This window comes from Miniopterus natalensis, chromosome 9 (genome assembly GCF_054644295.1).
Source record: "Miniopterus natalensis isolate mMinNat1 chromosome 9, mMinNat1.hap1, whole genome shotgun sequence".
NCBI lineage: Eukaryota > Metazoa > Chordata > Mammalia > Chiroptera > Miniopteridae > Miniopterus > Miniopterus natalensis.
The window spans coordinates 12,733,207-12,794,154 of record NC_142089.1 but is presented as its reverse complement, the minus strand read 5'-3'; the positions used below and the strand labels follow the sequence as shown (position 1 = coordinate 12,794,154).

Genomic DNA, 60,948 nt, shown 5'->3' with positions numbered 1-60,948 from the left:
GCCATGGTGGCTCAGATCTTGAATGAAGGGGCTGGGATTCCCAATGAGGACTCAACTCTCCTCGCCTGGGACCTTAAGACAACACTTTACATTAAAATGCAGAATCAAGTTGTGTCCCAGGGAATGGTGGAGAGGAGGCGAGAGGTGAGGGAGTTGTGTTTCCTCACACTCTGACTAGTCTGAATAGAGATGTGGTGCAAGTATAAAATATGCATCAGCTTTCAAAGACTATCAAAAAATAATGTAAAATATTTCATTAATATTTAAAAAGTTTTATTGCATGTTGAAGTGACAATAATCTGTATATATTGGGTTAAGTAAAACATATTATTAAAATTAACATCACCAGTTTACTTTTTACAATGTGGCTACTAGGAAATTTAAAATGACCTATGTGGCCTGGCTGGGCATGGCTCAGCTGTTGAGCATCGACCTACGGTCCAGGAGATTGCAGTTCGATTCCTGGTCAGGGAACATGCCTGGGTTGCGGGCTCGATCCCCAGTGGGAGGCATGCCAATCAATGACTCTCTCATCATTGATATTTCTCTCTCTCTCTTTCCATTCCTCTCTCTGAAATCAATAAAGGTATATTTTAAAAAAAGAACAATGTGGCTTGCATTATATTTCTATTGGGAAGTACTATTGTAGAAGTCTCCTGGTGACTTTCACCTATCCTGAGGTGAGAAAGTGGCCAAATGTGAAAATACCACCAGGATATAATTAACACAGCAGCATCCCTTGGGGTGTCTCAGAAATAGGTAGGTCAGGAAACCCCATTGAAGATTGGCCTTGCTGTGGCTTGGGCTACATTAGTTGGGTATAAAAGACAAGCGTGACCTCAGAGGGCTGGACCCATGAGTTAAGTCTGGGAGTAAGAGAACTAGTGGCTTTTGATTTGCCATGACCCCTTAAAATGGCTGCACCAAAACATCAATCCAGAAGCCCAAGATGGGACTAAGGGGTAAGAAGCCCCCAGGTACATCCCAAAGAGCTTGGAAGTGGCTTCTAGGCTCAGCAAGCAACTAGGTGGCTCTATTTTAGGGCCTCAGGAGCTTGTTTACAAAGACCCTGTTAGACCATGGCGATGTTGTATGGATTTTTATGCTGTGGGTTAAATCACAAATACCTATGTGCAACAATTCCATATTATGAGAACATGGTATTACCCAGAGCAGTGGACACTGTGGTACCCTGCCAAGATCCTTTTCTGGTTCTGAGAGCTCATCCTCAGCTTCTGTGACTTTTCTGATAACAACTATAGCTGTGATCCTCTTTAGATGACTACCAGTGGATTACCAGTGCTCCCATACCCATTCAAAGAGCCAAAGTTCTCATAGCCAATGATTGACTAGTGCAGATGTACAAAACTTCATCTGCAGATGCAAAAACTCTGAGCTGCCACAGAGTTCTCCAGAGCTCTCCAGTGAGTAGGCCGAGGCGGCACCTGAAACCACACTCTTGTTTGGCTTCTTCTTTTTCCATCCTGCTCTCTTCACTCCCTTCCTGGTTTCTCTTAGAGGCACTTCCTTAATAAATCACTGGTTCTCAAATGCTCATCTCAGCATCTGCTCCTGGGGAACCCCACCAGTAAAACACAGCCAGACTTTATTGTATTGGTCTTGACCTTGGGCAGAAGCCATGCAATACACACCCACTGAGTGTTTAGGGGATTCCAAACCCTTGAGATACCCTTGCTGAGAGCCCTGACCCTGTGCCCAGAAGAGGAGGGGCTGTAGGACTAGAAGACGGCCTGTGTGGTTGGCATCACTCCAGACCATGTCCATGAGGCTGCAACGAATATCACACCAACAGACGTGACTTCCCCTCTGTTTATTTTATTGCTGTTTAATCGGGCTCTTCCCCCACATCTTTTGATCTCCATCATGGTCTCTTGTTCAGAAAGTTGAAACTGTGCCATCTTCATGACATCCCTGCCCTCTTACATAAAGTATTTCAAAATAAAGATTGAAACAGGAACTTTGCTGAGTTTTGCAACAGAGAAGTGTATTCTAGACCTACATTTATAGGAAGTGGGGATGGGAAAGAGCAATGAGCCCATGGGGCTAGGGGGGAGGGGGTGTACACACTGAGGTCAGTCACACAGGTGGGCAAGCAAGATGGGAATGGGTGTCTGGGTCCTGAGGGTTCCAGAATCATGAGGAATTACTGATTTATCGAAGGGGAGAGCTTTAGAAAAATCTATAAACACACACTGTCTCCACATAGGAGGTACTTACTTCTCCTTAAGATAGACTAGAAAAAAATGAAAGCAAGCCCGAAAACCCACATTAACCAAACACACACACACACAAGACAAACTCTAAGTCTCCAGAAAAACACCCTCAAATAGGCACTTGGTGTCTCCAGCTCTGGGGTTGGGGAGACCTGGGGCTTTGTCCCCCAGAGACAGGGTCCACTGTCCCCACAGGGGCACAACTGCTTTTGAAGCCTCTGGGGTCTGATCTGTTGGGTGGTCCTGGCCCAGCTGGACAGGAAGGAGGTCTGTTTAAGTCACTGAGACAGTGACTTGCAGGAAGTTCTGCGCCTGGTGCATTTTCTGAATATAGGAGCCCGGAATTTCTGAAGAGCACAGCACTGAAAGGGCAAATGCCGGCTTTTTAAATGTGGGTGTGGCATGTTGGGAACTGACTGGCTCCATGAGGTGGGGACCATGTCCAGTTTGCTACTAACCACTGTAGCCTTAGGACCCAGCACTGTACCTGGCACTTAGCAGGCCCACAACAATTGTTTATTGAATGACTGAACAAAATTATCCAGGAAGAAAATCCCTTTCTCCTGAGAATACAAATTTATAATTTTTTCACTGGTTATAAATGGATTCATTTAATCATCAATGTGGAACTATAATTCATGTATTCCCCTGACATCAGCTGGCCCTAAAGGAACTTTTAAAAGTTGAAGCTAAGTCTTTTCAGTGGGAGCCAGAGAATTAATCTGGTTTTGTCCAAATGAGAGGGTCTTCAGCAGATGCACTGATGAATTTTGATGGAATAATCAATCCGTTCCTAAGACCAGCAGGGAGCCCAGAACTGGCTGTTCTGGCTGGAGGCTAGGCCAGGATCCTTAGGCGTTGGGTCTGATGTCTGGGGAGGAGGGGCAGGTTTCTAATGATGTCCTGGCGGAAGATCTGAGTGATAAAGAAGTTCCTGGTCTAGCTGCCTGAAGGGCTGGTGTCAGGAATAGGAAGTAGAGGCACCGAGAGAGGAGGGAGGTCAGGGATTGGCCCTAGAACTGAGAACCAGGCAAGAGGAGATGGGTATGGCTGACCCCAGAGCCTTTTACACACTGAACTCTCTGACCTCTCAGGCCACAAGGATGCTGGTCTGGGAAGAAACCCCCAAGCATCTGGGAGAGCCCGTGTCCCTGAGAAAGATGAGTTGTAAGGAGCATCTTGAAGCTGGAGAAGGCGGCTCTGATAAAATCTGCTTCCAGGGAGGGTTCTAAGTGACATTATTGGACCCTCGGGGCATGGGGAGGCTAGCCGATGGTGTCTACACTGCAGAGAGAAAGCCAAGGGGGGTTGGGAGAGGCTGGTGAGGAATGAAGAATTGGGGTCTCTGCCTGGAACTCCAAGGGAGGTGAATTTCAAATGATGATGGTTTAAGGTATGTGGGGGTCCCAGGGTCCCTTTCCATGCCATCTACCTTGACCTTCAGGGCATGGCGGCCAGAACTGGGGATCCCTGAACCTCCTTCCCTTTTACCTTCACTCAGTTTTGGACAAGAGACTAAGGCTTCTTTGGGGAATGATTTGGGTATGAGGTTTTGTTCGGTTCTTCATGTCAGGGCTGTGCCAGTGCTGGCCAGGTGCCCAGCTTATTTTCAAGAAGCAGAGTTGAGGCTCACTGGGGGGTGACTTCAGTGGATGCCAAGGGCCTTCTGAGGAAAGGCAAGGCACAGATATCCCAAATCCCTTGCAATTCCTGAAGGCCTCCCAGTGGGTCCGGTGAAGCTGGGGAGGGGGGAGAGAACTCAGGAAGGGAGGAAGTGCCAAGGCCCCTGCAGTGTAGCCCCGACAGCTGGGCTCTCTCCTTTTCTAGTGCAGGTGCCTGGCTGAAGCTCAGGTTGCTGAGGCGCCCACTTCAAAGGCAGCTACTGTCTCAAATCATCTCACTGCCAGCCACACACCTGACCCCCTCCCCCAGGCTCCTTTGTTTCAGGGACCTTGGTTGATTTTGATAACTGACCACTTGGACAGCTTGTTTTTCCTCTCCTGTGTTTTAAAATCCCACTCTTACATTTTAAATTTGCCCATAAAGAGTAAGCCAGGGAAACCCTAGGCCTCCACCCCAATAAAAGCAGAACCCCAGGCCCAAGCGCTCTCTCTCCCTGCGACCTCGCTGTGTGGCCACAGGTGTGCTGTGCAATTTCCAGGTCCAGTGAATAATAAACTTTTTTGTTTTTTTTCCAAAATTTCTTGATGCTGATTGCTGAGCGGCTTCTTGCAATCATAAGAACCTCAGGACAGGTCCAGCCACAACCCTGGTTATCAATAGGCTGAGACTGGCACACGACACCCACTCATTGCAGGTCAGGGCACCATGTGCCACCATTTGAAGGTGAACGGCTTCCTGCGGACGTTGGTTCCGCAGTGGATTTCTCCCAGAAACTTGTGGTAAGCAGAAATGTCATCGACAAAGGTGCAGCAAAGGCCCAGGGGTTCCAGCAGGGAGCGCACGTGTGTCTCCAGGCAGCATACCTCCTCAACGTGGGGCCCAAATGGCTTGGGGATGCCCAGGTCCTTGTCAAGCACAATCATGTTCACCTGGGACAGAGGGCAGGGCAACAGCTCCTGTTTAGTGAGCACCTACTATGCACCTGGCCCTGTTCTAAGCTCACTGGACCCTCTCAATAACTCTATGAAGTAGGTATTGTGATTTATCCCCACTTTACAGGTGAGGAAACTGAGGCACAGAAGGGGCTAAGCAACTCATACATGGCAGAGCTGAAGTGGGAAAGCAGGCAGCCTTCTTCTGTATGTATGTGCATGTACATGCCTATTTATGCACCAGCATGTGTATGTACATGCATATGTGTATTTGCAAGTACATCCATGTATGCATATGTATGTGTTCATGGATCTATGTGTCTGCATTCTAACCACTCTCTATCTCATAGAAGACTCTCTTCTATGATAATAAGAATCCCCTTGTCCATCCCCTGTCCATAAAGGCCTTTTTAACGTACACAGCCCTCTCCTATCTGTTTAAGGTAAAGGATTTCCCAGGGGCCCAGTGAGGCAGCCAGGACAAGTGTATCTCCCCTCACAGGGAATAAAGCCCAGAGAGGCCAAGTGCCTGGGGTGGGTGGGTGAGGCCACCCAGCAGCTCAGCCAGAACTGGGACCTTCTGCTCGGATGGCCTCAGCCCAGGGGTCCTTCTGGATCTGGCTGCCCCGATTGGCCCAGATGGGGTTTGGGGTCCCGAGCGCCTCACCATGTTTGGGAAGAAGGCTTTGGCCTGGCGGTCTTCGTCCATCTTGAACAGAGCAGGCAGATCGATGATGTCCTGCTCCGTCAGCCCCAGCTCCTTCTTGAGGATGTCACGGTTCCAGTCCAGGCAGCGCTGGGAGCGGGGGAAGAAGGGAGGTCATGCAAGTGAGAGGACATCCCTGACATTGATGGGGAACTCAAGAAGTTAAACCTTTTTAGCTTTAGTTATATAGTTAATAGGCTTGGTGACTAATGCATGTAGAAAGCTATTGTTCCGGGGCCTGGAATGTATGACTGGACCCGCCCTGACCTCAGGAGATCTGCAAGCAATTCGACCCCTGTGCCCCGGGAGGACTGTAAGCGATAAACATGGTGTCTGAGCCATTGCCGTCCAGGGAGAGAAGGTCTGCTGCCCAGGATGCAGATAAAGAATCACCCGTCAGCAGATGCGGGGATGCTCGGGAAATCACCGGACTGTAGCTTTTATCTGATTAATGTTTTCCCTGAATTCCAAACCCTTTACCTACACTCTTCTCCTTATAAAAAGGGCCGGCTTGAGATGAGATATAAGACGGTCCTCAGGGTACATAACCCGCTGTCTTCTCAGATTGCCGGCCATCTGAATAAAGTGCCCATAAAGATTTAATCCTTGTCTTTACTTATTGGTTGTGGTAGTGACAGGCCGCACAAATGCCGCCTTTTCCGGTTTCGCCCCCTTTGTCAGTTCCACTCCTGTGGGCACCATCAGACCCAGGGCACTCCAAGGAATCTCCCAGCGCTCACCTAGCACCCTTTCCCTCTCCAGCGCCCCCTCACCAGGGCTCATAACAGTAGTAACAGAGTGTGCGAGACAGGTCACAGCAATAACACTAGTAAGTGCCCAGACAGTGAGCCAGGCTCAGTGCTAAGTGCTTGCTACGCAGTATCTCATTGACTCGTCAGGCCGCCCAATGAGGTGAAAATAAGGGTGAGCATGTTTTTGATTAATAATAGTAAAAGCTAATATGTACAAGTGTCCTAATTGTACCGTCCTAAGTGCTTTACGTACATTATTTATTTAAGCCTCAACTCCATGAGGTAGACACTATTATAATCCCTATTAGAGATGAGGGGACTGAAGATACAGAGTTCTTAGTGAGGTGCCCAAGGTCCTACTGTCAAAAGTGAGGGGCCATGATTTCATCTCAGATCTACCTGATGCCAAAAAATGACCACAGAGCAGATATTATAATAAAGTCAACTTTCAAATAGCTCCTGAGGGATTTTGTGAACTCAGTTCGGGTTTTGTGAATTTCACTTCTCCAGCATCCACTCCACCCCTTGCCCTGCAATGCTGCATTGGATTGACCACACCCTCACTTTCTGGTGAGAGCTAGTGGATGTTTGCACCTATCTCCTTGCCCCAGGGACTGGTTCACGGATGGACAGGAAATCAGGTGTAAGGCAATCAGTGTACGGTAATTGGTTCAGGTTAGCACAATCAGAGTAAAATGCAAGGCTTTGGTTTAATTGTTGGGGGCATGTAAGACCTCTCTCTTTATGGATGGTGTTCTGGGTGGATGTGAGAACTGTTGCAGCTATGTTCCTACCCACGAGGGCACCTGCAGACCCAAGAAGTGCGAAAAAATGGAGCTGGAGCCCTGATCAGCCTGTGCCTGAAATCCATGCTATGGCTGGACTTTCCACTTATATGAGCTAATCATGCATTTTTGTTGAAATCAGTTTGAGTTTTCTGGTTTTTGTTGTTTTTTTTAAAACTTGGTACTTGTCGAGGAGGAACTGTTCAGTGATGTGACCACTGTTGGATCTGTGAGCTGGACTTGGGCCAGAACAAACTCCCATAGAGACTGATTGTAACTGATGTTCATTCTGATATAAATCAGCACCCCTCCCCTGCCTCCCACTAAGTGCTGGTTCCTGGAACAGGCCATTGTTCTGAACCGGTCAAGCATGAGAAGCAATTTCCCATATCTGGTAGCACCCACATATTGGTACCTGTGACTATTCCCCCTTACCCAGGGATCCATTTCACCTTGCAAAATTCAGGGCATATATTCAGATATGAATTTTTCTGGAGAGCAGGTCTGTTGCTTTCATCATATTTTAAAGGGGTGTATCTCCCCCAAATGGTATGGGCTCTCTAGCCTTACAGAGCCCTGGGCTCTTTAGCTCTGCCTGGTATGCCTACCTTTCCAGGCCCCCTTGTTTCTAGCCTCTGTGTCCTGTCTTTGTCACCCGTTAGCCTCCAGCTTTAGTACAGGAGTAAAGCAGGGAGGCTGACCCCAATGCTTGTTGAAACCCTTCCCTCTGTCATGCGCCCTGAACTCTTGGCCATTCCCTATGGAAGCCCTGAGGATATGAGAGGTGACATTGGGCACAGCCCCTAGGGGCCTTCTGCCCAGCACCCCCTCCCCCCCAAATCAGCTGGGCCCCTGCCCGCCCTCACCTGGAAATACTGGTTCTCTTGCACGAGGCTCTCATTGGACAGAATCTTGTTGATGGTGATTCGCTTGCTGCTCATTCCGCCCAAGCCTGTGGGGGTCAGAGGACAGGAGACAGTTTAGCCTGAGGTATGCCAGCTTCTGGGCTAACTGCTAGGATGAGGGAGGTAGGGCCATGTCACCTGGGCCAGGGAAGGGGTGGCGGCTGCCTTGCTCTCTCTCTGGCCAGAGAGTGGGGTGGCACAATTAGCCACCTGAGTCGTCCACCTGGAGCCTGCTTCTGAGGACGAGCAGCCCTCCGGGGTGAGGATGGCAGAAGCAGGTGGCCCAGAGGTGTCACCTTTTCGTTTTCCAGACCTGCCTCATGCTTGGCCCCTGCCCTGGTCTGTGCTTGCATTTGCCTTCTACTCCACCACGATGGCCCATGTGGTCTCTGCCCTGAAGAGGAAGACCTAATGCTCACTGAGCACCTACTGTGTGGGAGGCACCCTTCCAGATGTTTTCCATGGATGAACCCAGTAATCTTCTCTCATTTTTATGAGGTAGCTGCTAGAATTAAAGATGAGGAAACTGAGGCACAGAAAAGTTACATGACTCGTTCAAGGTCTCAAAGCTAGAGGCACATCCCGCTCTGGGAAGAGTCTCTGGTTCATTGTACTTTCCAGTCTTGTAGCTTGTCAGTGGCAGACAGATTGGGGCTCTAACCCTGCACCTGAACTGTCTCCACATCACCACTTGGACCTATTTGTACAAAGATAATGGTTTCTAGATCCTATGGGTAGCTTTGGAGGTATGTTTGATATAAGAAGAAGCCTCCAGAAAGTCAAGACTTAGGCCTGCCAATGCAAGAAATGAAAGTCCCACCAGGGAAGAATTCAAAAAGGACAGTGGTCTTAGTTAAACTGGTCTCGCCTGTCCTAGCCAGCAGTCACCGCCAGGAACACTGCCTTTGCATGTGGAGGACAGTAACGTAAGCATCAGCCAGCCTCAGGGGGGCAGACTTTTGGAAGTAGGTAGTCTGGAGAAACCCGCCCGAAAGTGACAAAAAGTAATTTAAGAAAAACATAAGAAACTGTCATGGCTTGTCTAACCTGTCTCACTATCTCTGCCTGATCCGCTTTCCCTCTTTCCATGACTAATTTAAGAGCAAACCTCCTCCTATCTATTTCTGTCCCAGTTCTGTGGATGTCTCAGTGACGCAGGTCATTTCTCACTCTGGGACTGACAGAGGTGGTGTATCAGGCCTGTTGACTCCCACTTTTCTTTCTGTCCCTAAAATGCATTATGTATATTTCTACCTCCCCTTCTGAAACACAGGCTCCTTGAGTGCAGATTGTACATCAGTTTTGAGCCTTCTAAGTCTCCTCTGGGTCTGGTGCCATTTAGGTCCTGAAGAAGTATGTGGCACTGTTGGTGATAAAAAGGAGCAGTGGGCAGCTCCATGGTCCAGCTGGTCACACTGAGGTTCACCAGAGGCCAGGGCTGCTTCCTACCATGGTAACAGGCCTGGAGTGGACCAGATGCCTATAGAGGTGGAGCTGGGTGCCCAGGGACAAAGCGGTCATTTGCCCCATCCTCCTGAGGGTCTCTCTGAGGCCTCAGCTCCCTGCTCCCTGCCAGCGCCCCGTGGGCACTCACCTTTAAACATGATGGACTCCCCGTGGCCTTCCTTCTGCTTCTCTCGGAAGAGCTTGTAGCAGGCCGAGGTGCTGGCCATGAGCAACCGAAATTGCTGCAAGAGATCACCCAGAGGGACAGTGTCAGCAGAGGGCAAGTGGCTACAGAGCATGAGGGAGCCCCTGCCCCGAGGATTCAGAGCCCTGTCTACCTATGTCTCAAGCCTCCCCACGTCGAATGGCAAAGGCTGCCTGGCAGGGTTTTCTCGTTTCAGAGGACTATTTCTCACCCTTCCTGCTATAGAAATTCCTCCACTGAATCAAAGCTCAGAGTCAAAGGTGGCCATGGACAGAGGGGAAAAGCTTCTTCAAGTTGCCAAGAGGTCAGATCATTTGCACAAAATCTCCAGGGTATGAAGTTGCAGCCATTCCGTTTCACTTCACTGCAGAGCCCCAGGCCCATACCCATGCTCTCTAGAGGATTACAGCCAACACAGTAGCCACTGGCCTTGGGTGCTTATTGGACATCTGAACTGTGCCTAGTCTGAATTGAGATGTGCTGTTATGAGGAAAATACACATCGGATTTAAAGGACTTATGTAAAAAAGAATGCAAAATCTCTCATTAAGAACTTTTATATTGGTTACATGTTGAAATGCTGATATTTTGGATATATTGAGTTAAAAATGTACCTGCTACACTGACAACATACAAACCAGCTTCAGCCTACTTCCTTCTTCCACTTTCTCTAGATTCCACCCTCTGCTGACAAGAGCCGACGGCACGTGGGTTCTCCACTCTCCTGCCCACTCCAGCCTCAGGAGCCAGCTCACCTTTGTGCCCGGAATGGGGACGAACGTCATGAACTCGTCCACGTGGCCCACGGTCAGCCAGTCCGAGTACAGCTCCACGGGCGCCTGCACCTGCTGGGCCTGCAGGAAGTCCCGCACCACCTTGGTCATCCTCCGACCGCCGGACCTGGGCAGGGGTGGGGAGGAGGCAGCTTTCAGAAGGTTGCCTGCCACGCCTGTCTCACCGGAGGGCCTGCAGCCTCTGGAACCCAGCCTGGACCCAGGGCGGCATCAGCAGAGAAGTCATGGGAAGGAGCCTGAGGGCAGGGCTGAGAGATCCTGGTGCAGGCAGGAGGGCGTTTGAGCCGAAAGGGAAAGAAGGAAGCATTAGCTGCAGGCAGGGCCTGTGCAAAGGGCCTGGAGCCCGGCCTTCAGCCCCTGATGGTGTCAGTGGGTGTGAGGCCAGCATCTATGCTCAGGGGTCCTGCCTGGATTGCTGGAGGGGGCTAGGGCACCGGCATGGTTCTAAAATCTACCCTAGCTTGTGTGCCTCTTTGCTACATTAACTTCTATTTAATTCATTTTTAATCAATTCAAGTGATGCCTCCTCCAGGAAGCCTTTCTTGATTTCTAGATGCCCTGAGTTCTTCAATCTCCCCATTACCCTTAGAATATAACCGAAGACCTTTAAGTGGACAACAAATTCCTCTCTGATTTGGCCCCTACCTCACTCCCCTTCCTCATCTCCCTTTCCCCCTCCTTGCTCTGTGTGCTCTAGCCACCTGCTAAACTTGTTACCACCCCAAGGTTTTACCCTTGCTGTTCCTTCTATGAGGAATGTTCTTTCCCTCTGCTCTCTGCATGGCAGCCTCTTTTTCTTTATCTGGCTCTTGAGTCCAAAGCTAGTTTCTTAAACCATGAAAGTTAAAGTACCCTTGCCCCGTCACTCTATTGTGTAACCTTATTTTATCATCTTCATTGTACTTAGTAGCGCCCAGAAGTATCTTATTTATTTTCTTGCTTCCATGTTTATTTTCTGTACTTCCCTCACCCTAATAAAACCTCTGAGAGCTGGGACTTTGTCTGCTTTGCTCACTGCGGTGTCCCTGGACCCCAGAACAATGCCTGGTGCTGAGAAGGCCCTCAATAAATATTTTTCTCTAGAAGCCCTCCCGAATTCCCCACGGGGATCAGGGACCCCTCCTTGGGTTCCTCTGGTTCCTTGCCATCCTTTATATTACTGCACACACACCTGTTTCATGTCTGTTATCACCAGTTCCTTGAAAGTGGGGGCTGGGCTTCATGTTTGGAACCTCATACTTGACACAGGGTCTGGCACTTGGCTGGAGTTGGGAAATGCCTGCTGAATGAGTGAGTGGCTTTTGCACAGAGGGCGAAGGACAGGAAGGTGGGCAAAGGGTCACTGACAGTGCCAGTGGCCTCCACTAAGAAGGCAGAGCATCCCATGTGGCTTGGAGGGACATTGTGCCCAAATCCTGGCTGGTCCCATTTGTGCAGGTTCCTGGCAGCCCTTTTGTGAAGTGAGGACCCACAGCACTCACTGTCACCCCAGCAACTGCCCTGACCAAGGAAGACGCTGCCTTTTTATCGACTGGTGGGTCATCTGGGGATGGAATGAGAGTGTTGTGGACAGGCCGTGGAGCCAGGGACTCACGCTTTGGGGCAGGGCTATGTCTTCTCTTGACTTTTTTGTGTATGGGCACCCTCAAGGATTTGTTGGTGTGCTCCCACTCATCTTCTTTCAGTATTCCTTCCCTAACTGGTCTATAATCTCATTATATAGCCTCCCGTTTTGGGAAGAGAGTTTTTAATTTAGTTTTATATTTGATCCTAATTCATGCTAAGATATACAGGCTAACTTGGTTTTCTTTCCATGAATGTCTGTATCTTATCAGGGAGTCATGGGAGGGGTTAATTCTCCCAGCCATTCCTCTCCATGTATGAGCAACCCAGGCCACTCCTAGAGAGACAGAGTAACCTCCCCACCCTGCTGCCCCTGGTCCCACCCTGGCTTCTCTTACAGAGGAAAGCTGCTCCCGATGAGGATCCGGCCCAGGGGGTATGTCTTGCCGTTCACGGTCACTGGGGGGCTGACCTCCAGGTTCCCAAAGGAATCAAGGCTGGTGACAGGCTCAAAGAGGGGTTCCCGGGTCACGTAACCGAAATCTGGGCCCTAGGCAGGGGCACACATCCATCATTAGTGACCTTTTATGATTTTTTTGGTAAAAAAAAAAAAGTAGGGGCCTTGTTTGGGAACTTGCACTGGGGCTGGGACTAAGCTTGTCTGACAAAAATCCTCATAAAAAAAAAAGTGGAATGGGAAGATGTGTGGCTTATCCTGGCCCAGCCGAGAGGCTCCAGGGACAGCTGTGGCAGGTGGGGTGGATGGCTGGAGCTTAGCACTTTCTCGCTTGGGAGGCCCAGATGGCAAGGTGTGGTTTGCTGGGGGCTGGGGCAGCTGGAGCTTTACAGCATCACAGGAGGGCAGGCACAAGGCACAAAGCTGGGCTTGGCACCGGCCTCCAGGAACAACGCAGCCCAGGGCTTTGGGAGCAGGCCAGCGAGTGGAACCCTGAAGGCAGTCGATGATCCAGGGAGGGTGAGAGCAGGGTCTGGGAGGCCTCAGTTCTCACGCCCGTGGCAGGCCAGTTTAACTCTACCTCTCACAGTGCTGGAGGAAGTGGACAGTCCTCACTGAGGACAGTATCCAGGGGTAAGCATAACAACAGCTAATGTATCAGGTGCAGCACGGATGCCTTATAGAAAGCCTTCGATCTGCACAACGGTCCTATGAGATGGATACTGTTCCCATCCTCATTTTACAGAGGAGCAAGCTGAGGCTTCAGAAGGCTGAGTTGCTTGCCCCAGGTCATGCTGCTGCTAAGGGGTGGAACCAGGACTCAAGGCTAGGTCTGCCTGACATTCTAGAGCTTTGCGCTCACACCAAGGGCTTCACCACCTCCCTATGATGAGGGGGATAGGTTAGCAAAGGTTTACAAGAAGCAGGTGTGACCCGGTCAAGAGGTCGCCTCTGAGCAGCCCTGATATCTTGGGGAGGAGTGGAAATGGCCTCTTGAACTGGGGTCAGATTGCTTTAAAAAAAACCACATGCACTGAAAACCACAGCTTTAATGAGCGTTGAAGTTGAAACCATGATTTTCGACAGTTGCTTAACTAGAATTTTCCTCTTTGAAACTTATTTTGCTGCAAGTCGGAAGTGGCAGAAGTCAGGGCCCCTGATCTGCCTTTGTTGCCCACAGTTCCCATTTCTCATTTAACAGAAACTCTCCATTTTTGGGAAATGCATCAATTATCAGAGCAGGAAAGGACCTTAGAGCTCACTATTCCAACTGACCCATTTTGCAGGTAAGAAAACAGAGGCCCTGGGCAACAGACTAATTTGTCAAGGGTGCTTGAGGTCTCCTGACCACTCTGTCCTGTGAGAGTCCCCAGGATTGCACTTCACCTCGCCCCAGGGTGGTCCTCAGCATCTCACCAGGAGCTGCTTTACTGGGAAGTCCTTCAGGTTTCCGTCTCGGGGGGAGTCCAGTACCACGGGAAAGCCTTTGTGGGGGGCCTCGATGTAGCCAAACTCAATTTCATCCTGCGGGGACATCAAGGGGAGCCATCACATGAGCCCAGAGCGTCACCAGTGAACACCGGCCAACCTCCCCAGTTCTCTTCCTGACTGTGAGTGATGGCTGTGGTCCTTTTCTTACATATCCTTCCACGGACAGTCTCTGCACATTCCAAGCATGTGTGTGTATTCATATCAATCCCATTTTATAAAACACAACTGGTAACATCCTATATACATTTTCCTGCAAGTAACACCTTAACTGGAAGCTCATTCTGTATTTAGAGATTGGCTTCTTTCTAGCTGTTGTATCATACTCCACCGCAAGGCTGTCCTATCATGTGTATGCTTCCCCTGTCCCCCGTGGAGGGACATTTGGGTTGTTTTATAGGCTTTCGCTGCTTAGACTGCAATGAACTGCCTCATCCACTGATGTATCTGAGCACACAAGCATGCATGAGCCGATAGCAGAATTCCCACACGTGGCGCTGCTGGGTGCCAGGGTACTGACGTTGAGCCAGCTCTTCTTGCCTGAGCCCTGGGCCATGTCCTTCCCAGCCTGGGGCTCCTCACCTGGATCCAGCGGTCTCCTCGGTTTATGTACTGGAAGCAGACCTTCAGTTCGCAGTTGGTTTTCTCAACCAGGTTCTTCATCTCTTTCAGGAACAGATAATTGTCCTTCATGCTGAGTTCAGAGAAGAGGGGAAGGCCAGGAGAAAGGGTGAGGAGGGACGAGGGCCAGCCCACTGAGGTGGCAACAGCAGCTGGCACCTCTAGGCTGTGCTAGGCTGGTGAGGCCATCTGTGTTCACAGTTACCTTTGCAAAGGCTGCTGGATTCAAGGGCCAAGAAAAGTCACCCACATGTGTTTGCTAAGGTCAGGAACAAATAAAATGAGGAGGGGAGCTTTACCCCCACCTGTCCCAAAGCCTTGTCTCTGACTCCCCAGATTTCCAAAGAGGAGTTGTTAGCACAGAGGCAGGGGATGGGCCAGGACCTCAGGGTCCTTTGGGTGTGGCCAGCATCCACCCACAGGCACTCTCTCCCCTGCTTCTCGCTTTGCTATGGCTGTCTAGCACATAAGAGGTGTTCAATAAAATATTGCTGAATGAATGAGATGAATAGCCATTGCATAGGATGTTCCCAACTCCACAGTATGGCCAAGAGTAAGAAAAGAAATGTTAACCATTGCTTTTAGAGCACAAACTCTGTGCCAGGACCTTGGATGGATACTTTGCCTGCTTTATCTCATTTAATCCTCACAGAGACTCTGTGATGTTAGCATTTCAGAGAAATGGAGGCACAGAGAGGCCAAGAGAGTTACTCAAGGTCACATAACCCAGATCTGACTGCCCCTGAAGCCCCAGCATCAGCCACTCTGCCACACTGCCCCTCTGCACCGCAGCCAGCGCTTACCAGCACACATACACGGACACGGGAGGCAGGATGTTGGGGGTCATGATCCATGGAGCAATCCGGAACACCACGGTGTCTGTGAAGATGGGTGTCAGCGGAATCTCCTGGGCGTGGGAGACAAGGGGAAGGGGATCCAAAAGTCTCATCAGGGGGCTTTTCACTCCTGCCTTCCAAAGTGGGTGAAACTGGTAACAATAGTATATTAATTGAGCACATACTATGTGCCAGGCCCTGTGGTGTTTTTACATGCACCGATTCATTTCTGTTTTAGCCCAGGGAGGTGGATACATTATAGTCTTTGTTCTACACATGGGGAAACTCAGTCACAGGCCTCTGAGCCACAGAACTCCTCTGTAGCTTCCCAAGGTCACATGGTTAGTGAGTGGTAGAGCTTGGATTTAAACCCTGCAGCTGAGCACACACTTTTTTTTTTTTTTTAATTTTTAAAAAAATACTATTTTATTGATCTCAGAGAGGAAGGGAGAGGGAGAGATAGAAACATCAATGATGAGAATGTCATCGATCAGCTGCCTCCTGCACACCCCCTATCGGGGTTCAAGCCCACAATCTGGGCATGTGCCCTGTCCGGGAATCAAATCGTGACCTCCTGGTTAATGGGTCACGCTCAACCACTGAGCCACACCGGCCAGGCCGAGCGCACACTCCTGACCACTTTCTGATCTCGCCCCAACTAAGCTCTCTTCCTGAAGAGCCAGCCCCGGGCCTTCCTCTTTCTTTGCTTTGGGCACCTTGTCCTTTCCTGCATGTGAGCATTTTAACGTTTGCGGGGATTTTGCTATGTCAAGATTGTTCTTTGTTTTAAGGGAAGGCTCAGGAAATTTGCCTGGAACCTGAGGGGAAATTAGATACTATTCCCGGGTTCCTTGGCAGGTAGTGGCTTTGAAAAGTTAAAAGAAACCAGCCACTGCCTTGTCAGGAGGACAGGGGTGGGACTGTGGGTGCACTGGCCTTGCCTGCCCAGGTCTGCCTTTTGAGTCTCTATAGTGCCCGCTGGAGGGGCCAGTCGGAGAGACCCTGGCAGCCAGGCTATTCCAGGCACTGCCAGGAGCAGGAGAAGTGCCCTCCCCACCCGCGCTGTTAGCTGGGCCTTTTCTGCCTTTCCTTTCCCCATGGTGAGGGTGCTTTGTGAATGAGTTCTTACAAGTTCAGATGCTCATACCTATCCCAGGAAGTAGAAGCTTTTGTCGGAAACCAAGGCACAGGGGGTCAGTTCACTTGCCCAGTGTCTCATGGGCTTGAACCTGGGCAGTCTGACTCCACAGCCCATTCTCATCAGTCTAAGCTAGACCCAGCCTCACCTGCATGCGAATGGTGGGGGCATCTAGGTCTCCAAGCCTGGACTCTCCCTTGGTGCTTTGAGGGGAGGGGAGCATAGCAGGGGGTCCTGAGCATGGCCCTCTGGAAGGAGCCCCACCTGATGCCCAGGGGCAGTCCCACATGGTGGAGGCCTGGAGCCCTCACCTCGGTCATATACTCCAGCAGGCTGACGTGGATGGAGACCAGGCCTGGGAAGCCCTCGTCGGGGAAACGTAGACCTTCCACAAAGAACAGCAGCTCCGCAGAGCCGCCCGTGTACTTGACCACGTGGTAGAGCTTCTGCCGGCCCAGGATGTGAATGTATCGCTGGCCGAAGAACGGGTCTGGAGAGAGAAGGACCGTTGTCAGACCCACCAGGAAGAGGTGAGTGGGGCGGGGTCACTGATGGGGGACAAGAGGGCAGAGTAACTTGTCCTGCAGATGAAGACAGAAAAGCGCAAGCAGAAATGCCAGCAGAGGGGCCGTGGCCTGGTCATCGTCCCAGCACTGCCGTGTGCTGGCTGTGTGGCGCGGAACCAGGCCACCTCTCAGGCTTCTGGCTCCCGTGTCTGTAAAAGGAGTAACTGTCCCAGGAACGGCGCACATGGAACGATGGCACAGGGTGACTGGGCAGCTAGTGAGCTGAGGAAAGTCATTACTGCTCCTATTTTACGAAAGAGGAAACCGAGTCTCAGAAAGGAGAAATGGCTTGTTCAAGGTCACAGCCAGTAAACGGCTGAGCTGGGACTCAAAATCATATCCAGTTCCGAACCCCAAGCTCCCCTCCCCGTTATATAAATAAAACAGCAATGTGCCCACTTGCACCAAAATTCCCCTCCATGTGACGAGACCCATGCGTGGGTCCCCGGCTATACATTTAGTGGCTGGGAGGACAGGCAGGTGTATCCTCTGAAATCTCCCAGGGTCCACGGCGCTGTCCCTCTGCATGGACCAGCTGTCTCCCTCCTTTCAGGCCTTGATTTGCGTCACTTCTGGAAATTGTGCCCAGATCCCCCAGAGACCAAGCCAGGAGCTCTGGAGCTTCCGCAGCCCCCATCCTTCCCCATCGCGGCCTTTCTAGATGGGTATGATCTCAGTGTTTACTTGTTGGCCCCGAGAGGCTGTCACCTTTGTGGGGGCAGAGACGGGGCCAGCTGGTCTGGCACATGACTTAATAAATATCTATTGAACCAATGAACCAATGGCTCCCACACCACTCCCCACAGGAGAATTTTGAGGCCAGTTCAGAGCACATGTATCAAATTATTTCTCTGTGACCAGCATGGGCAAGGACTTTGGGGGAGACAGAGATGCAGTGAAGCAGCATCTCTGTTTAAGAGCAGCGCTCAGCTGGTAAGATAGAGCAGAGGTGGGAAGCCTCGTAAGAGCTATGGGGTGAGAGATCCCCTGGGGTTACAGGAGTGGGGAGGGCCAGGGAAGGAGGCAGGGTGGGAAGCATTTGAGCACAGGAGGGCAGCTGTTGAGATGCCCTTCGGGGTGGCAGAGGTGGGATGCAGAGGAGAGGAGATACTTGCATTGACAAAGGCATGGAGGTAGGACCCCATGCAGTTCCAGGAGTTTCTTTATGCCTCGCAGAGCTGGAAGGGCAGAATCAGGCTCAGCTCAGTACTATTGTCAACAACAATGGTCACGGTTAATGACCAGTTGCCCAAGGGTTAGAACATGTAACCAGAACAGTCCTGGCACAAACAGGGTGGTGGATTAAAAGTTGCAAAATGAATGGAGGCACCACAGCAGCCCAGGCTTAGGATGGCTCCTCACAGAACAATGTGCTCCTGGTCATACAGGGTGCGGAAGAAGGTTTACAGTTGTTTATATGAAAAATAATACAATAATTAATAAATTATAATACAAGAATAAACTCTGTTTCAAGTACTCACAACTGTAAACTTACCCCACCCTGTGTATCTCGCTCAAGGTGGTCACCTGAGTGGTTATGGCTTCTAGAGTCAGAGAGACCTGGGCTCAAATACCACTCTGGCTTTATTAACTGCAAAACCTCAAGGAATTCACTTAACCTCCCCTAGCCTCAGTTTACTCATCTGTTAAATGGGGGATAATAATACCTATGCCACAGGGTGATTGCAAGATAAAATGACACAGCATCAGTAGCTTTGGCAAACTTGGTAACCACGGGTAACCATCGGTGACACAGCTGGGACCCGTTGTTATCACTACGAGAGCCCGTGAATGAGTCAGCACACCCCTTACTGCAAAGCTCATGACCTTTTCATCAAATGGCTCATGAACAGAAGGCAGCCAAATAATACCTCATGTTGCTTCCCCTTGGAGGGGCCCAAGAAATGAGGCAGATAGACTCAGGCACTGAATGTCCCAAGGAACTCAACACAGCCCAAGGCAGAAGGTGAAGTCCTTCGCATTCCGAAATGACAGCGTGTGCCCTGTGTCCCAGTCACTGAGTAGATCCAGATGGATCTGCATAATTTAAAAAATTCACCCCTATGCACTCAGGCACACCCATGCCCGCGCACCCAAGCTGCACTTGAACTGATGCCCAAGGGGAGAGATCTCAGGCCTATAAACTGACTTGAATTTGCAGAAAGTTCCAAAGCTTTGGGGAGGACTCCATCAGGGCCTGCGGAGGGCAGGGGCCTGGTCAGGTGGAAGGACATGATCTTGTCCATCTGCATACAGTTTTCTCCCTCTCCTGGCTGTCAATGTACATGTCTCTCTCTTTCTGGTGGCTTAGGCCAGCTCCAAGCAGATCAATTTCTTGGTGGGAACAATCCAGCCACTGTCCCGAGGAGCCTCCTTTCCCTTCCCCCGTCCCCAGCTGGGTATAGGCCCGCCTGGGCATGGCTGGCTCTCCCTGCAGCAACCAACAATGCCCCTTTATTGAGAAGCCCACATACCTCGAGCCAGGCCTGCGGGCCACCCTGACCTCTCCTTAGTCCCAGGCATTGGCCACGCTGGGTGCGTGGTATGATCTGGCACAACCCTTCTGGTCACTTTGGAGACATTCCGTCTCCTGAGGAGACTGCTTAATAGGATAGTGTGATCACCTGTCCTGGTGTGCCCAGGACCAGGGGATTCCTCGGGTGAGGGATTTTCAGTGTTAAACTCAGCAAAGTCCTGGGCAAATGGACACGCTGGTCCCTGTATCCTTGTAGGAAGAGGTCAGGCCCCAACTCTGGGGTCCTGGGGCAGAAGCTGAGGCTGGACCCCAGGCACCTGGGTCTTCCTAACAGCATTGGAGACTTCTGTCTAATGATTATTAATAATCACCATAATAATACCAACAAGAGCAACGGGCTACCTAGAAAGAGCATCCCATGGACCAGCTACTGCACTGAGGGCCTGACATACATCCCCATCACCAGCAGGAAAGCCAGGCCTCCAGTTGTCCCCAAATCATATCACATATGAGGAACACAAGGCCTGGACTTGTTAGATTTACTTAGATCTAGGATTTGTATCTCCTGGGCTCCAGAGCTCCCTCTCGGGGTCCCTCAGCCTCCACTCCAGCCCCCTGCCTGATGGGGAACACAAAAAGTTGAAAAAATTTTAGCTTTAGTTTTATAGTTAATAGGCTTGGTAACTAATGCATGTAGAAAGCTATTGTTCCGGGCACTGGGACGTATGACTGGACCTGCCCTGACCTCAGGAGACCCGCAAGCAATTCGACCTCTGTGCCCCAGGAGGACTGTAAGCGACAAAGATGGTGTCTGAGCCATTGTGGTCCAGCTTTTATCTGATTAACGTTTTCCCTGAATTCCAAACCCTTTACCCACACTCTTCTTATAAAAAGGGCCGGCTTGAGATGAGATGTAAGACAGTCCTCAGGGTATATAACCCGCTGTCTTCTCAGGTTGCCGGCCATCTGAATAAAGTGCCCATAAAGATTCAATCCCTGTCTCTACTTATTGGCTCTGGTAGTGATGGGCAGCAGGTGACACATGACATTCCTGTAACACAACACATTCTCAACCCCAAAATGTTGGCACAGAAGGAAAGGGAGAAAAGGAAATTGCGCAGAACGATTCCTTTTTGTCCTGTTCTTTAGTGCAACACTGAGCAGTCATCCAAGACTCAACATTTTGTGGGAAACTGACTATTCTGGGATCATCGCTGCATCAGTAACACCACCCCCCTTGCAGGACGGCAGCCCAGATAACACAGACTGGGGACCTGTGTCCAAAGCATCCAAAGCACTTGCACTAAGTGACTCCTCTCTTTCTTGTCTGCTCAGGACCCGTATCAGATGGCAAGTGAGGGGAGGGATGTGATTACGGGGCCAGACCTCAATCCACTCCCATCAATAAAAAGAACCCTCTGGATAACATCCAGGTGTCACTATCAGCAAAGGCTCACACGCCTCAATTCAATGTCTTGGTCAAGAAGCCCAGATGAACGTCCTGCCTGAACCTCTCCAGCCCCTGCCAGCAGCCCCACCCCCTGAGGCAACCCTGGCCTGGGTGGGGGTAAATATCAACACCTCTGGCCCCCTGGGGCTGTGGAGCCCGCCCAACTCTGGGACATTCCAACCTGTCTGAGGTCACTGCCTGAGCCCACGATGGACGACTGGCTTCAGGTGGCAGCTGTCCATTGCTGTCCTGGCTAAATCATTCCCTGAGGTGAGGGCCCAGGGCCCCTGTGACCATCTCCTCATGGTGACTGCCCTGGCTGTTGTGAGCCTGTCCAGAGGTATGCCCCAGAGCTAGGCCAGAGATCCCAGGTCCCCAAATGGTTGGGCACACAGGGGAAGCCCCACCTTGCACCCAAGGCAAACTGCAAAGCTAACTATTTTGCTTAGAGAACATTTTAACACATAAATCAGATCTTGGCAGTCCTTTGCTTAACACCCTCTAATGGCTTTTCACTGCTCTCAGAATAAAAGCCAAGCCTTCTCTGCATGTCCTGGCCCCTGTCCTGTTTGTGACCTTGACTCCAACACATTCCCTTGCTTTGGCCTTTCTCTGCTCCTCCAAGCTGGTTCCCTCCTCTGTGCTTTGTACATGCTGTTCCCTGAGCAGGTGACATCTGAGCTGAGACCCAAACCAACAATGAGAAGAAATCAGCCACTTAAGAGCTGAGGGCAGTGAAAAGCCATTGCTAAGAGGTGCAGTTACTTACTAAGAAGCCAGTCCTGGCTGTCTCCAGCACCTGTGGGGGCCACGACTGCTAAGGCGGGGGGCCTGGGGAAGCCTAGAGGGCAGAGCTGGGCCCCAGAGGGGGCAGCGTGGTGAGCACTGAATGGATCAGAACTGCCGGGGCGCAAGGCTGCGGTCACTCACTCTCCACGTAGAACACGCCCACTTTGTCCGAGTCCGACATGGAAATGTAGAGGACGATCTCGTATCCTGCCGGGAGGCGGTCTGGGCCTTTGGTCCGCAGGATCATCTGGGACATGTCCTTGAGGTCTGAGGGGTGGACACAGGAGGAGGTTAGAATTAAGAGACTTGTGGCTGGAATGTTGGCTCGCAAATGACTGCTGTTAGTTTTAGAATCAGGTCAAAGAAAACCCCACGCGTGTGTATTATGGAAACTATAGAAAAGCATAAAAACCAGCTGTCATCGCTAAATCCACAGATGACAAATAAGCTTTTGGGAGTTTGCTTCCAGTCCTTTTTCTATGTATGTGTACATTCTTTAAAAATCATGGTTCCAATCGAACTATATTAATATTTTCGTCTTCTGTTTCTAGCAAGAGTGGTTATTTGAGTCCACCATCCCCAGGAGACCCAAGGTCACTCCTGCCTCACCCTCAGCCCAGCCCAAGACTTAGCAGGAGTGTTTGCTTTGCTCTTCCCTGCCCCCAGCCCCAAGGGTGAGTCCTGCCGGTACCTTCCTTGCTGTAGACTTTGTCGTCCCTGCAGTCCTCCTTGGACAACCAGGGCGTCTCTCGGTCACAGTTCACCAGCAGGATGGCCCCCTGGCCCTCGGGGCCCCAAGTCCAGGATGCCTGCATTGGCAAGGAGAGAGGTCAGTGCCCTCTTCACTACCTTCTGGCAGATATTCCCAGCCCCAGACCTCACAGGACACCGGTGAGACGGCCCCAGGGCGAGAATAAAGAGCAGCCACCACTCACTGGGGCAGCTGTGACCTGGCACACTTGAACCCCATGTCTGATGCCCAGAGATTGTCTGCGTAAGCACAGAAGGCAGGTTCAGGAGGGGGACAGATGGTGGCAGGGAGAGACACAGACTGGAAGACTGATGAGGCATTCATGAGCCTCACGTCTGGTGTGCCTGTGCCTGAGAGGGGTGGAGGCAGGGCGCAGAGGGCGGCCAGGGAAATGGGCAGACAGAGATTCCACTACAGGCTCTGAAGTCCCCAGACGGGTTCAGGGGAAGATGCCTAGATGGACAGACGCCCAGCTGTTTCCAGACACATTCTGAGTGCTCCGAATGGGACCTAAAAGGAGATCCATTTTCTACACTGCAGCCAGAGTGGTTTGGAGCAAACTCCACCCAGATCGGGTTGCTTTCCTGCCTTCATCCCGGTCATGGGCTCCCTGTTGACTCAGGATAAAGTCACTGTGGCCTGCAAGGCCCAGTGAGACCTGCTACCTCTGTTCCCCTCACCTTCCTTCTTGCTCACTCTGCTCCCCCATACTGACTGTCTTTATGCTCCCCAAAGATGTCAACCTCTCAGGCCTTGGCCTGCGCTGGTCCCTCTGCCTGGAATGCTGTCCTATCTCCCTTCGCCTGGCCAACGCCACTCCTCCTTCTGGTCACAGCAAAACTGTCCCATTTCCCCTGAAAGCCTTTATGATTTTCCAGACCAGAGCAGCTTCCCTGGGTTTACACTTATGATATTGTACATGTTCTTTTGGGGCCGATTTAGGAAAATTGTGATGAAACAGCCATCTACGTCATTTTTAATTTAATGTGAGTGCCCATCCCTGCCCCCCAACCTCCCACCATTGGACTGTGGGTCCACCGAGGGCAGGAGCTATGTCCCCAGGGCCTGACCCAGTCCTGTAATATAAAAGATGCTCAACAAATATTTATGAAATGATAAATAAAATATGAAATGTCATTGGCCCTCATGGAGAAAGCCTGGTAAGTTCTGGCCCACAGGCGCTGTATGACTTCACCAAGGCTGCAGAGCCCTCAGGGCGAGGCCGGATGCCTCAGAGGCCTCCAGGGAGTCTACTGTTAAGTGGCTTGGCCACCGACACAGAGAATGCATGTGTGGGGCTGCCTCGGGAAGGCAAGATGAGGGCAAAGCCCCACTGAGGAACCTGGGAGAAGGGGTTCCCCAACAGGCCTGAGCCCCCCTTAGCAACATGCAGGGCGCCTCCTCATTGGGGTATTTATTTAACTTTTTAAAGTATCCATCTATGTGTAATTTAAACCAGGCTTTAGATTGTTATCGAAAATAATTAGAGGATGTAACAGAACAAAACCAGTGGAGCTTAAAAACTGGGTTGAGGCAAACAGAATGAGCTCAAGAGCACAGTGCTATTTGCACAAGTTAAAAACACACACGCCAACGAGACCACAGGTCTTACGAGAATCATAAGAACAGAAAGAGACACAGCAAACCCATTAAAAGGGTCCTTCGTGGGGGAGCAGAATAGGAATGGGGAACGCAGGATAAAAGAGAATGAATGAGTGGACCGATGAAAGAACAAAAGAATGAATGAATGAAACAGGAGAGGGGGTATGCACGAAACATTCACCTTGAACTGAGGGTGATTAATGCAGCCTCCGCTCCTGGCGGTCTCTTCCCAGATTTGAAATTTAAAGAAAGGCAAAATAATAAAAGCAAATACTTTGGGGGCACTTCCCCTGTGGTAGAACATTTATTTTTTTCCAACAACTCTATGCCTGGGGGTCCCCATCCTGTGGGTGGGGAAACTGAGACTTGGGAACCTGTTCCGTAGCTGTTCCCATAAGGAGCTTGGCTCCTCTGTGGGTCTGTCAGGGTGTGCTGTGTGTCTGGGAGCCTGTCTCGGGCTCAGTCTCCTTCTCTGAGACCGAGAGTTGCCTGTTGGGAGGACCGTGGCTGCTTTCGGGATCCAGCCTGGGGCTCTGCCCTGGAAGCCCCCCAGTTAGTCTGCCCTGGGAGCTAGGTACCTTTTTCGGGTTGTTCTTCTCGACCACGCCGTCCCGGTCCGCATCCACATCCAGGGAGATCTCTGGGGACAGACACACGGGTGAGTTTTTGAGTCTGCCAGACAGGGAGGGGCAAGGACAGGAGGAAGACCTGGGGGATTCGGGTGCAGCTCTCCGTTTGCTTGGTCCTTGGAAGGACAGGGCCTTGCTGAGGTCATCTTATCCAACCCCCTGCCCAACGCCCCACTGCCCGATGGAGAACCCGGGCAGATGCTGCAGACTTCGCAGCTTATGGCTTCGAGAGGTGCTGTCAGTTAGGTCCACATCTCCCACCCCTTCCTGGGCCCTCGGTCAACTCAGGGTGGTAGGTGGGATGAGCCTGACTGTCCAGATCTGGGAGCCTTGGCTCAGAGAGGCCAAATCACTGCCCAGGGTCACACAGGTGGCATGAGCGGAACTGGGCACGCACTGCAGTTGGTGTGATTAGAAGCTCTTATTTTGAAAACTATCACAGGGTTACCGCACTGCCTTTCCCAGCCTGTCCGGGGCATGTGTGTGCACATGTATTTGAGTGTATGTATCTTTCCCGGGATTCTCAGTGGTGTAGATCCCACCTCCAAGGACGGAGGGTTTTAGTTTGGGTGGGAAACTGGATCTCCAAATCTGAAGGTGCCCAAGAGGCCAGGCTGTCACACAGAGGATCCAGGGAAGGGTCCCTGTTTGTTCCTTCTCTTGGGTAGGGACCTTTGGTATCCTAGCTGAACTAGGCCTACCGTGGGGACAGGCTTTGTGCAAACTGTGTCGGGCAGTGAAATGAACCTAAGACGCTGTATCAGACAGTGCTGGATTTGAACCCTGGTTTTCTGCTTATTAAGCTGTGTGACTTTGGGCAGGTTAGGCAGCCTCTCTGATCTCCAGTTTCTTTACCTGCAAAATAGGGCCCTTTCCAGTCAGAGGAGTTGCATTAATTGCAATAGCAGGCAGTACGGACATTTTGAGTCAGATACTTCTGTGCTGAGGGGATCTCTCTGTGCTCTGTAGGATGTTTAGCAGTATCCCTGGTTTCTACCAGTAACATCCCCCAGCCATGAAAACCAAAATGTCTTCAGATATTGCTAAATGTCTCTGGCAGGCAAAATGACCCCCTTGCATTAGAGACTAACAGGGCGGGGCAGGGGAATTGTTGGGAAGGTGATGGAAACATCACACAAAACGAGATGAGCCGGATCCAGGCCCAGAAACTGCCCAGAGGGCTCAGCCTCACACTGGGCATGACTTGGACTGAGCTGGGAGCTGGGTGGGAATGAATGAATTCCTGGTAAGTCCCCTTGGCAGGCATGCCCTCTCCCTGGGCTGGGGGGAGGAGGGTCCTGGCTCAGGAAGGGCACTGATGTCACCCCTCCTCGGGTGGCTCATCCCGAGTCTGGGGATTATGTTCAAGTCTTCCCTTTGCCCACAGCCCGATTTCCCCCCACCCTTGAATGTGGCTTTTCTGGGTCCAGAAGGAGGCCAGGAGAGGACAGGGTTTAATGGCACCTGGTCCTCAGGAGAGGCAGCACTGCAGCGTCCCCACGAGCAACCCTACTGTGCGATAGATACTATAAGGCATAATTATACACACTCCTGCCGTTGGTCCCATCCCTTCAGCAAGTCACTGGTGAGCATCTGCTGTGTCCCAGGCCCCATCCTGGGGACAGAGCCATAGTGGTGGACCATCTGGGCACAGTGTCTGCTCTCAAGGAATCCCAGTCCTATGGGATAAACAGTAGTGTTTCCATTTTAGAGGTGAGCAAACTCAGACTCAGAGGTGTCCCCTGTCAGAAAATTGGGCTGATCATCTGGGATGCTGAGGTATGGTAAGGATTTTTAGGGAGAAAGTGGGAAAGGCAGAACCGCCTGCTGCTGTTAAAGAGGCTGCCGGCTCAGGTGGAGGAACCATGTTGATTTTGGCTCCTGAACTTTCCAGCTGAACATTCCCCACTGAAGCTCCTCCCTGGGAACCAGCCCCAGGCTCGCCTTAAGGAGTCGCTCTCTTTGCTTTTCAAGATAATAATCTCTCCTGTGTGGACAGTTCACTCTGCCAGCAGCAGGCACTTCCCCTGCATGCTCTCCCTGCTATCAGAAGGAAGGAGTTCTCCCCTACCCAGCCGCCCTACCATACAGATGAGAAAACTGAGGCACCCAACAGGGAAGTGACCAGAAAGTCCCCAGAGAGTGCAGAGCCAGGCATCCCCTTCAAGCCTCTAACTCCAGACCCCTGCCCTAGGCTGTCCCTCCACTGACTCAGGCTGACTTCCACCCTGGGCTGCTCCCAAAAGCCAAGGCCGCCTTCAAACACCTAAGACTTGTTCCCCCGAAGGTCATCCCCAGAGGAGTTGGCTCCTGTGGTGTATCCTTGAAAACATTGGGTCCCAGGAGATAAATTATAAAGCACTTCATTGTGCTTCACATCATTATGATTTCTTAAATTAAAAACGTCTATGAACACTTGTACAGCATGCACAAGAAATCAAATAGCACCAAATAGCTTCTAAATAAACACAGCAGGTCCCCAGCAGGCCTGTCCACTTGCCTGCCTGAAGCAATTTCCATAACACTAAATAATATACTTATTGCTCTTTCTTGATTTATGAAACTTGGGTAGGTTTCAATGGCTTCCTGTTATGCAACCCGGGCATTACGTAATTGGGCTCCTATATCACCTACCTCCCAACCCCCCAGTGGTGCACATGACCCATGAACCGTATGTCTTATGACCCATGAACCGTCTCCAAAGTCAACTGAAATGGCCTTCTCTCCCTTCCCCCTCCCTCGGGATTCCCCCAAGGTATAAGCCATCCCTGGAGGACTTCTCCTTTTCAAAGTTTCTCCCAACATCCAATTTAATTAGATTCCAATGGGATGATCCTCCTGGGGTTGGATAGCAGGGCTGGTGGGACCTGCCACAGCTCTGCCCTCCCAGGATGGCTGTGCCTTCCTGGGGAGGAGGGAGAGGACAGCTGTTTCAGGGCCCCTGGGCTCTAGACATTTCCCAGAGGCTCTGAGTCCTACCTCAGCTCCTGGGAATAGCCCAAGGTGTCAGGTGGCGCCTGGGTGTGGGGGAGATTAATGGGAAATATCAAATTGGGTTCAAGGCAGTCTGCCTGAGTGAGAAGCTAGACACTGAGACCTCAGCTTTGACACAGAGCCACAAGCACTCTGGCGGGCCGCCAGCCCCCATGGACAGTGACAGGGTGCCTGGCTTTCTTGCCTGACCGGGAAGCCTGGGGTGTGGCGGGGAAAAGATCTCTGTCCCCCACAGCCATCCTAGGTGCTGGGAAGGGCGCACAATGAATGAGGTCCTCAGAGTGACGCTAAAAATTCTCAAGGCTTGTGTACGGCTCCCATCGCCAGGACCACAGCAAAGAGGTTGAGACGCTGGACCTCCTGCTTCCCACCTCCACTTTCTCTCTTAACAAGTGGGCTTTGCAAATCAGCCCTAACTGGAGTCTTGAAGGCCCTCAGGGATTAGTGAGGCCAAATCCCTAATTTTTTTTCAATCCTCACTCGAGGATATGTTCATTGATTTTAGAGAGAGACAGGTAAACATCAATGCTAGAAAGAAACATCAGTCGGTTGCCTCCGTACGTGTTCCGACCTGGGATCAAACCCGCAACCTAGGTGTGTGCCCTAACCGGAAATTGAACCCGCAACCTTTTGGTGTATGGGACGATGCTCCAGTCAACTGAGCCACAATGGCCCTGACTCAAATGCTCATTTTATAGCTGGGAAAATGTGAGGTCTAGAGGGGGTGGGCAACTTGTCAAGGTCACACAGCAAGTCCTTGGCAGGGCTGAGACCAAGACCTAGAACCTGATTTGGCCAAGGGCGCCATGGGTTTGTTCCCAAACTCCAAGTGGAAGACTGAAGGCAGTAAGGTCCTTTAACTTCACCCAGGCAGAGAGAAGATGTAGCCATGCCAAGAGGAAGAGAGAAAAGAGAAGAGAGCATTGCCTGAGCACCTACTCCATGCCAGGCTCTTTGCACACTTTTCCCATCGAATCCTTGCAAGCAATGTGCAAGAGTGCACGATGAGCCCATTTTGCAGGTGAAGAAACTGAGGCCCAGAGGAGTGATGGTCACAATGTGGCTGCTGGGGCACAGAGCCAGTACTTAGACTTATTTCTTTCTACTCTGATCCAGGATTCTTTCTGCTCAGTGTGGGCTCATGACAGAACTAAGGCGAGATGGACTCAGATACATCCTTGGGGGACAGCCCCACCATCTTGGGACATTCAGGCGTTCCTGCCTCTGAGGCGCTGCCCCCCAAATGATTATTCAGGATGTAGGGCTCAAGCACTCCTAGGGTGGATGCTCGAGAAAAGGCAAGACCTAGAAAGGTCAGAGACACCAGTAGGATCCAATGGAAATAAAATTTTTGCCAGGGTCCCTGGTGGAACAGGAAATATAAGTTCAGTGAAGTGAGCTTTTCATAAAGTTCTATTTCTGTGATGCAAATGACTCTTTTATTCTGAGATTATGCTTGCTGACTTATTAGGTGTTCAAATGTTGAAATAATGGTGATAATTGATGACAAATTATTAATGTCTTTTTTTGGGCCAAGCATCAAAGATGTCAGTCTATGTGTGTGTTGGGGGGGGTCAACATTTTAGTGGCCTAGGGAACCTAAATATCTGGAACTTGTGGCCACTAAATAAATAACTGCTCATTGAAAGCACAACCTCAGAACCTCAGGAGCACAAGCCTGCTCATTCACCGTGGGTGCGTTTGGTATCTCCCGGGGGCTCAGCACAGCTTTGCCGTCTCCTAGGGGAGAGAGAGAGTCCAGTCCTGCCTCCCTAGAGTGCATTATTTGCCACCTATCCTGTCTGCCTTGCTTCGGGGAAGGCTCGTTAATTCTGCAGTCAGCCTCTGGGATCACCCCCACTTCACAGGCCTCTGGCTGCTGCCCTTCCTGCTTAAGTCCTCAGGTGTCCCATGTCTGTGGGATTAGGTTTCCTCAGGGACAGTCACCCGAGACAACCTGGGGGCTATGTGTGCATGTGAAGTCCAGCCCTCAGCTGCAACTCGGTAGGCTTTGTTTTCCATCTCTCAAGGCCCCCTGAGGTTGTCCTGAGGACCCCACCCCAGGCTGGCACCCCCTTGGTGTAGAAGGAGGGACAGGGTGACCGGCAACCAAGCCCTTTGGGAATAAGCTGAGAAGCAGAAGAGCATGGTGTTGAGCCTATTTTGGCAGCTAAAAGCACATGGTTGGAGAAGAAGGGGCTTGGGAACTAGCCGAGGTTTTTTGGGGGGGTAGTTCTAAGACCTCAGAGAACGTGAGATAACTGAAATGACTCGGTGTGTCTCATAAACCACTTTACAGGGATGTAGCCTCAGGCAAGTTTTTGTTTGTTTTACTTTATATGAGCCTTGGTTTTCTCATCTGTAAAACGGGGACAATAGTAGTGTCTATCCTTGGAACAATGGTAAGAATAGAGTGAGATCATGACAGTAAGACATCTAGTATTGGAGCCTGGCACACTGTAGGTGCTCAATAAATGTCAGGCATTTCTCTTCCTCAAAGCAGCCAGCATGGTCCTGAACACAGAGTAGGTGTTCAATAAGTGGAAGACATCAGTATTTTTTCAAAGTACTTCGTCAGCACTCAATAATTGGTAGTTCCCTCCACCTACCATGTAGCAGCCTTACACTAAGGCTGGACGGACAAATCATCCTCTGAAATATAATCACATTAAAAAACACACACACACATACAATTAACACTTTAACTGAAGAAGAGGTGAATGGCTGAAGGTTCAGAAGACCACATCTTTGGGTCTTGCTGAGCCAGGCTAGGGGAACACCATGGAATTGAAAGAACCTGGGAGGGCAATAATCTTGAGTTCTGAACTCAGCCTGCCACCGAGTTGCTGTGTGACTATGAATGAGTTCCCTAACCTCTCTGGGCCTCACTGCCCTCACTGAATTAAATGAAGGGCTTGAACAAGGTGAGTCAAGGACCCAGGCTGCATCTCTGGGTCCAGGGAGGGTAAGGGGGTAGCTAGGACTGTCAAGGGCAGCACAGGCTTTGCAGGCAGGCCATTGCCCTCACTGTGAGAGGCAAGCTCTTTTCCAGGCTGCAGGGGAGAGGTGGGCGACTTTGATCCTTCTCTGTGATCTGCAGAGTCTACAAGGGGGACCCTGATATTGGGGTGAGTTGCTGGCAGACCAGGGCACACCTCCTCCTGTAAGACATCCCCCACCCTAGTAGAAAAGGGTCTGGGCACCTGTGGGTTCACTCCTTGGTCCTGCATTATTCAGAGGAGGCATCGAGTGCCAGGTCTGCAGCATTGAAAACAGCCCAAGTGCTGCAGAGAAGGGTGGCAATGCCAGGCCCTGAGGGATAAAGCACCCAGGCTGTAGCTTTGTCAACTCACCAATAGCTGTAAGGAAGAGCCCAGCCTGGTCGATGGGGGTGTTTCCCTCCTGCTCATAGTAGTTGACAGTGACCTTGGTAGGGAGGGTGTGCAGTGGGAGGGAGAGAAGAGCAGAGATCACTTATCACAGGCAGGAAAATCTACAGTGACGACTTTCCCTGCCTTTCACCTCACAGCCTATAAAGCCAGCGTTTTCCAAACATCTGAACCCTCTCCTCCAGAAAGCACTCCTGGGTTCGTGGGCTGCTTCTCCTAGGTTATCAAACTAGACAGGGGACTCCCATCCTCTCAGAGTGCATCCAGGGTGCTGACTGCCTACCTGTGCCCCCTGGTATAGTCTGCTGCCTGCAGGGTCCCCACATCTGCAACCAGGGGGCAAGGCTGAGGATGTTGCCTTTGGATAAGGCCCAGCCCCCATCACTGCCATGGGGCACATGAAGTTCATAATTAGAGAACCCAGGGAGGAGAGCCTGGGAAAACCACTTTGCTGCATGGGCACCCAGCACCCCATTTTATACATGATGAAAACAAGGACACCTGTGGCTGTAACTTCCAGAGATTCCAATATTCCACTGTTCAGCAGCCCACAATTTTAACCTTCCATGAAGCCATCCTCCCATGGTCTAATGCTGCGCTATCTTACACAGTAGCCACCAGCTGCAGGTGGCTTTTAAGCATTTGGAATGTGGCAAGTTTGAATCGAGATGCGCTCTAAGTGTGAAAGCACGCCAGATTTAGACTTGGTATAAAAAAAGAGTGTGAGCTATCTCATTGATATTTTTATGTTGACATCATGTCAAAATGATAATATTTTTATATATGTAGTTAAGTAAAATATATTATTAAAATTAAGCCCGCCTGTTTCTTTTTTCTCCTTTAAAACGTGGCTACTAGAAAACTGAAAATAACACGTGTGGCTTGCATTGTTTCTATGGGACAGCTCTGGTCTAGCCCGGCTTGATTCCAGCACGGCCCCTGGCTCCCGGGGCCCGCGGGGTGGGCTTCCCCAGCAGTGATACCTTGTCGCTACTGGCCTCGGTGCTCGCCTGGCTCATGGTTAGCCGGAGCGTGGTGCTGGGCGAGAGAAGCCAGCGCTGTTTGCCGTTGGTGGCCACCTCCTCCGCCTGCCCATCACACACCACCTCCACCCGCACGTGCTCCGAGTGCTTCAGGCTGAAGGTTTCGGCCCCAGCTGGGGCTGCACTGTAGGGAGAGAGGAGAGCAGGGTATGGGGACTCCTGGGGCAGGTGGAACAAGGAGATTCAGGAAGAGGCTCCTGGAGGCTGCAAGCACCCTCCTAGGTTGTCTGCCCTGGGGGACTCTAAAGGACCCAGCTATACTGTAATTGCCCAGTAGTGAAGAGGGCACTTGTTAAAAATACAGATTCCTAGGTCAATCTTGAATCTGCAGAGTCAGAATGTTCTGGGGTGGGGCCTGGGAATCTGAATTCTCAACAAGCTTCCTGGTGCTTCTGGTGGCAGCCAGCTTTGGGGGCTATGTGGTACTGGAGGGGTGGATGACTGAGGCTCAGGCAAAGGAATGAATTTGCTTCAAAGGCAGCTCTAAGCCTAGATCCTGTCTCCTACCCCATATCTGGTATGTGAGCTGGAGGCTAGGACAACTCAGCTGAAGGCCAGGAGGCGGTCATTAAAGTGCTGGGCTTGCACAGGGATGGAGCCTGGAACTTGGGTTCTCAAGGGGCAGGGGAGGGCTGGCTCTGCCACAAAGATCCCTCCTCCTGCCACAGCCTGGAATCCCCTCCTCTGAGAGTCATTCCTGGTGTTCCAGAGTGGGTTTCTATGGAAAGGGAAATACTTTCGGAATTCTTGAAAAGCCATCAAGGATTTCAGGGCAGGAAACTGACAGGTTTGATCTGGTTGCCGTGGACTGAATGTTTGTGTTCCCCCAAATTCGCATATTGAGGCCCTAACCCCCAATGTGACTGTATTTGCAGATAGGCCATTTCGAAGATACTAAGGTTAAATGAAGTCATTAGAGTGAGGTCCTAATGAGGTCCTCGGATTGGTGGCCTTATAAGAAGAGGAGCAGAGGAAAAGATCTCTCCGTACACACCGAGGAAGGCCATGGGAGCACACAGTGAGAAGGCGGCCGGCTGCAAGGCAGGAAGAGAGTCCTCATCAGAACCTGACTATGCTGGCACCTTGATCTCAGACTTCCAGTCCCAGAACTGTGAAAAATACATTTCTGCCTTTAAGCCGCCCAGCCATGGTATTTTGTTATAGCAGCTCAAGCTGCCTAAGACACTGGCGTAAGGGGAGGTAACAGGAAGGACAAAGATACTAGGGGAGAAAGGTGCCCAAGGCTGATGGTTTTGCTAAATCCAGCTTATGGTCTAAAGGTTCCCAAAGGTCAAAGAGGACTCAGAGGGATTTAGGTGGGATTCTCATGGGATTTGGGACTAAGACATTAGGGACACGTGTCTGCCTCAAGGGCATATCTACTATTTTGAGAGCCTGGTGCTCCTGGGTTCTGGAATAGTTCTCCACCGTGGCTGGGCATCAGAATCATCAGGGGTGCTGTTGAAATCTTCAGGGTTTATTTTAAGCCTGCAGATTTGTGGATCCCATCCCTGAGCTGGAAGGACTGAGGTGTGGCTGGTGCGACTGAAGATGTGAACAGTGGCCAGGGCTGAATGAGAGACTTATACCAATGGCTCTAAGTTCAGCAGCAGCAACAGCATCACCTGGGGGCTGGTTAAGACACTGATTGCTGGGCCCCTCCTCAGAGTTTGAGATTCAGTAGGTCTGGGGTGGGGTCTGAGAACTTGCATTTCTACTGTGTTTCCAGGAACTGTTGGTGCTGCTGGCCCAGAGGCTACAGTTTGAGAACCACTGGTATAGATGTTCAGCAATGCTGTCTGGTGGTTAGAGCCCTGGGATGGCCAAGGCTGTGTGAACCTGCAGATGCCACAATGCAGGGTCTCTGACCCAGGACCCAGGCTACAGGGTCTCCTAGCAAAGCCCACTGGTCTTGGGCACTGGCAGGAGAGAGTGGACAAGGATTTGGCAGCTCATGCTCATTGCTGGGAAAGGAGCTCCATAAGGAAGCGCCAAAGCCACTAAAATTCCTCAGCCTTTCATGGGAACACTGGGCCCATCTGAGGCTGGACACCTGTTGGCCGTGGCCTACCGCTCTCTGTCCACATCCATCATCAGGAGAAGCGCAGAGTCTAAGCAAAAATCTCTGGACTGGGGGTACATGTGCAGAAGATGTGGGTTTGAGCCCAATTTGCTACTGATGTGCTAAGGGGACCATGAGTGTGGAGCTGAGCAGGACAGAGGTGAGCCTTTTAGAGGCACCAGGCAGCAATTCCCAAAGGGAGGCGTGGGTACACATGTAAGACGCTTTTAGGTGGCACGGGCGACTGAACAATTTAAAAGATGTATGTATTTATTAAATGTGTTATCTTTTTATGGCAATTGATGAAGGCTTGCCATTATGGTAATTTACAACAAAGAAGAAAAATGTGAGTTGATTTAAAGAAAAGTGTTAATAGCACTATAGGTGAAATATGGTTTTGGTAAAAATCACAAAAGCTTAGGCAATCGTGGGCTCATTCCTCTGGGAAACATTCCTCTAGCGCAGGTCCCAGCTTGGACCATCTTGCTGGGTGGCCTTGAGAAAGGCGCTTCTCCTCTTTCTGTTTCATCAAATGCTAAATGTTAGTAGATGGGACCAGGTCAGAGGTGGCTGGAGTCTGGAGAGTGCAAAGGGGGAAGGTCCTAGGCGAAGGGGTGGGGAGGAAGTTCGGAAAAGCCAGGGCTCTCTCTGCTGTATCCCCACTTCAACTAGAGCCGCTGCTATTTCATCTGGTTTTATATACTAGGTTTCTGCATACAACTCTATGCAGAAAAAAATGCTTTAGAGACTCACAGGGCAGGATGATGGTTTAGGCCCCAGACTGACAATAGAGTTGTAAGTGATGCTTCCTGCCACCTTCCTTCCTCCTGCCCAGTGAGAAACTGGAGGAGGCCCCAGAGGCTCAGGGGGTTAATGCCTGGCCTACACTAAAGCTCCAGGGCCCCACACCCTACCATTATGCGGCACCAGCCCTGCTTGGAGCTGAGCAAACAGCTATTCTTGGAGCGGACCTGGCAGAAGCAACAAAGGCGCCCATTGTCTCATGTGGATCCTGTTGGCTGCCTCCCTCCCCAGAATCCCCCGCAGAAACCCGAGAGCCAGGGGCTGTGGGCATCTCTGTTGCCCCGGAGACTGCGCGGGGGTGCCTAGGACAGTATCGAGGGCAAGAGAGTGGGGGTGTTGGAGGTGGCTGTGATCTCCTGCTTATGGGAAAGAAGCAAAGATAAACATAGTGTGGACGGAAGGACAGGCTGCCCGTTCCCGGGGCCACATCTGCTCTGCCCACTACTGTATCCCAGCGCCCAGCACATGGCCATACTCAATATATACTTTGGGAATAAATGAACGAATGCAGCCAACTTCTTGGCTTCTCAAACTCTGTTACTGGAGTGACTAAAAGAAAAGATATCAGGTTGCTTGCCTGTTTGAAATTACGCAGTGGCTCCTCAGTGCCTACCCATGCAATAAAATCCAAACTCTAGCCTGGAATTCATTCGGTGGCATTTAACTACTATATCTCAACTTGACCGTCCAGCCTCATTGTCTGCAACTCCTTCCAACCTCTCCACTCCCTGCATTGTTCCATTTCACCATGCATTTTGCATATGCTGTTCCTTCTACCTGTAATACTTTTCCCTGACTTCTCTGCCTGGCAACTGTCCATCTCTACTTGAAGATGCAACTCAGTTGATTTGTCCCCATGTTTATTTTCCCTTGTGGCAGTTAGCTCCTTGGAGGTAGGGGCTGTCTTTTCTTTTGTTTCAGCACCTGGCCTAGTATAGACGTACAGTAAGTATAAGTATTTGTTGCAGGAAGAGCTGGAAGAGGAGGGCTTGCCAATGCCGTTCGTCATTCACTCCGCGTGTGTTCATTGAGCACTTACTATGTGCCTGGCACAGATCTAGGTGCTGGGAGTAGATTGACGAAAAACATATTTCCTAGGCGCATGGAGCATACATTCTAGTGGAAGAGAAAGACTTTCAATGAATTACACAATTAATTGTGTGATTACATCTGTAGTAATTGCTGTAAAGGAGAGGTATGGCGTGCCATGAGGCCCAGTCAAGGAAGGGTTCCTGAAAGAAGTGGCATTTGAGCCAAGATCTAAACTTTCCATTCTGGAGGACAGACAAGAATTAATCAGACCCGTGTTTCTTAAATTTGAGCACGTATCAGCATCACCTGGGGGACCTGTTAAGATACAGGTTGGTGGCCGTCCCCAGAGTTTCTGATTCAGCTGGGTTGGGCTGGGGCCTAAGAAACTGTATTTCTTTCCCCCCACAACTTTACTGAGGAACAACTGACAAATATAATTGCATATATTTGAAGTGTACGATGTGATATACACATACATTGCGAATGAGAAGAAGCATTTCTAGCAACCTCCAGGAGATGCTGATGCTGCTGGCCTGGGGGCCAGTTTGAGAACCGCTGAATTGCACAAAATGAGGAGGGGAAGCAGAGCAGAGCTTTCCAAGCGGCAAGGACAGCTGGGGTGAGGGTCTGAGGTGGACGTTTGCCAGCGTGTTAGAGAAACTGGAAGGAGGCCTGTGTGTTTGGAGTTTGTGGGCGAGGGGGAGGGGAGGGGAGGGGAGTGGCGGGAGGAGAGGGCCAGGCAGTGGTGAGGAGCTCCCTTTCTCCTGAGAGCATGAAAGCTTCAAAGCTGGGGGGGGGGGGGGGGGGTGCATGGTTGTTTCTGCGCTGTAGACAGATGACGCAGGGTGCAGGGTGGGGAATGGACTTCAGGAGAGCAACACTGGGAGTGGGGGAACCAGCGAGAAGGTGACTGCAGCTATACAGGTGAGCGGTGATGGTGGTCTGGGACCAGGTGGTGGCCATGGAAATGGAGAGAAATGGCTGGTCGGTTGGGCGTCAAAGGATCTTTGGGCAAGATTGGAAAGCAGCGTCAGACAGAGAAGAGGGATGTTCACTAAGCCCAACCCCAGGGAATTCTGGGCTTGGTGACTTAACATCTGCCTAGCCTCACAAGTGCTGGGAAGCCACCCAGTCTCTGTGGTCTGTACCCAGTCAGTGGGGAGGTCACCAGTGTGGCTTTGCAGAGCTGCACAGCTCATTCAGCCCAACCTGGGCATGACATGCCTGTTCCTCGCTGGCATCCGGCTCTCTCAGCTTGTCCACCTGACCTGAGACTCATTAACACCAGCCAGGGCTCAGCTGCACAGTGGCCCTGGCTCCTGGCAGCCTGAGTATGACATCCTGTCCTCAGGCCTTTGCAGGAGCCTGAGGGCAGTTGTGGGTGCCAGCCTAGCATGCAATACCAGGTGAGCAACCTCAAGGGGAGGGAGGCAAGGTCTCAGTACTGGCATGGTGGTGGCTGGATTTGTGAAATGGGTGGCTGCTTCTAGACAGGGATTCATTGAGGCAACCATGATGTCTGCCTTCAGCCAGCCTCTTTCTCTGCTTGGTAACCTCAGCAGCCTCTCTCATTAGGCACTGGTGCCTCCAGCTGCCCTGGTAGGGAAGAAATAATGTAATCTATGGTTACTCTCTCCTCAGTCACCTTCAATGACTCCCCACTACCTATAGAACAAAGCCCATCGCCTGAGCCTGGCATTCAAAGCCCAGGTCTGAGGTTATTGACTCTCTGGCCTTATCTTCCAGGATAATTAAACTATGCCCTTTCAGCCCTGACGTCTCCCAACTTTCCTGCTGGGTACGTTCACTCCTATGTAGCATATCCTGGTCACACTATGAACCCCTGTCCATTCTTCATCATGGTTGCCACCTCTTCCAGGAAGTGTTCCCTGATCCCATCAGTCAGGACTCATCTTTCCCTTCCATTGCTGGTGCCTCAAACAACACTTAACAAATGTTGTTCAACATTTCTCTCCCATGAGCATTATGAACTTTTTGAGGCCATATCTCATTATTATTTGTTTTAATAATATATAATGAACCCAATACTAACTCATGATAACTACTTATAAGTATTTATTAGGTACCAGGCACTGTTCCAAGCCCTTGGCCCACATGATCTCAGTCCATCCTTTCAATAACGCCATGAGGCCTGTATTAATGCCATCCCATTTTACAGATGAGCATGTTGAGACTCACAGAGGGCAAACACTTGCTCCGGGTCTCGGGGACAGTAATGGCAGAGTGTGAGGTGAGCTCCAGGCCTGGCTGTTCCCTTCCTGGGAGAGGATCTATAGGTTACAGTCTGCTCTAAAGGTTCTCCAGGAAGGGACACTTGGTGGGGGGTGGGTAAGTGGCAACCTAGCTCAGGAGAGCATTGAATGAGAAGCTCTTCAGAACCTCTAAAGCCCCCTACTTATTTCTCATGTGGGGGTCAGAGGCCCAGAAAGGGGACAGCAAAGGCTGGCTTCTGGCTGTGGGCTCTTGGGTGAATGACTGAGGGTTGGACCAGTCAAAATTCCTGGGCATGGGGTCTGGCATGGCTGGGCAGGAGAGAGCTGCCTCTGCAAGCTGGCCTCCCTCAAAGTTTAACAGGCATGCCTGTCCAGCTGGGGGGTGGGCACTGGGGTGAGCCCCTGCCACTGCGCTCCCATCATGACTCAGGGCCCTGAAGGTAGGAAGGAAATGTTCTTGGGGACCCCAGCTGTGCAGGAGGCTGTAGGCTCGAACCACAGGGTGCGTGGTCCTCCTTAGGACCTCACCGCTCTCTGAGAATTAGCTTGAAACCTGAACCCTGGAGCAGCTCCTGGCAGGGCCTCCTATTTAGGGTTGAGAGCTCTGGGTGCTGTTCTGATTTATGGGGCCACCTGACTTGGCCTGATTCCTCCTATCATCATTCTCTCAGGAGCAAGTGCTGCTCTGGCCAAGCTCGGCCACATGCCCTGACCTTCCACGGGCCCATCCAACGGTGCCTGTCCCTTGAGGCTGGGGGTGAAGAGCTCAGCCCGATGATAGGCCAGTCCACACACATCACAGGCCGCACATCATTCATTCATTCATGCAACTAAGAAACCCTTCATTGACTTGATGGCTGGAGGGGCACGGGGACCAGGAAGGCAGTGAGCATGGAGGAGGACACCCCTAAAGCACAAGTCCCCAAAGGCAGCCCGGCTGGCAGTGCAGTCAGGGGCCTGGGCTCTGCACTGCCACCATTTGCCAGCTATGTCATCTTGGACAAACGTTCCTTACCTCAGTTTCCCTGACTGTAAAAGGGGACCAATAATAGTACTTAACTCATCAAGGCGGTGTGAACTTTAAACGCATGCAAATTATTAAATATGCATGAGATGAATATGCAAGATGCTGAGAAGGCTGCCTGGATCAAAAGAGGTGTCAAATAAATGTTAGCTAGGGATATTAAGTAAATAATAAGATCTGCAAAGGAAAAAAAAATACAGTAGTGAGGCAGAGAGTGCTTGGGGCTTGGGGAAAGGCACCATGAAATGTTGGTGGAGGTGACATTTGGGCTAAGTCTTGATAGATGAATGTCAGGCTTGGAGAGGTGGGGGGACAGTGCTCCAGGCAGAGGAAACAGCACCTGCAAAGGCCCTGAGGTGGGAATGAGCTTGGTGAACTCAAGGGCTAACAGCATCCCAAAGCCAATGTGGCTGGAGTGGAGTTTTTGCGGGGGAGTTGGCAGGAGAAACATCAGTGAGGAGGGGCCTGGCACTCTATGGGGAGGGGAGGCCATGGCAATTCAAGTCTCCATCATTTCAGACTGGATCTTAGACCCTCCCTGGCATTTGTCCTAAGGATACTTTCTAAAACACGCCAACCAAGAGACAGAGGGAGAAAGTCTGGGAGAGACTCAAGGGAGTGAGATGGGAACGTGATACCTATCTGCACTGTTCCCGGCTTCCCCAGTATTTTACTGTGCCAATGTCTAGGAACTTCCGCCCTGGTACCCTCTTCCTGTCTTCTGCCAGAGAGTGAGGGGCAAGCCCTGCTGAGAAAAGTGACTGGTGTGCCTCTGCCTTGGGGTTTCCTGGGGAAGGGGGCAGGGATCACCACCACATCCTACCTCTTGGGCTCATCATGAGGTCAAATGTAACCAGGAGACTGCCCTGCATGGGCAAGAAACAACTGTTACGGTCATCTCTGCCCTGAAGCTCCTGCAGGCCTCAGGATACGGATCCTGCCCTCACTCGACCAGGGACAAAGGGATAGCTGCCCAATCGGGAATTGTCACCCCCCTGGACAGATGCAGAAGCTGGAGGAAGGACAGGAGAAGCTGTGTCCATGGCCAGTTTGTGGGTCAGTGGGAGAGTCAGGCAGTGTGATCACCGGTCACTTTACTCTGAGGCTGCACTTTCTCCAGTCTCTCCAGACTCTACGGGTGTCCCTGGCTCCAGCGCAGGGAAAGCATCACTCACCAGAGGTGATGAAACCAATGTGGGACACCAGAATCAGACAGGGACCCAGGGCAGTCCCAGTGAAGAAGCAACTGCAACTGCAACTGCCAGGTAAAGAGATTGTGTACACAAGGCATACACATGCTAGACCAAGATAAATACACGTGAGAGCAGAAGGAACCAGCAAGTGTCTTTAACAACTATCTCAACGTAAATCTCCAGAGAAAGAATCACACTTCCTGCTTTCTGTGCATCTTGAATAGCTAGTGCTCAGAATGCGGTTGGGTCAGGGTACCCATCCCCAAAGGGCGAGCTTTGCTGGAAGAGGGTGGGCGGACCACAGGGTCTGCTGCAGATGAGGAAGGCAAGGCCCCTGCTGTGTCTGCAGGGGAGAGAAGCTGTGTGTGCATCTCAGGAAAGGGGGGCCCAGAAGGAGGGAGGGGTCAAGATACCAGTCCCTCACTAACTGGGCCCGGGGTCGACCAGGCCTTTTCCCTTGGTGTGTCTTTGGAGAACTTGGGTGGCATCACATAGGGTCTTGAGCCAGGACCTGTGTCTGGGTCAGGAAGGACTCAGTGGGAAGTGGAGAGTCGAATGGAGGTGGGTGGAGTCTCTGGGGGGAGTGGGATCATGGCTCAGGTGGAGGGTGGAAGAGACACAGGCTGAGAGGGTCATCCAGTTCAACCTGCTAGTTTTAGGGTCACACAGGATAGAGTGGAGGTTAAGGGTATGAGTTCTGAGTCAGAAAGAACTGGATCTGAGTTTTATGTGAGGTAGGGCAAATGGCTTCATCTCTGAGCCTCACTCTCCTCATCTACAAAATGGGTTGATCCCAGCAGGACCTCCAGGTCTATGATGAGGAAGATAGGAGATAATGCATTTGGTTCACAAGAGCTCACTAATATCCCCTGCTGTTATTAATACTGACAGGAGCTCCTACCAGAACAGATATAGGAGCAACCAAAGCAGTAATAGCCCAGGCTCCTTAGTTCCAGAAGGGGCTTCCTTTGCCTAGCCCAGTGGTTCTTAACTCGAGGTGATCTTGTCCTCCTGCCAGGACACTGCTGACATTACCTGGAGACATTTCTGGTTGTCACAGCTGGGGGACTGCTATTGGCATCTCGGGGCTAGAAGCCAGGGATGCTGCTAAACATCCTACAATGCACAGGACAGCCCCGATCATAAAAAAATTATCTGGCACACAATGCAATTGCGCCAAGGATGAGAAACCCTGCTAGAGGCCTGCGCTGTTCAGTACAGTGGCCACCAGCGAACAGGAGGCTATGGCGCATCTCAGATGTAGTTAGTCTGCACTGAGATGTGATGTAAGTATAAAACACACACTGAATTTCAAAGACTTAATATGAAAAAGAGGATGTTAACTACCTAATAAATAATTGTTATATTGATTAGGAATTGAAATGCTAATATTTTTGCATATATTGGGTTAAATAAAATATATTACTAAAATTAATTTCACCTGTTTATTTTAACCTAAAAACGTGGCTACTGGAAAATTGAAATGACACTTGTGGTTCTGTTGGTGGCTGGCATTCTCTTTCTGCTGGACAGTGCTGGTCTAGACTGCACTTCTCTCGGGGCCGGTGGGGAGTCCTGAGTGAAGTGTAGGTGGGAGGTGTGGGTCGTCTTGGCTATGGCTGGTTTCTTGGGAAAGGATACAACTCTGCCCCCTGCTAGAGAGATGAGTCCACACCTCCCACACTCCCTGCCCCCAAGAGGGCTGGGTCTCTCTCTGCCAAGACAGAGGGAGGGCAGGGGGCCTGAGCATGCCCTCCTTCTTTACTCCCCACCCCCCACTGGAGGTACCCTGCCAGCCTTGCAGGCTGTACCCAGTGAATAAGCAGGCGGGTATGGTGACAGCAGAGGCTTAGAGACTGGAGCTTCCTGGCTCCTGGCCGGCTCCCTGGCAGTGCCCAGTTTAGGATCGGGGGTGAGAAAAGAAGAGGAGCTCTCCCAGGCCACTGAGGACTGGACCACACACCACTGCTGTGCTATGACTGTCAGAAACCATCTCTGAGATTTACATGTGGGACAACTGAGGCCGGGGACAGATGAGCGGAGAGGGTTCCTGGTCTACAGTGACGGGGCCCTTTGCCCTCAGGACTTGATGGTATCCTCGTGGCCAATGCCTGCCAAGGAGGCAGCAGGAGACAGGCTGGGCAGTGTTGCCAGGGCCACTGAAGGGGACAGAGAGAATGGGCTGGGGAGGGTGTGTGGGAAGACACAGGGATGGGGTTTGGGTGCTCCAGGTGACAATGACTTGGGAGCAATAAGTCACATTGGCACCTCCAGCTCAGCTCGAGGCACAGGTAAATTAGGGGACCCACCCAAAGTTATCAGCATGGGGTTCCACCTCAGTCCTGTGTGCTCCCTTCTCTCAGCACATTGCCCTTCCACCCTGGCAATGGGGGACATTTCAAGCCGATGGAATAGAAGGCTGCATGGTCCTACCTTGGACTCTCCACCTCTTCACTTACACCAGGCACACCTCCGCTAGGTCCACCCCACACACTATAGGGAGATGGGTCATTGGACTTGGCTGCTTCCTGGGGGTTGGGGGAAGTGGTGGTGGGGTCCTGACCTCAATTCCCCCACCCCACCTTCTGCTGTCTCAGAAATCCTGCACCCCACAGGAGAAGGGGGGGGAGCAGGGTCCTGAATCAGGGGCACTCTTCTGACAAAGATCCCAATTCCACACCCTCAGCCGGGTAGTACAAGGTCCCTCCCAGACCCCAGGGTGAAGTCAAGGGAAGGCATTTGGGGACATGGAGCCCACAGCCAGTGTCTGCGGACAGGCAGCCACCAGCAGCCCCCACAGGGTGAAACCGGAGCCTAAGCAACCCCCAGGGCCAGATTCCACCCCAGGGCAGCTCCCCAGCAAATCCCCGAGGAAGCTCAGTTCATCTGGGAGTGGGGTGAGGGGTGGGCTGGGGGGAAAGGGAGGGCATAAGGGAGGAGGGTGGTTCTGAGGGGAGAGTGGAGAAGTGAAAGGGGAGAGGATGGCGGGGAACCTGAGGGGGTGCTGAGGTCGCCCTGGGTGCTGGAGGGGGCCAAAGACTGGGGTGCAGGGGAGGGGTCTGGGAAAGAGGCAGTGAGGGAGCTGGGGCTGTCAGGGTGTCTGGGAGGGTCTCAGGATCTTGGGGAGTCTGACGCAAGGTTTGGGGCTGTCAGGTTTCTGGGTGAGGTTCTTAGGATTTCTGGGCGCGGGCTGAAGGGCAACTAGGGCTGGGGCAAGGCTGTCCGTGTCCCCGAGTCCCCGGAGGGTCTCGGGATATCTGAGGCCGAGGTCTCCCGCGAGCCCCGGGTCCGAGGCGGTCGGGCCAAGGCGCGGGCCCCGCTCACCTGTAGACGTCGGTCCAGAGGTGCGTGCCCAGCACGTACACCGCCTCGACGCGGCTCCCGTACTGCAGCCGCACGGTCCGCTCGCGGAGCATCCCGTCCGCGGCGCCGGGCCCCACGCGGGCGCTCGCTCGTCCAGGTCGGTGCAAAGCCCCGGTGGCAGGTGAGACGCTGCAGCCGCTCGCGCGGGCCGCTGCGCGCCGCACCCTTATTCGCCCGCCGGTGGGCGGGGCGTGCGCGGGGCGGCCTGCGGGCTTCTTTCCTAGTGGGCCGAGGGCCCGTCAGTCACACGTGACCACGCCCCCCAACTCTTCAGCGTCCCCCTGTGGCCACGATAAGATCAGCAGAGGCCAATTTTCTCCTTTCCGCGTCTGACTTACTCTTTTATTCAACATACTTTGAGTGGGCGCCCACCTGCCGGGCGCCAGGATGCGGGGCCAGGACCTCCTCCGGGCGCCCCCAGCCTTGTGGGGTAGATGATGCAGATACGGAGCTGCCGTAGGTGTGAGCCCAGAGGGAGTGGGTGCTCTCACCTAGCCTGGGTTCCGGGACCTGAGACTTTTATTATTTATTTTTTAAAAAAATCTTTATTGATTTCAGAGAGAGGAAAGGAGAGGGAGAGAGAGAAACATCAATGATGAGAGATTCATTGATCTGCTGCCTCCTGCACACCCCAAACTGGGGATCGAGCCCACAACCCGGGCATGTCCCCTGACGGGGAATTGAACCGCAACCTCCTGGATCATAGGGCTATGCTCAACCGCTGAGCCACACCGGCCAGGCTGGGACCTGAGCCTTTTTAAAGAGGTGTTTGCAAAATAGGGAAGGGAAGAGAGGGAGCTGCCTGAGCAGAGGCAGGAAGTCAGATACAGCATGGCACCCCCTCCACCGCCCAACAATCAGATCAGGGAGAACTGGGAGTGGGAACCCAGCAGCCTACAGGACTACAATGCCAAGCCCAGGCATTGGTGGGTGGGCAATGGGAGCCTTGGCTTGGCTTCCTCAGTGAGGAGTGGTCAGGTGTGGAAGTAAAAGGGACATTCTGGCTGCCGTGGATGGAGGTGCCCCTAAGGAGGGTCAATGTAGACCCCAGCTGGGGCTGGAGAGCAAGGGATTGCTCTAACCAGCGTTTGTGATGTTCCAGTGGAGGGACAGTGAGGGGGCACCATTCTGGCTGGGTCACTGGGCAAAGGATGGTGCTAGAGGGTGCCACTGCAGACATCTGTTTGTGTCTTGTGGATGCTGAGGTTCAGGTTGATATCCACTTGGGGTCTGAACCAGCTCCCACCCTTATCCCAGCCCCTTCCAGGCTCTGAGGCCAAATCACAGCCTGTTCAGATAATTCAGCCACATGAAAGTAGTCCTTGCTGGGAACAGGAACTGAGGGGTGTGTGTGTGTGTGTGTGTGTGTGTGTGTGTGTGTGTGGGCAGATGCTATAGGAGGGAAGGGGCAGGCTGGAGGCGATGAGTGTTTGAGAAGGTCTGCTGGAGGGATGGGAGCTCTGAAGGGTTGAGGCTCAGAAGTGTGGAGAGCTGAGACACACCCCTGACCCCAGTGGCCTCCTCAGCCTCCTTCAGTGCCCAAGTTAGGAGCTGGAGAAGAGCCCAGCTGTCCCTGGGTGGCCAGGATCTGGGAGGAATGTGGGTGGGGAAGGGGGAAAGCCTGAGTCTGAGGAGGGGGCATGTGCTCCAAAAGGCACACAGACCCAGGAGATGCTGGTAACTTCTGATTGGCTGCTGGTTGCTGTGGAGTGTGTCATCCAATGAGGCACAGCCAGCCGGGGGCCACCTGTCAAAGAGGAAAAGACCGGTGCAGCTCAGGGCTGACTTTGAGGCCTCTGATGTGGGCTCCTGACTGGGCACCCCTCTGCTAGGAATTACTTTTGAGCCCCAGCTATGTGGCAGATACTGGGTGTGTGCCAGGGTTCCCACTTTCCTGGGGATCATAGAGCATGACACCCTTATTTCACCCACTGGGAAAGTGGAGCCCAGAGTGTGTGTGTGTGGAGGGGGACATTGCACCCCCACTGAGGCCTGGACAGGTCACAGCAGGAGCAGAGTAGTGATAACGACAGGTAATTGCCAGGAGGGAAGGAATAAAAGTAAATCTTACTACATTTCTTTCTGTTAGCCACACACTTTTTGTGTATTAGAATGAGATCATTAAACCCCCCCAATATCCCTGCCATTTACAAATGAAGAAAGTGAGCCCCAGGAAGGTTACAGAACTTGCCCTTAGCTCCATAGCCCCTAAGAATGACAGAGCCAGGGTAGGAACTTGCACAACCATGGGAGGAGGGCCAGAGGGCAAAGCGGGCAGGGACAGAGGAGGAACGCTGTCTCTTGATCGGAGGCTGAGGAAGTTCCAGTCCCAGCCCTGCCTTTGTGGAGCCTTGGACAATTCACCCTGCCACTCGCAGCCCCGCTTTCCTCATCTGTGGACAACTGATCTCTCAGCATAGATCTAAAGGTGACATTGAATAAGACCATGTATAGAAAACACAAGTTCAGTGTCTGGCACTAAGTGAGAGCTCAAAAAGTTCCCTCTCTTTTACCGTCCAACCTGGACCTACCCACCCACACTCAGGGCTCCTGCTCTTGGCTCATGGCCTGCGATGTTGGGTCACAGGGCTTCATTGGTGTGACAGGAGCCTCCTGGTGCCCAAGGGTTTAAAATAGCTGAAGTGGTCACAGCTGTTGGTGGATTCAGGGCCGGAGGTCTCAGGCATCACGGCTGCTCCCACTGCTCCCCCGGGGCCCGGAAGAGCCCGGAGGCATCTCATTGTGCCTTTTGGGGGATGCCAGCAAAGGGCAGGCTTAGCTCGGGCAGGTTCCTGGCTCCCGCCAAGCGTGTGACTGGAGAACCTGGGCTGGGAGGGGCTCTTCTGAGCTGTTCCCTGCTATGATCCTTTACTGGGGTCTTTGTGCCAGGCCTTGGGGGAACCTGGAGGGTGACTCAGACATCTCACAGGCCTGCCTTGAGGAGCATAACAACTCACTGAGTGCATCATATGAGCAAGAATTTCAAAAGAAAGAAACATACAAGTAATACCTGATCATTGTGGGAACATTTTAAAAATCTTTTAAAAATCTCATCCCCTGTGACCCCAGGACTAGAGATGATCACTGGTACGATTTTTGAGTGTGACCTCACAGGGGCCCCCCGGAGGCAATCCTGTGGGGCTGCGGGTGACCACACTTACTGAGCCCTGAGGCTGTGGCAGGAGCTGATCTCAGGGCTTCACGCCTGTTAGCTCATTTAATCCTCCGAAAACCCTATGAGGTGGGAGCTATTATTATCCGCAATTTGTGCAGAGGCACCCACCAGCCTGGTGGTAAAAAGCTTACATGGCCTTTGGACTTGGAAAAGCTGGGGTCAAGTCCAGCTCTGCCCCTCACTGGCTGGGGGATGTCTCTGGACCTCGGCTTTTCCTCCGTATGGGAGATATCTGTGGGGGACATGTTCCAAGACCCCCAGTGGACACCTGAAAACATGGTTAGTACCAAATCCTAGATAGGCTATGATTTGTCCTATACATACATACTTATGATAAAGTTTAATTTTAAAATTAGGCCCAGTAAGACATGAACAACAATAACTAATAAAATAGAGCAATTATAACAATATACTGTAATAAAAGTTATGTGAAGGTGGCCTTATCAAGTACATTAAGGGTTACTTGAACAGAAGCACTGTGATACTGCGACAGTCAGTCTGGTAACGGAGACGGCTACTAAGTGATTACTGGCCAGGTGGTGCGTACAGCGTGGACACCGTGGATGAAGCGATGACTCCCGACCCGTCCCAGGCAGGACAGGGTGGGTTGGCATGAGGATTCATCAGGCTGTTGGGGGCAGGGGAAAATTCTCCTCTTTTCCCTCCCAGTTCTTCTGGCTGGTCTAATGATCCAGTTGACATGGGACAGACTAAGAGGAGAAAATAACCGAATTTAATCACATATATACCTATGGAGGCTCCATAAGGATACGGGGCCCCGGGACAAATCGGGCAGTTGAGACTTAAATGCCATCTTAATCTAAGGAAAAAGGGGGTGGGTGGGTCGTGGTTTGGGACTTCAAAGGGCAAGAAGGCAATTCACATGGAGATAGAGAGGCGCATATTTGGTACACAAACGTTTGCTGGGCCATCTTTAACACTGGGACACAGAGAGGACTCTGTGTTTCGCACATCAGGGCCTGACATAGACTCAAGTCCCAATAGATGAAACTATTTTCTACACATATTGTACACACTTACTTAAAATTTTTGTAAAAATAGCCTTCTGGTTGTACATGCTATTTTAGAACATATTTTTAAAAAACTCCACAATGTGTTCCGAGCATGCATTCAAGGTGCCATCATCACCCCCCTTCATATCGTCCAGAACTTCAGGGTCTGCAAACCTGAGCAAGGTTCTGATTAGTCAAGGAGACTTGGAAAGGGGAAGGGACTGTACAAGGTCACCCAGCCAGACAGCAGATGAAGGAAACCAGGGCAGGAGAGGATACTATTTAGTAATTACCACTGTGCGCCAGGCTGGACCAGGCACCAGGTGGTCCGCAATGTGAAAACAGGCAGCCTCGGGAAAGCTGTGATCATTTCTGGAAGGGGGAATATGGGCACCGAGGAGTGCCCTGTGATCACCATCAGGCTCCCCAAAGCCACCCGAGCAGATGGTCCTGTCTAAAGCCCTCCTATATGGAAGTTCTGGAGGGGCCAGGGCCTCTGGGGCCCAGAATAAGGGGAGGGAACAGGTGTCTAAGGTGAGACTTGCAGGAGAGATGAGAGTACTCCAGACAGAGGGAAGTGCATGTGCAAGGCCCCGGTGAGTTCCACCTGGCCAGGGAGGGGGGTAGGGGGGTATGTGGGAGACAAAACTTGGATTCTTAACCACTCCATGCTCCAGAGCAAAGCTGCAAAGATGAATCTCAAAGAAGGTGGGATGGGCCAAGTCTCTGAAGGGCTGTCAAGGGGCCAGAGTAAGTCTGTCCAGACCTGTGTTCTCCAACAAGGTGGCTGCTGCCGCAAGGGGCTCCCGAGCGTTTGGAATGTGGCTCATCCAAACTGAGACGTGTGGTGAGTGTAAAACACACTCGGACTTTGAAGACTTAGCGTGCAAAAAAAGGTAGCTGAAAAAAATATTGACCACAGGTTGAAATGATAATATTTTGGATTTATTGGGTTGAATTAAAATGTATTTAAATTAATTCTACCTGTTTATTTTAATTAAAAATGTGGCTACTAGAAAATGTAAAAGTACACAGGAGGTGTGCATTTGTGGCTTGCATTTATTTCTACTGGAAGTGCTGGTCCAGACTCTTCTACACTGTTAGGGAGGGACTGTGGCCACCTTGCTCATAATAGTCTCTCCTGGGTTGAGCCTTGGTGCCTGGGCATAGTAGGTAAATATTTGGTGAAGAGAGTGGAATTGCTCTGGAGTTCTCAGAGGGCATCAGAGGCAATGGCAAGAAGATACAGAAGGAAAGGGGGTGGGTGATGGAAGAGGTCATGGCTACAAGGTGGCGCCAGATACCTATTTTAGAAGCAGGGAGGCAGGAGGTTTACTCACCTGAGAAAGTACTAGCCTGCAGGATCCTGAGAGATGAAGAATGCTTTTATCTCTGTCTAACCTCGTTTAGCACCTTCCTTTAGCTTTTGGGACCTCTTCCTCCCAGGGTAATTAGGGTCAGGGTTCAGGGACTCAGGTTTTGTGAGTTCAGGTCCCCTAAAATGGAACCTTTTCTCTGGACCAGAGGGGCAAAAATCCTTTTGAAACTGGCTCTCCTTACCAAGTTTGGGGTTGTCAGGTTTTACTTGACAGCCACTTGCCCAAGGTCACACAGCTGGCAAATGGCTGAGTCAGGGTTCAGACAAAGGCCTTCTGCTGCAGAAGCTGTGACCCAGACCTGTCATCATAGCCCCAGACGTCCTACACACTTCCACAACTATGAAACATGCAGGAGAAATGCACACACACAGGCCCACACACCCAGCCCCCTCCACAAGGCAGCATTCATCCTCACACAACTGTGCACACCCCCATAGGCGCGTGTGCACATGCACGTACTCACTCTCCAGACTCCCACGCACAGAGTCATGTTCTTGGTGCCAGGAAAGGAAGCTGAATCTAGAAAAGCTTGTAGCCGGCTCTGACCTTGACCCCACTCTCCCTTCATCCCTGTCTGCTGAGATCGCCTGATTCCCACCCCACCCCCATGCTCTTCCAGGGTGCCCTCCAGACTGGGGTCCTCACCTGCTTCTCCGCCTCAGCCGGTTGTGATTCAGGTAACATGAGTCCCAGTGCAAAGAAGACTTGAGCACTGCTCCCTGTCCCACCTGCTCCAGAGAGGAGTGGGTTTGCATCTGGGGTTGAATCTGCTCTGCTGCCCTTCAGCTGGGTGGCCTTGGACAAGTTCCTTAACCTCTCTGAGCCTCAATGTTGTCATCTGTTACATGAGAACAATGAAATAAGATGAACTATTGTTTATTGAGCACTTACTATGTGCCAGACCCTGGGCCAAGGGCATTAGATGAATTAATTTATTTAATCTTCCCAGTAACTTACCAGGGGAGATTTTAGGTTGAACTACGTGGAATTGTCACTGTTATAGGCCAAAAATTGTCAAAGGTTGATACATTTATTTGGCTGAACCTAATGTTATTAACCCTGTGTTACAGATAAGGAAACTGAGGCTCAGAGAGGGGTCATGGCCTGCTCAAGGTCATACTCCCGTGGAGTAGCTGAACAGGATTTGGACTCATGTCCACCTGGCTCTTCTGTTACACTTTCAATCTACACGTTCAATCTGGCCTTGATCACAACTAAACCAGCCCAAGGCAAGTACTTAACACAGCACCAGGCACACAGTAAGTGCTCAATAAATGCACAGTTCCTTTCCTTGCTTACCGCCTGGGCCTCTGTCAGAGATAAAAATCCGAACACCCCACCAGCACCCCACCAGGCTAGATGACCGACCTTGACAGTTGAGTTTTCTCTTTTTTTGTAATGCAAGTGCCTTGGATTGCCGAGGCATCCGCTTCAAAGACAGTTCTCTCGATTGAACCTGGGGCCAGCCAAGGGGCTAGATCAAGAGCCAGGCCACCTCCCCGCGTCAGGGCTTCTCCATTTCAGAAATCTTGGCTGCTTTTGACCACTGACCATTCGAGCTACTTGTTTTTTCTCTCTTCCTACCCTTTAGATCCCCACTCTTACGTTTTACATTCACCATTAGTGAGCCTGTGAAACCCTAGGCCCCTGCGTGGACCTCCACCCCAGTGAAAGCAGACTCCCAGGCCCTTGTGCTCTCTCTCTGTACTGCGACCTTGCTGTGTGGCCCAGGCATGCCTTGCAACTTGCAGATCCGGTAAGGAATAAAGCTTTCCAGCCCCCCAGAGTTTCCTGATGGTTATTGCCGAAGGGCATCATGTGATTGTAATAAGAACCACAAGGGCCCTGGCAGGTGTGGCTCAGTTGGTTGAGTTTCGTCCCATGAACAAAAGGTCGCTAGTTTGATTCCGGGTCAGGGCACATACCCAGGTGCGGATTTCATCCTTAGTCAGGGTGCATACGGGATGAAGGGAGGCAGACGATGGATGTTTTTTTCTCCCTCCCTCTCTCTCTAAAATCAATAAAAACATGTTTTTAAAAAAAGCAAGAACCACTCAGGCTGGTCCAGTCGTAACACCGGTTTAGACTGGAAAGTGGGAAGCTCCAAGAGGGCAGGTGAGTACCCCAGGCATTTCTAGCCAGGCCAGCTCAAAACGCTCCCTGACTCCTGCCCCAGCTCCTCCCTCCGACCTCACCCCCTCCTTCTAACCTGTCACTCATCCAGGGTTAGGGTGAAATCACATGCTAGCCTCACCCCACACTTGACCTTCATCTGCCACCACCATCTAAATGGTTCCTGGCAAAGGTTAGCCATCCTCTGTCAGAAAGTCTTCCTCGACGGGCACCTCCCTGCCAGGTGCACACTTCCCGTCTTCCTGGGCTCAGGTTTTGCACCTAGTTCAATGGCTTCTCATTTGCCCATGGAGGTGTGTGCCTGGGCACCCAGCAAGGGCTCTGGAGCCAGGGTGTCCTCCTGGGACCTTTAGCTAATGTTGGGTGTGGCCTGTTTTCAGTGTTCTCTAATTTCATCCCCACAACAACTCTTTTTTTGGGGGGGGGGTAGGGTACTTTCTTGCCATTTTGCAGATATTGAGACTGAGGCTCTGAGAATAAAAGTAAATTGTAGGCTTGAGGCGAACCTGAGAATCAAGGGGGGCTGTGACCCCTGCCCAGGGAAATGAAGGGGCACATCCTACTAGAGGTGATGTTTGGGGAGACCCTGGATGGGTGGCTAGTCTGTCAAGAAGGAGAGGTATGGAGGTGAGGAGAGAGGGGAAGGATGAGCCCCGCAGAAGGGACCATGTGATCAAGGCTGGAAGACTGGGACAGCTCTGGGTGTCTTCAGGGATGGGAAGCAGGGCTGATTGTGGGAAAGCAGAGTGAAAGCAGGGCTTACAGTGTGACTGGGCAATGAGACCCTGGGACCGAAGTCAGGCAGGGAGAGGAAGGCTGCTGGGGTCGGGAGGGGATTCCTGCCCCTAGTAGGAAGTGGCTTCCTGGCCACCTAAGGTCTCTGCCACCAGGACTCTCTGATATTCCATTGTCCTACGAGCCTGCACTTCTAACACACCCAGGTTAAACAAGCCCACCATTTCAACATTTTAATGTTTTTATTTTTAACAACTTAATACCCTAACATTTCCCAGTCCTAACGTGTTAATGGTCCAATGTCCTGCCTTTCTTCCATTCTAAGCTTCTACTAACCCAAGAGCTTAAAAGCTCACAGGTTCTATAATTCACGGCTGCTGAGGAGCCTTTGGTTTTAGACCCTGTAATTTTTAGATTTCTGTGATTAATTTCAGGAAGATGCTGACTGTGTGGGTGGGGAAGGCAGGGACAGGTCTGGTGCATAAATATTACCCCCACACCTCCCCTTGAATGTCAACTTCCCCAAGGGCTGGGTACATAAGAGGAATCAGGAAATATTTGCAGAATGACTGAATGGTCAAGAAAGGACAAGGCTGGCTTGGGGGTGAGGGTGGGGGTGGAGGTGGGAGCCAGGGGTGGTTCTGGGCCGAGAGCAGAGTTAAGAGGAAAGAGTCAAGCACACTTGTGGGAAAGTGCGGATAAAGTTGCAGATATAATGTTGAGCTTTGGATATTGCATTTGAAATGGAAACCGGCATCGGCATGCCACGAAGTCAGACTTGCAGTCCAGGCCCATGGCTGCTGCGAAGCCAGGAGGGACCAAAATTGGGAGTCGGCCAACCTTTTCCATAGGTGACCAGAGAGTAAATATTCGAGGTGCTGTGGACCAGCACACGTATCGTATTCTCTTAGCACAGACACAGTGTCATTGCATAGTAAGCACAGCGCTTTGCCACCTAATCCCGTAGCAAGGTGATACATATTCCAGTGAACCTTAAACGTGCAACATTAGCCCTGGCCGGTTTGGCTCAGTGGTCAGAGTGTCTGCCCGGGGACTGAAGGGTCTCAGGTTTGATTCCGGCCAAGGGCACGTGCCTCCGTTGCAGGCTCCATCCCGGGTCTCCGTCGGTGGCGTGCAGGAGGCAACCGATCAACGTGTCTCTCTCACATCGATGTTTCTCTCCTCCCCAGCCTCCCTCCCTTCCACTCTCTCTGAAAGCAATGGGAAAAATATCCTTGGGTGCGGATTTTTTTTTAAAAAGTGCAATATTGGACCACCAATAGATAAAGAGATAAACAAACCAGCATGTACACAATGGAATATTATTCAGCCCTAAAAAGGAAGGAAATTCTGACATATGCTACAACGTGGGTGAACTTTGAGGACATTATGCTAAGCGAAATAAGTGAGCAACAGAAGGACAAATACGTGATCCCCCTTACACGAGGCACCCAGAGTAGTCAGATTCACAGAGACAGAAAGTAGAACAGTGGTTGCCAGGGCCTGGGGGAGCGGAACGGGGAGTTAGTGTTTGCTGGGGACAGAGTTTCAGTTTTGCAAGGTGAAGAGTTCCGGGGATGGGTGGTGGTGATGGTTTCACAACAATGCGAATATATTTAATGCCACTGAACTGTGCCCTTAGAATGGCTGAGATGGCAAACTTGATGTTTCGTGTATTTCCCTGCAATAAAAAAGACAGCATTTGAAGTCTGTTTTTCTCGTTTGACGTGATGGATGTGCACTGGTAATAAAAAAATAAAATAAATAAAAAGGCTGCACTACAGTGGTGGCTGTGCCACTGTGACTTGCAGCTGAGAGGCCCCGAGAAGTGATGAGAGCGATGAGGGCCGTAGAGAGGGCTCGAGAGAGGGCGGGCGGCCCGGGGGGTGCACCGGTTCTGCGCAGAGGGGAGGAGCCGGAGGAGGGAGAACTGGGGGAACACTCCCCAGAGGGACTGCGTTGCTGTATTTTAAGAAACATTTAAAAATTATCATTGCGAAGATAATGCACTTGCTGTAAAAAATATATATCAAGCAACAAAGAACTTATCAAGTAAAAAAAGTGAAAGCTCTCCCTCCTCCACAATCTTTTTCCCCAGAGGTCACCCCTTTTAGCCCTTTCATGTGAATCTTTCTAGAGCGTCCCTAATATGTGTAGCATCCTGGATGAATTTTTCCAACAAAAATGGGATCATACTAATAGCATATATTACATTCTGCAACTTGCTTTTATTCACTGTCACTATTTGTTTGTTCAGCAAATGTTTATTGAGGACACACCGTGTGCCAGGTACAGTGTTAGGCTCTTGATAAGAAAGCAAAGAACAGGCCAGGCCAGGTCTTTGCTCAGATGAAATTACTTTTGCAAAGAGACAGATGGAAATCATGCAAACACATGTGTAAATAAAATAGTTACCAGTTACTAGAAGTGCTGCGAAGGAAATAAACAGGATGCCGTCATAGAGAGAGTAGAAGAGACCTCTTTACAGGGGTTGACCAGAGAAGGCTCCTCAGAGGAGGTGACATTTGAAGTGAGACTCAAAGCAGGAGGAGACAGCGGCTAAAAAGCCAAGAAACCAGCACTGTAGGCAGAGGGGAGAGAAATACAAACGTGTTTATACCGAAGCGCGTCACCCCAGCCTAATCACGAGGCGGCACAAGACAGACCCAAACTAAGGGACATTCTATGAAAAAAATTTCAAAATTGTCAATGTTGTGGACCTCAGAGAAAGTCTGAGGAACCGTTCCAGATGAAAGGAGACCAAAGAGACTTGATGGCTGGATGCAACACGTGATCTGGAATTTTCTTTTGCTGTATTAGACATTATTTTGATAATTGGTGAAACCCCAACTCAACCTGTTGATTAGATGAGAGCAGTGTATGAGTGTGAATTTCTTGCTTTTGGTAATTGTCCTGCGGTTGTGTAAGAAAGTTCCATACTTTTAGGAAATACGTACGTAAGGATTTATGGTAAAGGACATCATGCCTGCAGCTTACTACTAAGTGGTTTGGGAAAATACATATAATATATAGTAAGATAAAAATATAAACATATAGAGAGGGAGTGAGAGAGAACACTGATGTAGTACGATATTAATATTTGGGGAATCTAAGTGATCTCGATGGAGGCTGTCTTAAATTCTTTGTATTATTCTTGCAACTTTATGTTATTTAATCTGAAATTATGTCAATTAAAAAAGCTTAGGTCTAAGTATAGGATTGATCATCTATTCTATTTTATCTAGATGTAGCTATTGGGAAGTTACTTTCCAAAAGAAGATGATGCCAGTTATCCTTCTCACCAAAAGCAACTACTGTATGTCTTGCTCACCTTGCACCTCCAGTGTCTAGAACAGTGCCTGACATGCAGCAGTTGCTCAATGAATAATTGTTAAGTTGATTTTAAATTATGTGACTTGCCTCTAAGTGACTTTTTTCCCCATTTTTCTATTAATGTATTACTCTTATTTATTTGTAAGAGCTCTTTGTTTATTAAGGATATTATTTATTTGTCTTTTGGTTTTTTAAGAGGCATTTGCTAAAGCCGATGGTGCAAACTTTTGACTCTGGTAGCATGAGTACCTAGTGCTAACCACTTGGATTAACTGCTCCAGCCTCGGAATATAAACAGAGAAAAAATACTAATGGACACGTAGGAATGACCAACTCATCCATAGAATCAAAGGGAGGGACCACTTCTCCTCCTTGGAATGTCAAGGAGCTCGGACTCTCAGGTCCTTGCCCTGATTTAGCCAGTTGTGTGAGTTGCTGACTTTTTGGCATGTCTCTTTGCCTGAGTTGAGTCACTTGCAAATTGGAGATAATGATGTTAGCACCTGGCTCATAAACTTAGGGTATTTTAAACGTTTGGGGTGGTAGTTTGGGGTTGGATCCACAGGCCCACAAATATTTAGTGAGCTTTCTGTGCCAAGGCCCTGGTGGAATAAGACATAGTTCTGCCCTTAAGGGGTTTGTGGTCCAGAGAGGGGGAGAGACAAGAATTCACGTCACTTTAGTAGTTACGGGAAATGACCTGTGTGCACAAAGCACAGACATTGTACCCAAGAAGTGGTGGCTGCCTGGAGAGAGAGCAAGAAAGGCTTCCCAAAGGAGAATATCTCAATAGGGTCTAAAGGGATGAAGGAGTTCATCAGGCAGGGCAGTCATAGCAGAGGGAACTGCATGTACAAAGGCGTGAAAGGATGCGAATGGGAAAACTCCAATTCCGTGGGAGTCTTCTCTGGCTGACCCCAACACTTCCATTACTTCTTTCCTTTCCCAACTTTAGTCTGAGTCAGTGTGGTCTTGCTGGGGAGGTAGCTCATGAATGGCTGCAGGAGTGCTGAGCCTCCTTGGGGAGGGCTGGGAAGCAGCCCTCTTAGGAGGCCCTGCCTTGGGGAGCAGGTCTTCAGGGGGCTTGCCAAGTCTCTTTCCTCTGCACCACAAGGAAAGGGGCAGGGGGCTCTGTTCTGTGGCTCTCTGGCTGGGCCCAAAAGTATCCTGTCATGGGATTTTTCTCTGGTTGACATTCTTTCTGGGAGCAGAGAAACCATAGGAATGGGGAACCCTTGGGGAATTGGAAGATATTGAGCTGAATGGCAGAGCTGGGCAGAGCCTGAGCTATTTTAGTCCAGGGAGGGCAAAAGGTTGCATCTTCCCTGCCATCTCCATCCTTGGTGCTTGGTGGCTGCTGGAAGTTATATATTCTGAGATGTGTTTCAGCAGCGAAGTGTCTGCTGTGAGTGCTGGAAGGGAGAGAAGACCTGCATGCTGTGCATCTTGCAATCTCTAATCTAATCATTTTACAGATGGGGAGACCGAGGAACAGAGCGGAAGTGTCTTATTTGTTGTTCAGTCTCCAGTCTCAGGACAGTATCTGTCACACAGTGTCAGAAAAAGTCATGGAATTGACTTGCATGAGGCCAACAGCTCAGTTCTCCCAAGTCTCAGTTTTGCATTCTCTCTGTGAAAACTGGACAAGTAGGCTGTGTGGTGCATGAAATCTTCCATGTTTCCTGGGAGCTTTTCTGCAAAGGAACAGCCCCTAGAGGAGGCTGGGCAATCAGAGTGAGCATCTTCCTGGCAGCAGCAGGCGCACCTGGGCAGGGAGGCTGGGGACAGATTCAAGCACCAAGATGCAGGAGAGTATCCTGGTGCCTTAAAAAAAAAAAAAAAAGACGAATTTAAAAATGTTAAATATAAGAGCAGAGACAAAACCTCAAGTCTGAAAGCCCTCGACAGGCTTTTTGTTCAATTCAGCTGGAAAAAAAGGCACAGGCCTGGGTTCAAATCTCATCTCTACCTCTTTCTAGTTGTGTGACTTCCTGTAAGTGACTGAAACCTGTCTGATTCCATTCAATTTCCTCTTCTGTGGAACAAGGGTAATGCAATCTCCAGCTCAAAGGGTGCAATGACACATGCAAGGAAGTTGCCAGCCCATTGCCTGATGCTGAAAGTGGGAACTCCGGGGGGGCCCCTTGCAGCTCTGGACTGCGGGGTGGGGTGGGGCTGGGGTTGGCTGCTGCTGTTGGGGGGCTGGGGACACAAAGGGGTGAACCACAAGGCGAGCTGAGCTAGACAGGCGCGCCCTGCCCTGCCTGGTCTTGACCCCTGACGGCCGGGCCAGGCCCGGAGCGAGCCCGCAGCGAGGGTTTAAAGCCGCATTAGCCCCGGATTAGGGCGGGCGGTGAACGAATTAGTGACTAAGCTGCGTATTTGCAGCCGTGGCTGCAGCCACGGGCGCCAGAGCCCCGCCAGGCTGGCTGCTCCCTGCTCCCTGCTCCCATCACAGGCCAGGCGCTGAGGAAACACAGGAGCCCATGGGTGGTGCATCCTCTTGGCAGCAGCAGGTGGGCCTGGGCAGGGAGGCTGGGGACAGACTCAAGCACCAGGATGCAGGAGAGCTGACTTTGCTTTTTAAAAAAAGACCAATTAAAAAAATACTAATATAAGAGCAGAGACACAACTCTCAAGTCTGAAAGCCCTTGACGGACAGCTCTTCTTCCCCATTTTCCAGGTGGGAAGACTGAGAATCCCCACATCGGAGGCTGATGGCCTGTTTCCGTCCCCCAACACGCAGGTGGCACCTGGCATCTGGGCCAGGACCTGGGCCCTGCCCCTGTGTCTTTCAGCCTCTCCCAAGCTTCTCCTTTAATCCTTGCTGCTTTGGCCTGGCCAGGAGAGACTGCTCAAGATCAAAGGACCGAACGGATTGGGGTGGTGCTAGGCCAAGATGCCTCAGTGAGGTGGGGACAGGCTTCGGGGGGCGGGGGGGGCAAGCAGAGGGTTGAGCCCCTTGCGGCCTGGCAAGAGAGGAGAGAGACCCCCATGTGAGTCTGCTTTTGAATCCCGGACTTCGTGATTTCAGGGCTGGGCTCTCAGCTTCTAGCTCTCCCAGGATGCTGTGGAGGTCAGTTGCCAAATGATGAAACTGAGGCTCAGTGTCTGCATTCATGGCTGTTGTAACAAATTGCCACAAAGTTGGTGGCTGAATAATACAGATTTATTATCTTCTAGTTCTGGTGGTCAGAATTCCCACGTAAGTCTCACTGAGCAAAAATCAAAGTGTCCACAGGGCCGCATTCCTTCCAGGAGGCTCTGGGGTGAAGCCGTGTCCTTGATTTTCCAGTTTCTATAGGCCACCCACAGTTGTTCGCTTAGAAACTCCAGCCTCCTGCTTTAGTAGCAATGTTGCACCTCTCAGACCCTTCTCCCGTGGCCACGTCTCCCTCTGACCACAGCTGGGAAAGATTTCCACGTTTAAGGATTCGTGTGATTAGATTGGACCCACCGGGATAGCGCAGGATAATCTCCCCATCTCAAGATCCCTAATTTTAATCACATTTACAAAATCCCTTTTGCTACCATCACAGGTTGTGGGGATTAGGGCATGGATGTCTTTGGGAGCCAATATTTTGCTTAGCACAGAGGGGTTAAGTGATCTGTGCAAAATCACACACCCTATAAACAGCAGGGCTGGGGCTTGAATCTCAATCCCAGACCCCAATCTCCCAACATGCTCCTCTGCCACTCTGGTTGTAACCTCTTGACAGGGTGAAGTTCACTCGAAGTTTTCAGGAACCGTCTAAATTAATAAAACATTTTATAAACTAAGATGTCTCAGTAGGTAGAGCTCAGTAAATGTGATTAATTAGAGGGCAGAAATGCCAAAGGTGGGATGGAGGAGTTAGACTGCTCAAATGTTACTTCTGTCCATGGAAGTCGGTCTTTCTGCCAATGCTGCTGAGACACAGGAACTTGTCTGTGAGATGTGGCTCCTTTAAGGTGAAACTGGGAAGACCGGCTTGGTCCTGGCCAGTTTCCTCCACTGTGGGCCCTTTAGATCTGCCTCCACACTTACCCAGCTGCCTCCAGGGCTTCACTCTAGATTTGCATTTGGGGGCATAACCTTGAGGTCATTACTTAGCAGAAACTGTGGAGAGAAGTGGGGGTATGGATGGAGCTGGAGGATGAGTGGCAGTTCCCTGGCTTCTTGCCTTCCTACAACCTACCTCAATAACAACTGCGGTCATGAGAGCCCTATAGAAACAGTCCTGGGTTCATCATGGGGATATTGTTGAAACTGTTTATATTCATTAGGCTACTTTTCAGCAGGTACATGTTGTAGAAAACCCAACTCAATGAATAACGGGGATTTATTCGTTCGCGGAACTGAAAAGTTAGAGGTAGGTTAACTTTCAGGTACAGCTTGATCCAGCAGCTCATTCATGCTCAGTTCTACAGCCTCAATACAAGCGCCATTCTTAGTCAGTCTTTACCTTTGTGTTCCTAAGATGGCTCGAGATGTTTCTGGGACTCTGTTTCTAGCTACGAATGCAGTAGAAAAGGGAACACTCACTTTGAGCCCCAGTGGCTCAAAGAAGTTCTGGAATGGGATTTGTTGGCCCCAGTTGGCCTGCTTTGGGTCATCTTTCCATCTCCCGTTCAATAACTGTGGGCAGAAGGGGGACATGTTGAATGATATAAGCCAGTTGGCACCTGCCTTTAAAGCTGGGGGTGCAGTCAATTCCTCCCAAAGTACCAGGTTGGCAGATTCAAGGTCCCATCAGGAAGGGGGAATGGATGCTGGGGTATGGCTCCGGTCATCATCATGTCCCCTTTGTGAGGACACACAGCTTTGCTCTTTCAGAGCAATGGGCATTTTTGTACCTTTGGATACCATGACAATTATATGTGTGTGTGTGGGGGGCATGGTTCAGATGAAAAAGGAGCTAGGGAGAAAATAAAATAAAGGTCAGATAGGATAAAGCCAGGGAGAATTAGCACTTAGAAATTAATGTCACAAGCTTGTACTTTGTCCCAGCCCCCCTGAGCCTTAGTTTCCTCACCTATCAAGTGGGGATACTAGTCTTTATAGTATCTAATGATGGGGCTCTAATGATGGACAAGACAGACGTGATCCCTGACCCAAAGGAGCCAGAGTTTTCCAAGTGTAAGAAATTATTTTTATTATTAAAAGATGCCAGTGTCAGAGGGGCCTCCCCAACTAGTCACGGATGGGTAGTGACATTTCCAGGCCACGCAGTGGTGGAGCTGGGACTTGAACCTGGAGCCGTCAGCTCTCTTTACCACCGTCCACACCTCTCCCCTCCCACACGGTACCCACCT

At 51.0% G+C, this 60,948-nt stretch overlaps 1 protein-coding gene across 1 annotated transcript; it reads right to left on the bottom strand.

Annotated features, from left to right (window-relative positions):
• Positions 1 to 4,425: 4,425 nt before the first annotated feature.
• PADI2 (peptidyl arginine deiminase 2) lies at positions 4,426 to 43,938 on the bottom strand. The gene is made up of 16 exons (XM_016219459.2): positions 43,847 to 43,938; positions 32,114 to 32,297; positions 31,095 to 31,167; positions 24,697 to 24,758; positions 22,457 to 22,574; positions 21,907 to 22,032; positions 16,796 to 16,974; positions 15,314 to 15,417; positions 14,472 to 14,583; positions 13,818 to 13,925; positions 12,343 to 12,494; positions 10,343 to 10,487; positions 9,532 to 9,625; positions 7,899 to 7,984; positions 5,457 to 5,585; positions 4,426 to 4,786 (listed from the first exon to the last, which is right to left on the bottom strand). Exons 1-16 carry the CDS (start codon positions 43,936 to 43,938, stop codon positions 4,553 to 4,555), a joined length of 1,998 nt encoding a protein of 665 aa, XP_016074945.2. The 3' UTR covers positions 4,426 to 4,552.
• Between the last annotated feature and the right edge of the window lie 17,010 nt (positions 43,939 to 60,948).

What these genes read in the sequence shown, in the direction of transcription:
- PADI2 (XM_016219459.2), bottom strand. Translation starts at nt 43,938, where the DNA reads ATGCTCCGCGAGCGGACCGTGCGGCTGCAGTACGGGAGCCGCGTCGAG. An exon ending in GGGCGTGTTCTACGTGGAGA is followed by an intron (nt 16,975 to 21,906) that starts GTGAGTGACCGC and finishes TTCTCTCTCCAG; the next exon opens with ACCCGTTCTTCGGCCAGCGA. An exon ending in AAGCCTTCTTCCCAAACATG is followed by an intron (nt 4,787 to 5,456) that starts GTGAGGCGCTCG and finishes CCTCTGTCCCAG; the next exon opens with GTGAACATGATTGTGCTTGA.